A 64685-nucleotide genomic window follows, 5' to 3' on the forward strand; every position below is an offset into this window, starting at 1 on the left:
TCTTGGTGGCATTCTAATTGATCTATTTCCTACACAAGTTGGGGATGGAAGTGGAGGTGAAGGTGAATGTGAAGATGGGGTGGAAGTGGAAGTGGAAATGTAAGTGGAAGTGGAAGTGGAACCAAGAAAAAATGACCACCAGGAACAAGGGGTGAGAAAGAAATGATGAAGAAAGGAGGAGAGAATTACAAGATGATGGAGAAGTATTTGACACAAATGACAAATGCCACCACCGATAGGGTGAAGATAATGGAGCTCAGGAAGTGGAAAGAAGACAACAAAATATTAGCACAAGATACTTCTACTCTTGAGCCGGAAGTTGCCAAATACTTCAAGACGATGAAAATGGAGATAATTCGTCAAATGAGAGAGTGTGGAACATTTGGAACTCCAAGTGGTGCTTTTAGTGGTGGTGGTGGTGCTTCTACTACTTAGATTAATTTCAATGTTGTTTTAGTTCTTTCATTTCCGTTGTTGTTATTAGTTCATTTCCAATATTGTAATTTCAATTTTAATTTGAATTATCTTGAAACAACATAAAATCAAACATAGATAATACTCAAACTATAAAAAAACATAGATAATACTCAAACTACAAACATAGAAATACTAATACAACATTCCTTGATCCGCACGAAATTGCCAAAGGTGATTGATGAGGTCAACTCTTAGTTGAACATTAGTTTTTCTGCTCTGAATGTGACGAAGTGTGTTGAGTCTTCTTGCAATTTCCTCATTTCGATTCCCGACAACATGCAATGTGACTGGTGGCTCCCAATCTATGTCAATTTGACAATCTTCAATATTAATCTCTCGTTCATCCTTGACAATCATATTATATAAAATTATACGTGTCTTCATTATCCGATTAATGTCATCCCTACTCCACATTCACGCCGACCTCTTGATTATCCCCCATCTAGCTTGTAAAACACCAAATACACGCTCCAGATCTTTGTGACACGCTTCTTGCATCTTAGCAAAGAATCCCTCTATTTGAGTTGTTGGTGAGGAATTGTTTGTACAAGTGTAGCCCATTTAGGATAAATCTCATCGGCTAGATAGTAACCCATTTTATATTGGTGATCATTCATAGTGTAATTGTAACGAAGAGCATCACCACGCATAAGATTGTCAAAGAGGTGAGAACGTTGAAGCACGTTGACGTCGTTGTTTGAACCCGCCATACAAAAAAAATGTGCCAAATCCATAAGTCTTGATCGGCAACGACTTCCAAAATGATTGTAGCTGGGTTTCTTTTTATGTCCTATATGTGTACCTTGTCATGCCATAGGACACATTTCTCATTACCAATGCATACAATCCAAACTTCTAAGCATACCCAGAAAGCCATGATTTTCACCTTGTGCAAATAGACGTTGAATGTCTTCTTCGTTTGGAGCCCTCAAATATTCTTCCTCGAAGACCGCCAACACGGCATCACAAAAATGTCTTAAGCATTTGAAAATAGTGTTCTTTGCAATTTGAACGTATTCATCCCACGCATCAGCACCACAACCATATGCAAGCAAACGAATGCAAGCAACCACCTTTTGCATACCCGTCAAACATGGTTTTCTAATGCCATCAACCTTGTATGTAAAGTACTTGTCATGGTTGGAGACGGATTTCAAGATTCAAAGGAAGAGATGGCGTTGCATCCTAAACCTCCTACGGAAGATATCAAGGGGATACTTCGGGTTTTGCACGAAGTAATCCCTCATAATCCTATTGTGAGCGTCGATTTGATCACGATAAATGTACTTTCTAACGAGGACCGAGTCTCGATGATCACGAGTAGCTTTGTGCATCTCTTACAATAACGAGAAAATAGGTACGAACATGTTCTCATCGTCATTCATCATGTTCTCATCTTTGGATGAGGAACTTAATTTAACATAGCGAGAAGAATAAGCCATTTTGAATGTGAGAAGAAAGGTTGCAAAGTTGAGAATACTAATTCAAAAAGTGTGAGTGAAGGCAAAGTTGAGAAATTTGTAGTCTATAAAGTTGACACAAGAAATGAGGTTGGTGGTTGAGGAGTTGATGGTTGAGGAGTTGAAGGTTAAGACTTTGATGACAAGTAAATGCATGTGAGTGAAAAATTGGTTGAATTTGACTAAGTCAAAATCGTGTCGAGTGTTTGGAAAGTACTGACGACACAGTGTCTATCATCTGTCCATTTAATTAAAATGGAAGACAGATGGCATAAAACGCCGTCTGTACATAAATAACCAACAGACGACAGAACTATACCGTTCGTATCCCAGAACTTATTATGGCAGCTGCTAACGAAGGTCTTAACTTTGGCTAGTTTATGACTCCTTCCAAATTTAAGACCCTTTTAGCAGCCCCATTGGAATTACATTTTTGTGGTTGGGGTGCTATATTTGTCTTTTGCACTCATATAACACCCCATTGGACTTGCTCTAACTAATGTAAAATGAATTATTAAGTTATGTCATTTTAAAATATATATACATTTAGAGGGTTAAGGTAGATCCACACCGGTTAGACGGTTACATTAAAAAACCCTAGCCTGAAGGCTTACATTGTCCGAAAGCTCATCAACCCCGAAGTAACCTAGCCCAAAAGCTCACAGTCAAACTTACTTACGCCCTTCTATTAAGATATTTACTATGTTCAATCGAAGTATAATTTTGTTAAAAATAATACTTTAAACTGGATATATACTTTTAAAGTACGCTGATGATTTTGTATGGTTTAGTACTATATTAATTTTAAGTTTCAACTATGATGATGGATTCTGAGCCAAATTTTGAAATGCCGAATGCGCCTGTGTCAACAGATTTGACTCTATTAGGGTACTGCCGACTAAATTGCCTTGCTGCTGACCATTTATCAATTTGATTTCTGCGATCTCCATAAGTCATGCGCTGTGACTTAGGAAGGATTGAACCACGATAGTGTAGTATTCTTCCAAATTTGACTTCGAAAATTTGGACTATGATCAGAGCTTTGGTTGGGCTTGTGCCGAGGCAATGGTAAAATTAAATTAGGATGACTCAACACATCTGTTACCGTCTTGCATCAAAAGTCAGCAAAAATGTTTGTTTCCCATCATAACATGACACTCCGCGTTATAATTTTTGTTAAGGGTCCTTGTTTTGTTTGGGTATGATACAGCGACGAATGATTAGGATATTCTGTGGTTGACACTGTTTTTCTTGTATGGTTGACATTGTTGTTCATGGGGTATGGTTGACATTAAACAGTTACCTTATATCGCCCCCACCAAAAGTCCAGAATGATAATTTTAATAGCTTAATATGAACATGATATGCAGCCAACAAAAAATGTGTGGTTTGAAGAAGAAAAAAAGTAGTTGTTAGAGTAGCTTCTGTAGTCTCTGTGCATCCAATCTCAGGGGTCGTGTTTGAACAAAGCTACCAGGTGTACAGTGTTCTCGAGGGTGGACTTTGGTTCTGTTCCAATTTGGACCTTAAACTAGAACTCCTACGAAAGAAACAACAGAGAACGGGCAATATCATAATGGCGTTCTTTCGTTTGGGTATCTAGCATGAAGTCCGTGATTTTTCAACCTAAACCACGCTTTCTTCTATATATACGCTATACTTTATAGTGAGATCAGGCTTCAGGGACACTTTTGGAGTGGTACTCCCACTGTCCAAGGTTCCAAGCTATACTAAGGGCCATTTGTTTTTGCCTTTTATAAGACCTTAAGGTCTTATAATCTCTTATAAGATGTGGCCCAGTGATTTTGGACATTTTTTTGGTTTGTTTTTCATTTTATAAATGATTCTACTGAAATGTCTTATAAGAGCTCCCATTCTATAAGTCATCAAAATTAGATCTACTTCAATTCTATAAGTCTTATAACTCAAAAATAACTCAAACACCCCCGCCTATATACCCCTAGCCTCGTTTCTTTCTCTTCTTTCTTTTCATTATCTTATTTTCCAAATAACTCTATTATTACCCCACCACCACCACCGCCACTACCACCACCACCACCACCACCACACCGCCACTACCACCACCACCACCACTACCACCATCATCACCACCACCATCATTACCTCCATCACCACTACCATCGCATCTTATTAAGACTATCACCACCACCACCGTGATATTAAAATCACCACCACCACCACTACCACCGTCTTATTAAGACCCGATATCATCACTTCTACTACTACCACCACCGTCTTATTAAGACTATCACCACCACTACCACACCGTCTTTATTAAGACATCCACCACTTTTACTACCACCACCATCACCGCGTGATATTAAAACCAATATCATCACCACTTCTACCACCACCACCGTCTTTATTAAGACTACTACCACTACCACCACCAATTAAGGTAGTTTCTTAAAATCGATATTCTAATTATCAAAATTGATTTGAAACCTAAAATCAAACTATAATTTATTTCAAATTAATATATTCAAGTTAAATGTGATGTAAAGTAGGGTTATATTTGTCAAATAATCATCTATAAGATGTCATGTATTTGTTTTTTTTATTTTTAAAAGTGCTTATAAGAGGAACTTAAAATTAAAAACAAACCACTTTATAAGACCCTCTTATAACACATGGTCTTATAAGACCCTCTTATAGCTTAACCCAAAAAAACAAATAGTCCCTAAGTGTAGTTTGAAGTGGAAGTCTATCCATTTTTAGCCTCTCACCCACTCTTGACAAGGTTAAATTTTTCTGAAACAAGCTGATCTTTTCATAGTGATATAGTGAAATACTCCAACTCTCAAATTTAATTCCGAGATTTTAAAAAAATTAAAAAAAAAAATACAGGGTTCGTTTTAACAAACTCGTGAACATAATATACATACTTGCCACAATAATGACACTTGAAGCAAAACATATGCCCCGATCTCTCTTAATTTTCTCTGCCCCCAGTGAAAAAGAAACCCAACAAAAGTAAACTGATATGGGTGGCATCGAAATCACCCTCGCGAAAAATCACCAAGCTAATTTATTTCCATTTGCTGGATATAAGCCTCTGTTGTCCAACAGAATTAAACAATTCAGTATTCCCATACATTTTGTAGGTTGCTTTCAAAAACTTTGCTTTATAATTTATGGAATTGATATTTGATACTTCCAAATTCCAATTGGCACATTTTCATGATTTCAGTAGATGGTGTTTGTCTTTTGCTAACGAAGATACATAACTGATTAGGCTTAATGACTTAGAGCATCTTTAGGAGAGCAACCAAAAAAACACCAAAATTTTGAACCAAAAAAAACACTAACTATCTTTAGAAACAATATCAAATTTTCGACATCAAATGACGATGTTTTAGATAAACCGCGCCATATAGCTCACGCGGTTTTCCCAAAACCGCACCACTAAAGCCCATCTGACATGCCCAAGCCTACGGGGTTTTTCAGAAACCGCGCGGTTTTCCAAAAATTGCGTGCTATAACCATTTAAGCATTTTGATCCTGTGAGGTTCTCTTCATTTTTCATGTTCCCTCTAATCTAAACTCATCTCCTTGAGCAAAAAAAAAAAAAAAAAAAAACCAAAACTCTTGACGATTTTTTAATGGATCATTCATCTTCTTCTGATTCTTCATCGAGCTCGAGCTCTTCAAATGATAACACTGCAATTAAAACTCGTAAATTAGTGGTTATTGCTCTACCTTTGGTTCGACATCGTCTGAGTTTATTGCATCAGCAAGAAGCGGAGTCTTCTTATAGACCACATAGTGGTTCGAAGAAAGGAAGAAAATACAAAAATCGTCAGTACGAGGCAACACTGGTTCGTGTAAATGCTAACTACTTTGGCGTAAATCCTATATTTTGTGACCACGACTTTCGACACCGATTTCGTATGGGTCAGTCATTATTTACTCATATGACCACATAGTGGTTCGAAGAAAGGAAGAAAATACAAAAATCGTCAGTACGAGGCAACACTGGTTCGTGTAAATGCTAACTACTTTGGCGTAAATCCTATATTTTGTGACCACGACTTTAGACACCGATTTCGTATGGGTCAGTCATTATTTACTCATATTTTCAATCATCTTAATCATAACGTACCATATTTTCAACAAAAAATTAATAATGCAGGTAAGTTTGGGATTAACCCAAAAATAAAAGTAATTGCTGCTATACGAATGATTGCTTATGGGACTGCAGCTGATCTAGTAGATGACATGTTACATGTTGCTGAGTCAACTGTTCATGAATGCATGCGCTATTTCTGTGATGGAATTATTAGAATTTTTGGAGGTGAATACTTGCGCAAACCAAATGCTGCAGATATTCAACGTTTGCTTGAAGAGTCTGAGGAACGCGGATGGCCTAAAATGCTAGGAATCATTGATTGCATGCACTGGCAATGGAAGAATTGCCCATCCGTATGGCAAGGGTCTCACATTGGCCATGTGCATAAACCAACAGTGATTTTGAAGGCAGTTGCTTCTCGTGACGCGTGGATTTGACATGTTTTTTTTGGAATAACGGATTTTCACAATTATCTTAATGTGCTTGACCGCTCACTAATATTTGATGATATTGTCAATGATGAAGCTATTCCTTGTAACTACACTGTGAATGTCCATCATTATGATATGGGCTATTACTTGGCTGGCGGTATTTATCCTAATTATGTCACCTTGACTCAAACGATTACTAAACCAACTATTGCACAAGACAAACATTTTGCAAAGAAGCAAGAAGCTGCTAGAAAAGACATAGAGCGGGCGTTTGGTATATTACAGTCGCGTTGGGCTATTTTAGCGAATCCGTGCAGGTTATGGTATTTGGAGAACATGGCTACTATTATGAGGGCTTGCATCATTTTACACAATATGATTGTGGAAGATGAACGCAAAACGGATATCCCGCAGTATATTCCTGATTTGGAAATACCAAGTAGAGAAGGTGCATCTGAAGATCAACGCCACTTTGTTCTATCTCGTTGGGCATCTGGCGTCGAGAGGGTTCGTTCAAAAGTTGTTCATGATAGATTGAAGAATGACTTGGTCGAGCATTTGTGGAGTAGGCGTGGGCGGCGTGGTTAGACTTGATTTCTATTTCTATTTGCACTTCATTTGGACTTTGTATTTATTTATGGTTTCAATTTCTATGTATGTGTTCCAAGTTTATTTCTATGTATTTGTGGTTTTATGAAAGGATTTGTGTATATGAGAATTTTGAAAATACAAAGTAGACTCTGCCGAATTTTTTTAGAATGATAAAAAATATCAATTTTAAATTAAGGTAACTTAACTCAAATTAAGAGAAAATATTCAATTAAATACATTCTAATTAAAATCAAAATACAAACTCAAATTAAAGTACATTATTAATTAAAAGACATAAATTAAAAGACAAATTAAAATACTCAAATTAAAAGACATACAAACTCAAATTTATACTATACACTACGTTGACTACTACCAGTGATATTGCCAAGTCGATTCTTCATTTTTTGTAAAATTTCTGCCCTTTTGAGTTACCAAATTTCGCGCTCGTTTTCGGGTAATCCTTCTAATTTCATTCCTAGTATTTTCGCATCATTTTCATCTTCTCGAACTCGGAGTGCATCTTTTTTCAATTGAAGTTTTTCTTTTTGGATTTGGAACTTCCAATCCATCGAACTTTTCTTCAATTGAAGTTTTTCGAATTCCATCTCATTTTTCTTTAATTGTCTTTGAGCTTCCAATTCATAGCCTTCTTTGGTGGTTTTAGAAAGTTCCACCAGAAAGTCATCAAGTTTCTTAGCGGATTCCTCCACTTTAGAATCACCTTCTTCTTTCTCTTCTTACATTATTCTCTTGTATTCTTTCTTTCCAAGAGGCCTATCCTCAAGCCCATGAACTTGGTGTGGATCATAATCCATTGGTTGAGTTGTCGCAGTTGATATTGAAACTGATGAACCTCCTTCCCCACTGTTTGACTTCGACTTTTTGGTGGGATACAAATCATTTCTCAACTGTAGCCTCTTCCATTTGGGTGAGCCTTTCACCATATTATAGCATTACATCCACTTCCAAACCCTATTATGTATCACATATGCACTTATTGTTTCCTCAACCTACCAATTAAGCAAAAACTAAATTAGAATTAAAAAATGTATTTGTGAATCAAAATAACAAATAAAAAGTAAATATTTAAAATCATATTGTCATTATAGCCACTTGGAGGAGATATGATGCTTGAATCTTATAAAGAATAACATGAAACTTGTTGATATTAGCTTGAATGAGAGTCCAACGGTGTTTCATGCCCGTCAAGTTGCGTTCGGTCATTCTTCCTAGATTTGCATGAAATGCATTTAGAATTCTAGCCCAAAAATCGTTCGACTTTTGCTCATTTCCTACTACACTATCTTGACTAACTTGTAACCAACTATTGGTGAGAGCAACATCTTCTTCTTGTATCCATAAAGCCTCTCTAGATTTTGCTTTTGGTTCTTGACTAGCTATTGTTGTTTTAAGAGTAAAGAGTAAATAGTAAATAGTAGAGAGTAGAGAAAAGAAGTGAGTGTAAAACTATGGTGTGAGTGTTTCAATTATGGGGTTAGAAATATATAGCCGTTTTTTGCCCATTGTTGTCATTGAGAGCACGCGGTTTTGCCAAAATCGCGCTATAGAAGCCCATTTAGCAGTCCAAGCCCACGCGGTGTTGGCAAAACCGGCAATTTTTCTAAAACCGTACGAGTGATTTGATACAGCACCAAAACTAAAACCAAATATTGGCCGATTTAGTGTTTGGTTTGGTATATTTTGGTGTTTTCATCAACATGTGACTCTCCTGAAATTGAAAAAACACCAAATTATTGGAAATTTAGTGTTTGATGCTAAGTTGATATCACTCCTAAAGATACTCTTATAGGCTATCGCCATTTAAACAACCTGTTATAGCCTTCACCTGGGCATTGTGGATTTTTCCACTTAGAGGACCCCTTCGATATCTCATTAAAATTTTGGTTCAAATTTTAAATTTTGCTCGAAACTTCAATTCGTTTGTATTTTGAAGTTCTTCTCTTAGTCTCAGTTTCAATTTGTGTGTAATTAGCTGAGTGGTTTATTGCATCCTCGAGTTGTGCGAGTTGTGCCTACAGCTCTAGACACGTAACACACGTAATCCGAACGCTCTGCACACGTAACACGTTGCAACAGAAATATTGGCCGGAATCACAAACGCTCTACACACGGAACAGATTGCAACAGAAAAAGCTCACTTGGCCTTACCTGCAAAAGGGAAAAATTGTAAAATAAACTTAGCCAGGAGCCCAGGAATGTAACTGACCACAAAAAAAGAAAATAAGGTTTCGTGGTCATGTATGCTTGTGAACCACTGAACCAGAACAAAACAGAAAATTGCAAGGACAATTATGCGACCACGGACCATCACGTTTTACAGAAGGGTCGGTCTATTATTGTATTGTATATATGTTTGTATCTGCCACTTTTCTAGATGAAATTTGTATATGTTAATTAATTTATGGATGTACGTAAGTCTCAACTTGGTGGTCTTTCGTGGTTTCCCTCTCCCTATCAAGAATCTGTGAACACGATATTACATGTGACAGCAACTCTATGATTGGTGGTGTTTACTTTTGTAGGTTTTCAGTTCCACAGGAGGCGGAGAAAATTAAGAGAGATCAAGCAGGCATATGTATGTTTTTTTTTTCGATGCAATCAGGCATATGTATGTGCTAACAAATTCCAGTGTCGTTCATTTGTGGCAAGTATGTATATTATATTATTATTACGTTCACGAGTTTGTTATCCCATAATAAATTAACCTTCTAAAGTTTTTGTTAATAATTGATAATTCCGCGCAATTCAATATGCAAGTTGGAGCTTGAATATGCCACAAATTCCAACAAAAAATGTATCAATTCAGAGTTTAAATTGGGAAATTAATAGAAGCATACAGCTGGACTTCTGAGCCAGAATCAAAATCGTACATATTTTGAGTTTGATGGCCATGAAATGATGCTACAATTTTGTGGGATTACCACGTGATCTCTTGATTGCATGATTATGGCTAGTGTTACGTCTGGGGGTAAATAATGGCGGGAACACTGATCGTAGGGAAGTTAAATCCAGGAAGTAGTATTGGTGTACTCATGAGGATGCCACTCTCCATTTATGCATTAGTAGTTTAACTAAAAAAATGTCCAAATTTTAATGATTCGTCACACAGATTTTTTTACAAAAATTCTACTACCACACCTAGGGACGGAGCCAGTACACTATCCTAAAAAAGGCTAAGCTTTTTAGCTCTAGGGATTTTTGTACTTGGTTTTGCCAAATGTTTGGGGGAAGAAATCCCCCCCCCCCCGAGTACTAGGTAACAACTAATCTGTAGGAATTCCGTTTGTATTGCAGTCTCTAGCAAGGGATGGCTGCCAAGTGCCAAGTATCTACCTTAAGACTATGTTTGACAGAAGTTGTGGCAAATGCAAATTTTGTCAGACAAATTTGTTATGTGATAATTGTAAATAACTTGTCGCAAATTTAATTTGCCACTGTTTGATGATACTGTGGTAAATATCATTTGCCCTTGTTTGCAACAATTTGCTGCTGTTTAATTGTCCAAATTTGCCGCAGCAAATATTTCATTTTTTCATTTTTTGTGCTTTTAAAATATTTAAGATTTAAAAATTATAACTACTCTTATTTGTAAATTTATTTTATTTGTATATGGTTTCACCTATATCACACTAAAAAAAAAAGTATAAAGACTTGCCACAAAAACATAAAATGTACCAAAATCTCAATTTGGTTGAAGCCTACATTTGATGATTCGGTCCCTCCAGTATATGTGTCTTGTGTGGCATGTTCAAGTCACAAATCTGGTTATGCATGTTGGAAGGCATATAGCTAAAACACTTGAGCGTAACTATCAATAAATATATTGGGTGTTGGCATTGCATTTGTTCGCCCATTAGGCTGTGTTTGTTTACTTTTTGGATTTTTTTTTTTTTTTTTTTTTTTTTTTTTTTTTTTTTTTTTTTTTGGGGGTTTTCAAACTCAATGAAGTATATAAAAAGAAAAAATAAAGTACAAAATACAAAATAAAGATAATTAAAGATAATACAACTCAATTTTAATAATACCCATAATATGTCTTCTCAAACAACCATAAAAAAATGTGAAAGTGCAATGGACCGTACAACCATTGTTATCCAAACACATATAAAATGTCATTGTGCCTTGGATAGATTCAATTTCTGTAGTTTCCCATACTCAAATCTTGTGTTATTGCTTGATCCTAAATCTCATTGCTAGCTATGATCTTTTGTTCTTCATAACTCCATTCAAACCCATGTGTAGAAGTTATTCTATCAATATCGCGTGCTATCCATCGTAAGGTGATCTTCATTTGCATAGTTACATGACCAATAATAGTCAAGTCGATACCAAATGTGTTATGGAGTGTTTCCCTTGCACGCTCTTTTGATATTTGAAGAAATCCATTCTCATTCTTATGATCTAGAAGTAGCTCGCTATGAAATGTATCGATAAGAACACTCTCCATCTCATTTGTCCAACGCATTGCCATATCTAATTATGCATACAAATCAAGTTAATATACTTAAAATAGCAATAACAAATTATGAAAGTGCTTTAATAATACGAACTTGGTCGAAATGTCATTACAGCTACATAAATATAAATTTAGAAGACTCCACAAACATATTAGACTAGTACAACTACAAGACGAATAGTAAAAAATAAGAAACTACTTCGCAAGATCGATGATTCCATTTATTAATAAAAAAGAACTACAACTTCACCAGCCAACAAGAAGAAGTAGCATGAATATGTTAACAAATCTAACCACACTCAAGTCAAAACCACTTTAGTAATGTAACTCAAAAACACAATATAGTTCCTTTGTTTTTTTCAAAACACTGTACTAGTACCACTCACTCACTATCTGCAAGACCTATCACCACCCACTAGCACCTGCAACATCGTAGCACCACTCACCAGGCCAGAAAGAACTTAACACGCAGCGGCGGCAATAGCGGCAAAGATTTTGCCATCCAAAGCAGCTAATGCGGCAAAGAACACAATTAAAGCCGGCGAAAGACTTGACATCTAGCGGCAGAAGAACACAACAAAGACTTGCCATCCAAAGCGGCAAAGAAAGATTTGCCATCCAGGAACAGCACTTCCCATCCAACAGCAGCAACAACACTTGCCATCCAGCAGCAGTAGCAACATCACCCATACCACTGCACCACTCGCACAACTCACACCACACCACTGCAACACCCACCCACATCACACAATTCACACACTCACCACACAACACACTCACACTCTCACGATTATAGATTGATTTGAACACTCAAAATTAGAGAGGGTGGACTGATTGATGCCAAAATAACTCAACGACCTAGTGATGTTCTAGGACTTGTTGAGGATCACACCCTCATATTTCACTTGGAACCACTTCATCGCATCGTCCTTTGTCACCCTATGCTGAATTCCAATGTGAGACTTGCACCTGCGACGACGATCGACATGGTATCCAGGGAGTTCAAGAACAACATAGAAATCCATACCATAGATACCTGTTGAGGGATCGTACTTAATTCCAAGATCAATATGCTCCTAAATACGAAACCCAAAGCAACCAATCTTAGGAAAGTTCCTCCTCAAAAGCTCATACTCCTTAACCTTCAACCCACTTTCCAATAACTGCATAGCCTTATCACCTCTAACAGTAACATAGCAAGCAATCTTCTCATTCCTCCTAATACCAAAAGATCGAACAGTATACCTATCTTTTGAAAAAACTGGTTGTTCTAGAAGTTATTTGGCAGAGGCTTGCGCTTAGTATCTTCCATGTCATAATCAGGATCTGATCTCTCATTTGCATCTTCTTCATCTTAATAAGGACCATAGAAGAGATTTCTTTAGCAGCAAAAGTCTTCTCTTCACCCTTGTAATTTGTCTATCATGATCCCTGCAAATCACAGCTAATAACGCATACAAACCAACATGAGTGTTAAGTAGACATTCTGGAGTTATGGTCCCTCGAAATGGTGAAGAAAATAGAACACCATAACTAAGGACTGATCATTAGGGAACTAGTGCTATTAGACATTTATAACAAAAGCAAAATATACAATTTATACAGGCATGCCAGACTATTATAAATCAACCGTAAGTACAAGAACTGGTGTTTAACAAAAAAAAAAATCAAAAGAAATGCTTTAAACTAGTTCTGAGAGCATTCAACAAGCAACAAGTAGCCCTTTCCTGAGTATATTTTGTTTCAGAGTGTTTAGTAGTTCACAGTAACATTGTACCATACAAAATTTTAATCCAATATATTTTACGATCTATTTTTCATTTCTTTTTCGGAATAAATAAAAACATAGCAAAATTTAATACTCAACAATCTTGCACTGAATTAACAATCTAAATAAACAAAAAATAAAATTGAAATCATTGTATATACTTGAACCCTAACCCTAACATAAAAGAATGAGATGATGAAAATTAACATACACACACATGAGCAGTGGTGGAGCCAGGAATTTACCTCACCTGGGGCACTCATTGACTCATATGCTAATAATTTTATAATTTTAAGCAAGTACTAGTGTACACATCAACACACAATTTTATTTCGCAAAAAGACTACCATTGTAGTATACAAAAAAAAAAGCTAAAGTTGTCAAAATACATTTTGCTCTTTTGAACTCTAACAATTCTAAAAATGAAAGTTATAAATTCCCTTTACGATCCGCATCCTGGAAACGCTTCAAGATTGCCTCATTGCTGATATTATCAAAAATATTTTTTTTCTATGTATGTCACTAGACAATCATTCAACCACTCGTCTGCCATTTGATTCCTTAGACGATTTTTCACTATGCCCATAACTGAAAATGATCTCTCAACTGTAGCAGTAGAAATCGGTAGTATCAGTGAGAGCTTTATAAGCCTATAAACCAAGTTATAAATAATATTTTTTCCCAACTCAACCATTTTTCTAGCCAAACTACTAATTCCTTTAAGTGTTCTAAAGGCATCATTGGATTTCATATCAATCTCATAAATCTCTAGTTGATTTTGAAGAACTATACGCTTTTGCTCAGAGAAATCATCAGGATAAAATTCAGCAAGACGAATCAACTTGTTAGTATCAAACGTACCAAACAAATCATTGGGGTTTAAGCAAGCCATACAAAGAAGCAACTCCGTATTCACCTTATCAAAATGGTTATCAAGCTCAACACGTTGCTTATCGATACAACCATAAAAGAATCCAACTTGATAATAATGTAAATTAGTTGCCTCTTCTGCTTTTCTTCGGGATCTTCCTCAATGAACAAACTTAGCATCCATTTGAAGCATGTCTATACCATGTTTTGTACAAAATGCATAAACCTCGCCTAGTAGTGAATCCCAACCACATTCCCTCATTTTCTGCAAACGCTCCTTGCGTACTTTTACTAAAGCTAAAGCATTCACTATATTTGATCTTTTCATTGCAATGCTTTTGAAAGATCATTAGTGATTCCCAATAGATTCTTCATCAAATGCAAGATGAAAATGAACTCAAACGAGTGCATCAAATCTAATAAAATGTGTGCTTCTCCTTTCTGATCTGAACTTGAGCTCTCTTCCATCACCTTATCAAGAACTTCAACCACGGAGGGAAATATAACAATGAAATTAACTAACGTACCATAATATGGGCCCCCAACGTGTGTTGCTAGGTCTTTTAACACCAAGCTCTTGATTTAGTCTTTTACTGCTTGATAGTTCACCATTTCTAAGTTGCTCAAACACTCTAGCAGCTTCTTTCTTTCGAAGGTTGTCCATACGCTTGCAAGAGACCCCAACAGCATTCACCACATTGCTAATAGAGGTGAAAAATGAAGCAATCTCTTTGATATCTTTTGCGACATGGACAAGCGCCAACTGAAGTTGATGTGTAAAACAATGTACATAGATTGCAGACTTGTTCTCATTCAAAATGAGCGCTTTTAGCCCATTGAACTGCCCTTGCATATTACTAGCCCCATTATACCCTTGACCACGCAGTCTCAAGAAACTCAATCCATGTATGCCGAAGAATTTTTCAAGTGATGTCTTGAGTGAAGCTGATATAGTATCAGGGACATGCATCATGCCTACAAACCGCTCTATCACACAACCTTTCTTGTCAACATATCGCAAACAAATAGCCATTTGCTCTTTAATCGACATATCACGAGCTTCGTCAATCAAAATGGCAAATAATTCTTCTCCAAGGTCTTTCATAATAGCATTAACAGTTTCAACAACAACTGCATTTACTAAAGCCTTCTGAATATCAGGTGATCTCAATTTGAGATTTTTCGAAGCATTGTTAAAAGCGACACTGTCAACAACTTTATTGTGAAAAGCTAAGAATATTAAAAGCTCAAGGAAGTTTCCCTTGTTTTTAGAGTTTTCAGATTTATCGTGACCACGAAAAGCTAATCCTTGGCGCAAAAGAAATCGGATAACATCAAGAGAAGCAGTTAAACGAAGTCGATAGTTAATCCGTTCTTGGTCCAAATGCTTGACAATTAAGTTCTTGATGTGTTAGTCTTGCTTCATTAGATGCTCACTCTTCATACACGCTTCGTTATGAGCACTATTATGGTTCCTAACATGATCTTCAATCCTTCTGCAATTTTTCCAACTCCTAAACCCACCATTGATGAAAGCATCCCTATTATCTCCAGACTCTCGCCTCCACAAGTAACAGTGTAAGCAAAAATAGCATCTATGTGAATGTTATACTCCAACCAATTTCCATACACAGTGAAAAAGTCTTTCTTAAAACGCCGAACCTTATTTCCATCTTGTGTTGGTGGATAGTGAGCTAGAAATGGTTGACTAGGCCCTCTTAGCAAATATGCCCTTCTAACAGCTTCTTGATCCTTTGGATGATAATCAGAAACTTTAGGTCGTAAACTAGGATCGGATTCAAGATTCGACACATCAACCTCAATACAAGTTAGACTTATCTTTTTCAATCTAGACTCCATCTCCACTTCCTCATTGTTATGAATATTTTGAATAGGAGCCACCGGATTAGACACATCTTCACGATTTCTTTTTTGAAACAAACTATCGATTCTCTGATTTTTCATTATTGAAATTTAAAAAAAAAACAAACGAGAGAGAGAGAGAGAGAGAGAGAGAGAGATAAACCACTGTAGAAAATCAATAATGAAGAATGAAAGTTGAAGAGAATAAACTTTGAATAAGTGTAGTAGTAGCAGGCTAGCAACACCTGGTTTGAATCAAAATATTGAAAAGTAAAAACCCCATTTTTTTTATCTGTACGAGGAGGCGAGAAAGTGGTATGTTCGGTTCAATCGGTTGGGCTTGGGCCTTGGGTGTTTTGTTCTCGCGATACATAATTTTTTTTTTTTTTTTTTACAATTTCACCTGGGGCACGTGCCCCATGTCACTACAACGTGGCTCCGCCACTGCACATGAGAGAGAGAGAGAGAGAGAGAGAGAGATGAACAAACCTCCTCTGATCAGTCGAGTTGTGTAAGTCGATGATTATGTTGCTTGTCTCTGAATCGATACACAACTGTGCAAGGAGAGAAATTAATGAGAGTATGAGAGAAGAAGAGGTTAATGGCAAATAAGAGAGAAACTAATGAGAGTAGAAGGAGGGAATGAGAGAAAATGGGAAAAAGACCAACCTGGTTGAGCGCTCCAGTGAATGAGAGTGGTTTTTCATTTTTTTTGTTTCGGGTTCTTTTTTTTGTGGGGGAAAATCCACTTATTTTGGTGGCAAATTTGTGCACAAATTTGTTGCACAAATTTGTTATGGCAAAATTTACCGGAGTAAATTTTGACACCAAAATCATGGCAAATGATAACTTGTGGCAAATCCAAAAAAAATTTGTCGAGTGTCAAAAAACACATCAAACACTGGCAAACAAATGAATAGTGCAATTTATTTGCATTTGTCATGGCAAATGGGGCTATCAAACACAGCCTAAGTGTTATTACTAGCCTAGATGCTGAATCACTTATTACTCTAAACGCTCAAATTTTGTGGAGAAAGCTAACATATATCTATCTATATCAATAGGTGGATCAGAGATAGAATATAGGTGTGCCACAGCCCACACCGTTAGAATTTTGAGTAGATTCATTATGTGAATGAAAACTCACTTGATTTCCATGGTTACACCATTTGGCGCCCATTTGTCTTTTGGTGGTTAGACTCAAAAAATGTGTAGTTTTTTGGGTTGTACCTTTTGGAAGAAACCTCTTTGAAAAAGTTGTAAAGACACCTTTGAAATAATGTGGACCTTCTAAAGAGACGTCCTTCTTCTTATAAATACACACATGTTTTGTGTACATTTAAGGAAGAAAAGTAAGCAAATTAGAGAGCATTCACCACACGCAACATAGTCTTTCTTGTGTCAATTTCATAAGATTTATGTAAGTTTTTGTAGAGAAAAATGAATTTTTTTTTTTTTCTTTTTTGGTGTGAAGAAGCGACCAGCCCCTTTATCTGGGGCAAGGCGACCCACCCGATTTTGCCCGGTCGAGGGCCGCGACCCGTGCTCCATGATATTTCAAAGACCGAATTTGCCCTTTTTCGAAAGTTTTCTGAAATAGTATAAATATAGTTTTTTCTATAGAAACCTAACTTTTCCAAAACCAAGAAAGAGAGAGATTATAATAGAGCAATTCTTTGTGAGTTGAGTGTTCATTCTTTGTGAGTGGATTGAGAGACTTGTAATCTATTACTCCTGACATCTAGTAAAGCTAAACCCTAAACCCTAAGCTTGGAAATTGATGAACCACGATATATCTCGTCTTGTGGTTTGTTCTTCTTTTACATTAATTGTTTTACTTTATATGTTTGTTATTTGATATTGAAAAGTGTTGGGATATTGTTTGGAGGGTGTTGAAGTCTTGTCTAGTAAGAAGGATTGATCCTTGAGTAGGATTGATCTATTGTAGTGGGTAACGTTGTTTCCGCAGTATTATATTCACAACAATTAGTATCGGAGCATAGGTATATGACCTAGGATTTTGAGTTTAGTGCTCGAAATTTGTGTAGACAAGGTGTTCGATTAAATTCCGAAGTGAATTATTTTTTTTTTTGGGTTATTGTGTGTAACTTGAAAGATGGCTCCTAAGATGTCAAACGCAAGGTTTGAAGTAGAGAAGTTTAATGGGAAGAATAACTTTGAAATTTGGCAAGTCCAAGTAAAGGACATCCTCATCCAACAAGGTTTGCACAAGGCTTTAAAGGGGATTAAATCTAAGGCGGCGAATATGAGTAATGATGATTGGGAAAAGTTCGATCTTCAGGCTTGTTCATCAATCTGGTTATGTCTTGCTAATGAGGTCATGTATAGTGTGATGGGAGAAAATATCGCTGCCGGTATTTGACTCAAACTAGAGTCTATGTATATGACCAAGAGCATGACGAACAAGATGTACCTTAAGAAGCATCTTTATCGGTACATGATGGTCGATGGTTCAATGATGCAAGAGCACGTTAGTGAGTTTCGTCGACGTCTAGCGGATTATTTGAATGTTGGTATGAAGATGGATGATGAGGATCAAGCTGCATGTTTAATATTCTCCTTGCCAGAAAGCTATAAGCATCTAATGACTATATTTATGAACAGAGAAGTCGTCGATCTTGGCGAAGTTCAAAGTGCACTTCTTTCTTATGAGTTGATGAAGAAGACACGTGTAGAGAATAGCATTGATGCAGGACAGGGGCTAGTGGCAAGAGGAAATTCGTATGAACAGAATTCTACAAGCAATGAGAATTCTAGGTCCAAGTCAAAGAAGCCTTTAAAACATGTACAGTACTACAATTGCAATGAAAAAGGACATTATGCAAGTAATTGTCCTCACCCAAAAAAAGAAAACAAGAGAGATGGTCAGAAGAAAGGTAAGGCAAAAATTGAGGCAAGTTATGATTCAGGCTCTGAAAAGGATGAGTTCAGTCTCTGTGTGTCCACACAAGACTATATGACCGAAAGGTGGATTCTTGATTCTGGATGTTCCTATCATATGTGCCCGAATAGAAAGTGGTTTACTTCTTATGAGAACATTGATGGTGGTTCCGTTTTGATGGGTAATGACGTTGCTTGTAAGACGGTAGGAATTGGAACTATACGGGTCAAGATGTATGATGGTGTAGTGAGGACTTTAACTGATGTGAGACATGTTCCTGAGCTAAAGAAAAGTCTTATTTCTCTTGGTACCTTGGATTTCAAAGGCCACAAGTTTGTGGGCGAAGGTGGAGTCCTAAATATTGTTAATGGCTCTTTAGTTGTTATGAAGGGTCAAAAACATGGAACCTTATATACTGTGATAGGTAGTACGGTGATAGGCGATATAGCAGTGGGTGCATATAGTAATGATTCTGAGTGTACTAAGATATGGCATATGCATTTAGGGCATATGAGTGAAAAGAGTTTGTCTGAGTTGTGCAAGCGAGGGCTCTTGAAGAATTTAAAGAAGCCAAGTATGGGGTTCTGTGAGCATTGCGTCTATGGGAAGCTGTCACACCCCGAATTTTGACAAAATTCGAAAAAACAATATTTGTTCCCGACTCTTCGATTTTTGAGGTGTGATGCACTCTCAATTTCCAAAAACCCATAAACAGTTTAAATATGCGGATAATTAAAAACCAATAAAAATTTTAACTTAAACAAAAGTTCTCTTCATTACAAAAATTCACAAATAAGATTAGGTTACAAATCTCTTTTCAATAACTCTTTATTTAAAATTACAAATGAAAATACAAATAACATTGTCTCAACTGAAAATCTATTTCACTTCAAGGGAAAACAAAATCTATCTTGAAATGCGACACTAACGCAAACCACAAGCAGCAACCAACCTTCTTCAACACTAAACCTATCAAGACTTATCAACTATGTTCATTTAATGAACATACCCGATAAGCAAACATGCAAATCGGGTCATCATTATAAACAATGCTGGTGTGAGTAGCCCTAAAATACAACATATACTTATACATATATATACACACTAAATAAGGCAGTTAGTTCCTCCACCGAGGCGCCTTAACATCCAACGAATAATACAATATCCTTAAGTACAATAATTAAGGCAGGTAGTTCCTCCACTGAGGCGCCTTAGCTTCCCAACAATAATATAAAAGCATTTAGTTCCTCCACCGAGGCGCCTTAGATTCTAACTAAACTAATAACTAGTCAAGCATATTCTATACTTACCGCATTTCATGCTTAATTACAGAGTGGGTCGTCTCTGCACAAGTAATTAGTTTGACCCACCCTTATGCAATACTATATATAATCATAACTTTAAAGATATATCATTAACCAACACATTACCATAATTATATTGTTTAAGGCTTTCTTTGCGTGTCCCTAAAATCACGTCGTATCTATGTCTTACCTAGTTTCCCTGGCTACCACAATCGCTACCCAACGCCGAACATGTACATCCACATGCCTCCCCTCACATAATGAACCACTCCGTGCGTAGCTACTCTAAGCGGGATGCCGCACACTAGGTAACCCTCACACGAAAGCCATTATGTAAGTACTGCCACTATTCGGCATAAAAATATCACGCGTCTCGTTCTAGTTTTGCGAACGAAATAATTAAGCCACTATTCGGCTACGCCAGAAGGGTCATTCAGATTCACTGAAACACCAGAAGGGCCAATCATATCATATACGCTCATCATAAGGGCCAAATCACATGAGTTGTGGTAGCTAGGTTCTAGGATTTTCGTTACGTAATTTATTCAAGTGTCATATATTTATATCTCAGAATAATTTTTATTCTATCTCATGTCAGTATACTTAATTGTACTGAAGCTCAACATTTCTCGTTATAATACAATCCACATTATCACGTGCCAATACTATTCATTGCACGATATCCAAATATCTCTATATCAAATCTCGAAACTTATTATTTCATGTGTCAATCATATATTGTACTACACCATATGGAATATCTCAAGCCTTCATAAATACTATGATTCATTTAAGTAGCAACTCATAATAGTAATCAATCATGTAACGTATTCGCTCAATATATTTATGTGAACTCAAGTCACCATCAAAGGCACGCATTATTTCCATTTGTGCACAATATAAATAGTATAAAAAAATAATCAAAATATAAGTCCATTCCACCAAATATCAAAATGAAACGACTTTAAAAAGAAATAACAACTCAAGTCCAATTATCACGCATAATTATTTGAGTCCAAATCACAAATCAGGTCAAACTAATCAACCATAAAAAAGCCCAATACTAACGTCCATGAATCTAAGTCTATGTGTAGTTTAATTCTCATAAAAACGTATATATCTAAGACTTATAAGAATTCCCCTCTTGTTACAAGCCAATATTTATATGTTTTACACACTACTCACGTCAATCTTAATTAGATAATGACAAACAAGGTTATATAAATTTTCGACAATATTTTATTACTACATTTGTCCATATTCTTAAATATGTGAAAATCTGGAAAAGTCAACATTCCACAGTCAACGGTCAATGGTCAATGTCAAAGTCAACCTATCATTGTCAAAGTCAAACTGTCGTTTCCATGTTCAACAGGTTCAGGGTCATAGCCATGGTTCATGGCTAAGGGCAAAGGTGCATGGCTCATGGGCTCATGACTAAGGTCATAGTTCGGACCTAACCAGCTAAGCCCATGACTTAACCAAATATTCAAATAATGTTAGTCGGATCCACATAACAATAATGAACCAGCCCACCAAAAAAAAATAAAAGAAAACCGGCCCATGTAAACAAAATTAGAACAAGCCCCAACCAAAAATAGAACCGGCCCAACTCAAGAGATTAATATCGACCCATCACTAACAAAATAGAACCGGCCCAAAGGAAAACCAACAAAGCCCGAGCCCAAGAGAAACCAACAGGTCGTCTTTTTCAGCTAGTAACCAGCTCTCCTCTACCGCCAATAGCTCAAGTATGGCCACCACTTCTCCCTTCCCCATCATATCGGTTTTGATCCTTGACAAAAACCCAATAACTTTAACAAAAGCAAAAACCACCAATCATTCAATATATATTCTTTCTCAAAACTAGATCTCGAATTCGCGCCGCCATTAAAGCTTCTTCAAGCTTCAATCTTACCCCTTTCCAGCACCCATTCGATAGCCCTCATTCCAACATCAATAACCAAACTCAAATCAACAAAGTAAAAATCATAAAGACAAGGGTTCAAATCAAAAAGGTCCGGACAGGCGACGCCATTAATGCCCCTTCAAAGCTTGAACAGCTCCCTAACAATGTACCACCACAACCCAACAAGATAAAATTTCAAAACCACAAACAAAAAGAGTTTAAAGGAAACACAGGCCGAAATCTTGTTGTGGGGCTTGGGCCGCCATTAACAGCTTCTCGAAGCTTCGACAGTTTAATAATTAAGCAAACACTATACTAACATTTAACCCGTTTAACACTTTGACATTATAGCATGATAACTACAAAAAAATGAAGGGAAACCTTAGATAGTAAAATTTTGTCTATATACCCGTAAAACTCTGGATTCCGTGAAAAAGAAAAACTATTCACCTGTATTAAAAGCTCCACGGATCCCTCCTAGTCCGAATCGTCGCGCTCCAATACTCTAGCAATCAAGCTTTTATCTCCGCCTCCATTTTTATTTTATTTTTATCTCAAAACCCTATTCTCTAGAAAAATATGTATATATACCTGGGTTTGAAACCTAAGCCCAACACAGACTCGAGCCCAGAAATCAGGCCCACATATCCCAAATCCAATCCAGCGAATTTTAAATAAATAAATTAATTAATTAATTAATTAATAAATATGTATTTTAAATACGGGCGTTACAGAAGCACTGCAGAGTCAAGTTCAAGTCAAATAAGCACACGACAATAGGCATCCTTGACTATGTGCATACAGATGTTTGGGGACCCTCCAGGGTGGCTTCAAAGGGAGGTAACCGCTATTATGTCTCATTCATTGATGATCATACTCGCTATGTGTGGGTGTATTTGATGAAATCGAAAGATGAAGTGTTTGAGACATTTAAGAAGTGGAAGGCAAGGGTTAAGAATCGCACAGATAGGAAATTAAAAACATTACGGTCTGACAATGGTACTGAGTATACCTATGGACCTTTTCAAGAGTTTTGTGCGAAACAGGAAATTGCCAGACACTAGACAGTCAGGGGCACGCCACAGCAGAATGGAATGGCAGAGAGGATGAATAGAACCTTGCTTGAAAAAGCGAGATGTTTGTTGTCTAATGCCAGTCTAGGCAAAGAGTATTGGGCAGATGTAGTGTCCATGGTGTGTTACCTGTACAATAGGTCACCAATACCAACTATAAATTGCATGACACCTTATGAGGTGTGGTCAGGTAATCCAGCTGATTATAGTATTTTGCGAGTGTTTGGATCGACAGCTTATTACCATGTGAGGGAAAGTAAGCTAGATCCTATAGCTAAGAAGGCCATATTCTTAGGCTTCGCAAATGGGGTAAAGGGATACAGATTGTGGTGTCTAGAAGACTACAAGTTCCTGGTCAGCAGAAATGTTACCTTTGATGAGACTTCCGTGTTATCTTTCAGTAAGCCAGAAGTAGCTGGGCAGACTGGTGAGTCATTAGAAGTTTAAGCTACTGAGCTTGAGTTGTCTGATGCAGCAGATGACTAGTTAGATCATGATGAGGTACCAAATCATGGAACCACACAGCAGCAGGAAGAAGAGCAAGAGCATCCACAACTTGTAGTGGCTGACCCTAGGCCAAAGAGACAAGTTAAAGAAGTGCACAAGTATGGGCACGAGAAGCCGGTGAAACACTATGGTCAGGTGGATTTAGTGGCATATGTACTGAATATCGAAGATGATGAACCAGATAACTTCAAGGAAGCTGTTAGAGATACTCATTACAGAGATTAGTTGGTATGCAAGCAGAAATAGAATCTCTTGATAAAAATCACACATGAGACCTAGTTTTATTGCCAAAGGGCAAAAGGACTATCGGATAAATGGGTGTTCAGAAAGAAAGAGGTTCTTCCTGAGTCCGACAGTACTGGGTACAAGGCAAGAGTGGTAGCAAAGGATTTTTCACAGAAGGAAGGAGTCGACTACAATGAGGTATTTTCCCCGGTGGTCAAACATACGTTCATTCGTGTGTTATTGAGTTTAGTTGCTCACTTCGACTTGGAGTTAGAGCAACTTGATGTGAAAACTGCTTTCTTGCATGGGGACTTGGAGGAAGAGATCTATATGAGACAACCTGAAGGGTTTGTCATTGCTGAGAAAGAAGATCATGTATGCAAATTGAATCGGTCACTGTACAGGTTAAAGCAATCGCTCAGGCAATGGTACAAGCACTTTGACACGTTCATGATGCAACATGAGTACACCCGAAGTAAGTATGATTATTGTGTTTACTTTCGTAGGCTTCATGGTAATGACTTCATCTATTTCCTGCTTTATGTGGATGACATGCTTATTGATTCCAAAAGCATGGTGGAGATAGACAAGTTGAAATCTCAACTTAGCTCTGAGTTTGAGATGAAAGACTTAGGTGGAGCCAAGAAGATACTAGGCATGGAGATTGACAGAGATAGGCAGAATCGACAGATAGTTGTATCTCAGAAGAAATACCTTCAGAAAGTACTTTCGCGTTTTGGTATGGAGAATGGAAAGTCGGTTTCTACGCCTTTGGCTGGGCATTTTAGGCTTTCAGCTAAGTTCTCTCCTAGTTCGGTGGAAGAACAAAAGTATATGGCACATGTTCCTTATGCTAATGCAGTGGGCAGTTTGATGTATGCTATGGTGTGCACACACCCAGACAATTCACAGGCAGTTAGTGTTGTAAGCAGGTATATGGCTAATCCTAGGAAGCAGCATTGGGAGGCAGTGAAATGGATATTAAGGTACTTGAAGGGTACCTTGGATGTGGGATTAATTTATGGTGGAGGCACTTGTTATGTCAGTGGATATGTGGATTCAGATTATGCAGGTGATCTAGATAGACGGCGATCGACTACTGGTTATGTGTTTATGATGCATGGTGCACTGGTTAGTTGGAGGTCGGTGCTACATGCTACAGTTGCTCTATCTACCATAGCTAGTAATTCGCCGAATTATTCACGAATTATTCGCGAATTATAAGGTTTGGCGAATAAAATGAATAATTCGGCGAATTTTTGAATGATACGGTTTAATTCGCGAATTGGTTGGGTCGAGCTTATAATTGCCGAATTATTCGCGAATTATTCACGAATTATAAGGTTTGGCGAATAAAATGACATTTGTATTATTTTTTCATGAATAAAATTGTAAAAATAAAAATAAAAACGTTATATACTTATATATCAAAATTTTAAATGTAAAATATATAGCCAAATTTTAAAGAAATATATTCGTATTATACCCGTTTAAAACACGTATATCGTATTTTTACCGTTAAGCGTTTTATTGGACCGAATATTTAAAAGTATTATTGTTGAAAATTTCGAATCTTAGGCGAATAATTGACGTATCGAACTTTTGCCGTCCACGAATTTACTAGCTATGCTATCTACTACTGAGGCAGAGTATATGGCAGTAGCAGAGGCAGTGAAAGAGGCATTATGGCTTCGAGGTCTTCTTGATGATATGGATATTGAGCAGAACAGTGTTGCTTTGCATTGTGATAGTCAGAGTGTTATTCATTTGGCGAAAACCAGTTTCATCATGCTCGGACCAAGCATATTGATGTTCGTTATCACTTTATACGGGATGTCTTTGAGGATGGTGATGTAGCACTTGAGAAAGTGGACACCCATGACAATCTTGCTGATATGCTAACTAAGGTTGTCACCAGAGTTAAGTTCCAACACTGTTTGGACTTGCTCCAAATCCTACATGCTTGATAGAGCCCTTTGTGGGTATGGCCCTTAGGGACGGTCGACTGCAAGTTTCTGGATGGATGTGTTCCTGCTGGATGTGTTCGGCTCGGTTTTATATGTTAAAACCTTACCGAGGTGGAGAATTGTAGAGAAAAATGACGTTTTTTTCTTTTTGGTGTGAAGGGCGCGACCCGCGCTCCCTTTATCCCTAGGCAAGGCGCGACCCGCACTCATGCTTTGGCTACCTCCAGTGATTTAAGCGCGACGTGCGCTCGACTTTGCCTGGTCAAGGGCGCAACCCGTGCTCCGCAGTATTTCAGCACGAATTTTCCCTTTCTCGAAAGTTTTCTTAATAGTATAAATATAGGTTTTTTCTGTAGAAACCTAACTTTTCCAAAACCAAGAAAGAGAGAGATTATAAAAGAGCAATTCTTTGTGAGTTGAGTGTTCATTCTTTGTGAGTGGATTGAGAGACTTGTAATCTGTTATTCCGGACATCTAGTAAAACTTGGAACTCGCAGTATGGAAGTAGGCAAATTGCCGAACAACGATATATCTCGTCTTGTGGTTTGTTCTTCTTTTACATTAATTGTTTTACTTTATATGTTTGTTATTTAATATTGAGAAGTGTTGGGATATTGTTTGGAGGGTGTTGAAGTATTGTCTAGTAAGGCTGAGTCCAATGGCTCCCTATCCCTTTAAAAGTAGAGCTAAAATAAACACATTTTACTCTCTATCATTAATTTTCTCTTTATATATACAAAGGATTCTACTCTCTATCTCTATTTTACTCTCTATTTACTCTCTATATATAGAGAGTAAAATAGAGATAGAGAGTGAATCTTTATTGACTTTAGCACTACTTTGCACTACTTTATTGACTTTAGCTCTATTTTGTTGACTTTAGCTCTACTTTATTGACTTTAGTACTACTTTAGCACTATTTTGCACTACTTTTAAAGGGATAGGGAGCCATTGGACTCAGCCTAAGAAGGATTGATCCTTGAGTAGGATTGATCTATTGTAGTGGGTAACGTTGTTTCCGCAATATTATATTCACAACAGTTTTAATTTCTGAAGCGTGTGAGAGCACAATATTGGAGAATTCGCCGAGACATGTCAAATTGGAGTACCTGTTTAACTGTGAGATTGTTTTATCTTGAGAGGTGATCGCCTGACGAATCTGTGGTACCGTAGCAGGGGTGAAATTCACTTTAAGGAGAGCGTGTCGAACACGGGACTCAATCTATTTTCTCAAACTTTTTTTCTACATTCTCTTTTGAGAATATTGTTATTTGTGAATTCTCATCTTCAATGAAACCGATCCCCTTAATTTTATCTAGCAGTGATTTCGATCAACAGAAATCAAACAACATGACCTTGAAAACTAGCTTTGTGAGCTAACAACGAGCGTCTCTTGCTAGGAGGGCTAGATGAACAAGTACCTGGGGCAGGGGAATTGGCCATGCCATGTCAAATTGAAGGTCTTCCTTTGTTCAGTCAAAGGTCCGGGAGTCCAGGCCCAGATACTAAGACTCTGAATGTTCCGAGACTTTGTAAACAGAGCCAGTTAGGTGTTTCGGCCTTCTGGGTAATTACTCCGGAGATATAGCCTTTTACCTAGATGCTAGCAGGTTCAGATGAACTTGATTGTAGGAGACAAAGCAAACGGAATTCTCTTACTTTCATACCATACTCATTGTTTGTATTTTATAGGCCCAAGTTTGTATAGCCTGCACAACCAACTCCTGGATAGGAAATGAACAAAGAAATATGGCACATTTGTAAAATTGTTAAAGATAAAAGTGTCTAATGTATGTAATCTAACTCGCAACCCGAAGCAAGCAGCTAGCACCTTGGTTATAACTATATTTTTGTTGAGAATTAGGACTTTTGAAAAGATAGAAATATCTTAACCGGACGGTTGCTATGTTTATGTTCAGTTTTATGGGTGAAAATGAAAAAGAATGGGGGAATGTCGTAGCTGAAAATATAATTGGAATGATCATAGCTCGCATTATAACTGTAAGGCAACAGAATGGTCATTCATGCTCTACAAGACAATAATATGCGTAAGTTCGTACATTTTTTTTAAAAGAGAAAAATTTAGAAGAAACAGTAGACAGTTTGTTTTCAAGCGAGCCCCATTTATCGCCTGTCCCGATTTGTGAATAGGGAAGCGTTTCACTGTGTGATTTATATCGTTTTTTGCACTTGACAAATAAACCGAATTCTTCGTTTTAAATTTTCCAACACAACATGGAGAAAAGAACAAACAAGAATGATTGGAAGTCATTTGGAACTTTACAGAGAAACTAGTGTTTTATTCTCTACCTCTCAAAACCATCTTACTTTTCCTCTTTTGTTCTTTGAATATTCCACATTATAGAGCAACCCATGAAGAAATTGCAACCATGACAATAGTAGCACACATGCCAAGGGTAACACGTGCGCCGGAAGACTTTTTCGCTGAAGGTGCTGGTGCATCATCTGCAACTGGTTCATCAGCAACAGGTGAAGGAGGGGAGGCCAGTGGAGTATCACTAATTGGGGCATCTGTTGGAGAATCAGCTGTTGGTTCATCAGCAGTTGGTGCTTCCGATGAGGGTGGAGAAGCATTTGGGCTCACTGAAGGAACCACTGTTGGTGCTTTCCTTGGTGCTGGAGTAGGACTCACGTTTACGGTCCCAATGCCACTAGGAATTATAGGACTGCTAATTTCAATTACTGAGATATTGAAAGGTTGGGCAGCTACTTTCTTAACAAATTTCGAATCAAGGCGTGAGCCTTTGGCTGCAGGCCCGAAAACAACTTCACCAGTGCTCAAGTCTGTAACGTTCACGAAGCCTTGTTGACTCAGAGCTTCACCAGAGGACTGAAACAATGTGGTGAGGATAGCAGTCTTCTTTGAAAGCTTCGTCAACTTGGCCTCATCAAAGTAGTCAAGGACCACATGCAAACTCATAATCTTTTTAATGACATCATTTGAACCTGATATGCGTCCCATTTGGTCGTTAGCAACTGCAAGGACGGTGATAGTTCGTCTCCGGTTGATTTCTACGTTGAGTTTGGTTTGAGTTAGGTAGTCGTTGAATGTACTGTAATCAGGATATGTACCAAGAAGTCTGGTGATATTAAAACAGGATGCGGAAGAGACAAGGAGGAAAAAAGCCAGGCAAATGAGAGAAGAGGTAGCCATTTCTACCCAATTATTGGGAATCACTTCACCTACGAAAATGAGTCAATGAGGGAGAGATGTTAAGGGGGGTGATATAGAGATGCAACTGTATCTAAATTTGGCTTTTCAAGGTATAAGAAAACTGATTACCAAAATTAACGTGGGACATTGTTACAGCTAAATTTAACAGATCCTTTCTTCGGTTAGAACTAAGAATAGAAGAAGAGACAATGGTCATCCACTAAATTCGCATTACATCGGTAATATGACTATGATTAGACATTTACAGCCTTGTAGGAAAGCCTACCATTGACCGAGTAGCGTGACATTACCAGAGACTAATTAAAGGTAATGAAATGAAAATGTTTATAGCCAGGATGATTATTATTGTGTGTGATTAACTCATGGGCACTGGAGTATACAACACTTTCTGTACAACAATTTATACAATACTTGTTCATAAGTTGAACTAATGGTTGATCATTTGTGTATATGATCTTACCACCACAGTACAAAATATTGCGACAAATATTGAGATTTCAACAAAAAATATGTAAATATCGTGATATGCTTAGAGATATATACAATTGTAAATATCGACGATATTTACAATATTATCAATATTTTAGGATATATTGTGATATTTGGCAATATTTTGTATAGATAACAATTTTACTTAATATTTATCATTATATTTTAAATAAATATAAATTATATATCATGATATATCAAGAAATATCTACAATATCTATGATATTTATCAATATTTTGGATATATCTACGATATTTACATATGAAATAATGTCAAATATCCCCAAAGAGGGATATATATCCACAATACATATCTGTAAATCAGAAATCGATATTTTGTCATATCCTGATATTTTGTACTATGCTTACCACTATATAGATTATATCCACAAAACTTTAGATCATTTCGAAATGTCTACCTCTTTCAAAATTTGATTTGAAAATAGAGTTTATTTTGACAGCCGGGATTTAAAATTTTGAAACCCTCTTTTGGCATCTTTAGAAATTTTCAAATGAAACCGATTTTTTGTAGGAATGTCATCCATAATAGAAAAATGACATCCACAAAAAATCAAGTCGTAAGTAAATTTGTAGAGTGAGATAGAAACCATTGTATAATCTGATGTATAAAAGTGTTGTATATAGATCTCTCCCCTTAAGTCATTATCCAAACCAAATGTCATTTTTTAGATACTTAGAGCATCACCAACACGCCGCTATTTTCGATTGCCAATGTGAAAGGTAACAATTTTTCTAGTAATTTCGTTCACCAACACGCTATCAAACACTTGTTTCTATCTCAGTAATTGTTAAATTCTAGACCAAAATACTTATAAATTTAACAGTCACTCGCACGGGTCAATTTTAGCCGTCCAAATGGTGGACATGTCAAGTTTTGTCGTCCAGAAGTTTAGGTATTTTTTTTTAGTAAAAAATAAAAATGGCTGTAATAAAAAAATTCATCATCATTTTTTGAATTTTTTGAATGGGTCAAGTTTTGTCGTTTTGATTTTTTCTTAGTAAAAAAATTAGAAACAGACAGGACAACCATTCCCATTTGAATATATATATATATAATAAAAAAAATTGAAATGCATAGAACAAATTCTGCCGTCCGAAATAGAAACCAAAAATATCGAAAAAATGCATTAGAGCATCATCAACGCATTGTTATAATCCATTTCCAATGTGACAGTTGACAATTTATTTGGCAATTTCCGTCACCAACGCATTGTCAAAACATTATTTTCATTTTAACAATTGTCAAATCTGAAACCAAATTCGTTAAGAATATAAAAATGACTTGCACGAGACAAAGTTTGCCGTCCAACATTTTTTCTCTTTTTTTTTCGTCCAACATTTTTTTCCCTTTTTTTTTAATAAAAAATTAAAAACTCTCGATTTTGCATGTGGGGCCCAAGATGTTGAACGGGACAAGTTTTGCCATCCATTACTTTTACAATTTTTTTTAATAAAAAATTAAAATTAACAAATTAAAATGGATTATATTTTTTTGGGCCCAAGATGTTGGACGAAGCAACTATTCCCGTCCGAAATAAAAACCCCAAATTCGTCAAAAATGCGTTGATACTTAACAAGAAAATAGCAATTTTGATCGACGAAAAAAATTGATTAACACAATTTTTTTTAACAACTCGTTGATAATGCTCTTAGTATATAAACTAGTTTTAACAATTTTGACTGAACTAAAATACTAATGTGTCACAATTTTTTTTAGCATCACATTGACGATACTCTTATAAGATAATTGTTTACAAAAAATCTATTTAGACTCCCTTAATAACTCCCTATTGACTCCATATCTCACGTGGCATCTAAATTATATTTCTCTTTTCAAAAATAAAAAAATAGAAATAGAAACAAATAAACAACTAATAACTTACCTAATTAAATAACTAAAAAGCCCAAAAAAAGTTGGGTGCCCCAAAAAATTCACCTTCCACCTTCCACCTTCCACCTTCCACATTCTCAATTCTCTATATTTTTTTCTTTTCACAAAATTTCATTTTTTATTATTTTACTTTAGTTTATATTAATTTAGAATAGCTTTCTATTTATCGACTCAAACAAATAGTTCACATGTATAATATATATAAATATCAAAAAATATAATGATTTGTTTCACACTTGGACACCTAATTCAATTTTTTTTGGGATGTTAAAGTTTACTCTTTTTATTTGTTTGTAGAAATATAAATGAGTTATTCTTTATTTCTTTATGTAGTACTATTTTTTGTATTAACTATATAATTAGATAAATTATTTATAATTAATTTGTTTCTATATTTATATTTTGAATTTTGAAAAGAGAATATGAATTGATACCACTTAAAAAAGAGTCCAAAAAAAGTTATAGAGGGAGTATGAGTAGAACTACTCAACTGTTTATAACAAATTTACAATGTTTGCTTATCAGTGGGCTTGATTCTAGCATCCCCAATCTAATCAGTCAAAGAAACCTACCAGGCTATTAGTACCAAAGTTTTCCCAGGACAGGTCCAACCAGGTTGGATTATATTGTCACATGCCAGAGACTGTATGCCATTTAGCCGCATAGCACTGAATGGCATTGCCACTTTCACCCATGTAAAAAGAAATAATCAAAAATCAAAAATAAATAGCTGTTTTAGAATATGCCTACTGCACCGGTACACATGAATCTGGACATTTGCACAGTACTTCGTGATGAAATACACACCTTTTGGTGTGATGAGTGGTCTTGATTGACTACACTCTCTCCTAGGCACACTAGATTTTCTCAAAAATAAATAGCAAACGTTATTTGTACCAAAATTATACCAGAAAACCAGACCACGTAAGATCTACAGTATAACAATTTCTTTCAGCTTTATCCCTTTCCCAGATTTTCTTCTTTTTTTGACTAGTACACTTAATTGAGATTTGAGGGAGAAATGCAAAGCACAAAAGACTCTTTCCCATGTGGACTCAAACTGAAAAAAACGTTATCGATAAATAAAGAATTAAAGACAACAGCAACCAAATCCTTCTCTGCTTGAATCAGTGTCATCCCACTTATTCCCACCCCTAATTTTCAAGTTACACCATCCGGACTCCTTTGCAGTGAGCAACTAATGTACAACAGGTTAAGAATCTCCATTTGCCTACAGAGTCTGGCAAAGCTAATTTGGCCCAGCAGTGAGTTGGGGTCTGAGTCAGACATCAACGAAGTAACCAATAAAGCAATTACACACATGGAAGACAAAAAGGAAAGAAAGAAAAAGGGTACAAATTGAGTTGACATGACCAATATTTTCAATGTATCAGGATATTTTCTGCTGGGATTACAAGTTAAAAACCTAATTTAGAGCACCATCAGACTTCCAAAGATTGCCATATAACCAAGTATGCACATAAAAAAAGTTCCACAAAAATTTCAATATTCTGTTTATCACACAATATTCAAACTAAGCACCACACTATCAGTAAAGCCTACAGTAGACTAAAGAACTTACTAGCTGGCTAAAGATAACACCACACTATCAGTAAAGCCTACAATAGACTAAAGACCTTACTCAACCACAGGCTGAAGATAACAATTACTTTCAAAAATGTAAATAAATCCAAAACCTTTAGATAAATGAGTTTTTATTTAGTTTTCAACAACTCAGCTTAGGTTCATTTTCATACTAGTAATCAAATTATCTAATTGCATTTGTTCCAATCAAGAGCTTTTACAAATGCGCTCAGGATTCTTAATTGAAATAGGTTCAGACAGAGAAACATACTCAGTATCTTGCTGTACAAGGAACTGATACAGCATACAAGCTTTAATCAACAAACCTTACAGGGTTTGTATTTCGCAATCAGTATTCATTTGCAGTACAAGTTATCAGTAGATATAGTGGACATAATTAAAAATTACGTAATAAAACAATGGAGAACATCATCAACAAAAATAAACCCCCTTAGCTGATATCATTGTCAATGGTATCAAAGATGTAAAAGCTAACTGCTAGTGAAACTAAAATATTTGAGTTTGATCATAAGCTTGAAACAACTCCAGCCGCAAAAAGTAAAATGAGAAGCCACTAAAGACAAAAGGTGGCACGTATAACCAGTTCTATTCTCAAGACAGATGATTCTTTAGAGACAAAAAAGAGGATATTGTCAAGTATGAACCTGTAACCAATTCCACTGGTGCTATACGCCTATACCTCATTTAGCTTCTTTACAATGTTTGAGATAACCTCCTCCATGTCAAGGTCCTTCATTGGAGTGAATGGGCGTTTCAGATCCTGCAAATGAGCATGAAACGTATTAATGTATAGAGTAGTAGGAGCATGGAATCATATAGGCAGTGTAAGGGAAATTCAGGATCCATTAATCAAGTGCCTATCTAATAAATACTGCAGCAAACATTATTAGTACTAGGTGTATAGTGCTATAGAAAGAAAATAACAGAAATGGAAAAATATAAGGCTCACCAGCAGACTAAAGAGAGGTTCTGCACCTTCTTCTCGCACCTCAAAGCATCCTCTTCTTGGCTGGAAGAAAATGCAACTGTCAATTTTTCATTGAGAAACATACAGCATATACAATGGAACTAAGAATTCAGCATTTGAACCTTACTGTGCTAAAGATCAAGCATACACGGTTCAAGCCAGAGATAACATATGAATAATTGAATATATCAATGGCTCTAATAAAATACCAGTGGAGAACAAAGATTACGCAACCAATAAGATTTCTATACAAAATACAAACATGTAGGATGTTCAAGAGAATTAGCATTAGTGTGATCTCCACAACCTCCAAAAACAAACAACCTTCATAAAATCACACTCATTCATTATTTGCACTGTAGCAACCACAGATCAATCACTAATTTGTAGTTTGACATTCTAAAATTTTCAAGTATAAAAAGTTGAATTAATCACCAACAAGTTGAATGTCTCTGACATAACAAGAAAACACAAAGGCCTCAGATGCGTTGGAAGTTACTAATGTTTCTCTTTGTAAAAGCCCAATTTCCTCCTCTTCCCTTAACTTCTTAGTGGAACCATATCAGAATTCCCTTTCACAAGAACTCAAAAGACAATGAAATGAAATTTAATTTCTTCAACAGATAGGATGGCCAGACTATCTCTTTTTGGTGGTTTGAATCATAAACACGCTACGTTCCCAAACGCATTATAGAATAATTAGAAATCAACATGTCAATATGTCATGTGGTGACCTATACTTATTGTCAAAATTGAGCTTGATCTGATCTGTTAAAATAGAAATTAATGTCACAAACATATAGGAACCTGCATCTAAATGAGACAGAATGAGCAACTACCTGACACCTACTGCTATAATGACCATTTAGGAGGTAATCATTTTTTTGTACCAGTTCTCCCGATTCCCTTAATGTCAAATTGTCACTGACAAAATGAAAAGTTGGTTTTCAATGCATCACAAGAACAACTCTGCAATCATTTAGGCAGAGTACTATGTTTTCCATACTGAATGCAAAAATATAAAGCACCCAACATAGATGAAGGTGTGGAAATATATATTGTCAACCTTGGACCAGTAATTAAGAACATAGTACACTTGGAATTGGATTTGTACTAGCTCGGTGCATATGATAAACTGCACAAGTAATTTGATGTTCATCCTAAAATTTCTGTAGTCTAGAACCGATTGCTCTAGACAAACCCTGTCAACAACATGGGATGCAAATAAGCCACTTAGGATGGAAATTCGTTACTTTTGATTGTCACATTTATCACTATTGAGTTCAAGACCACGCCTCCAAAATCTAAGAGGTTTAGTGTAGATAATTTGTTAACACGAGAGTGGAAAGTTGTTAGTGTTTTAAGTCGGCATGATCTGACATAATAGAAGCTGTGAAAAAACTTTACATACAGAGTAACTCTCTAACTACGTAAACATAAGAAGACAAGGAAGAAATGTGCCTTCCATATTTCAACACAAGTATGATATGCAAGCATGCACAGAAGTGAGAAGGATAAGGACCTTGCAGCCAAAATCCTAAAATGAAAAATCTTAAAAACGAAATGACAGAATATGCCAAGATGCAAATGCCATGATGGGTAAGTCGTAGATATTACAAAGTCAGTATATATGCCCAAATGACTTATACATTCACTAAAACTCCAGGCTAGTATGAATTTAAAAGCTTTAAAGAATTTTATCATCACCAAGTCGCTAGACCACAATAATCAATCATGGAGTTCTAATAAAGTTGGGACATATCTCACTGAAAAAATAAGAAATTCCCATATTACTGTTGTCATTAAAAAGAAAAGGGCAACTTCCTTGTTTGCACAAACACCCAATCTGCCAAAACAAACAAAAACCAAGCAAAACAAACAATGACAAAAAAAAAATACAATCATTCATTGGTTCAGGCAATCACAAACTCCAAATTTAAGCATTCACAAAATATACCCAAAAACAGAAAACCTCACGAAGAGTTAATCTTATTGTGTGGCTTTATAGACATTAACAGCCTCCTCTTTACCAGACCCTCAAAATTTCAAAGAGCATCGAGAACATTTTGAACCCTATTTGTACAAATCAGTGGCAAATTGTTTAAATTTACACAAAGGTGTCGGTTCATGTCATTTTCATGTGTATCTACAGAAATTGAGAATGATTGATAGCCATAGTTAGAACTGAGACGCATGTTATTGGGTTGAAGCATTCCTTTTTCATTTGTCGCAGACCAGTTGATAAACATTATTGTGTATTTGTGACTAACAGTCTTATATTCATATATACTGTTTTTCCTTTCTGTATTCTTTCTTTTCTGCTGACAAACTCAAGAATTACAGCACAATGATCAACTAAAGCCTACGTTCACGCACCAAGAACAAGAACACAGCCAAGTATTGTAACTCATCATGGTAGTAGCAAAACATTCTTCTCGTATATCAGAAAATCCACTGGAAAAAAATATATCCAGTAAAATGCAGTGAAATATCACTAACAAATACCAGGATACAAAAAGAAAGCCACATCAGTTATGTCAAGAACACTATCTACAGTCATGTATCCAAACACACCTTTTCTGGGTTGAGTAGCACTTTGATACCAGGGAAAGTGTTCTCCAAGCCATCTTTCACCCTTGTAGCCCTTACCTTGAATGACTGGCACGATTTGCTGCAAACCACATGGCATATTCCAAATATAAGTAACTGATAGAAAACATATTTGAGGAAATATTTTTGCAAAGTCAATAAGTGGGTAAGAAACTTAGAGGTCACAACTTAATGTGCACGCCAAAAATTACCACCAGTTGTTGAAGAAAGATCAAACCCAATGAGTGTAAAATACCAAAGTCAAACAACAGAATTCAATCTTGACTGACCATCATGAATCACATTGAGTGACATATAACAAAACTAGGATACTCTAAAACTACGGTCACATAGAAAAAGGATATAAAACTAAAAGAAAAAAATTTATCAGTATGTGTGTAGCCAGAGGGGACATCCGCAGAATCACTGGATATTTCTAAATTGCCTTATTAACTATATTCATACATTCTGTGCAACAACCTATTAGTTTTTTTTTTTTTTTAAACATCTATAGGGCCATAACCATAATACAATCTAGTGAAACTAGCATTACTTGGAGCTCTACAATGCGAAGAAACTTAAATTCCATGCTATAATTCACATATCTGAGAAACATGAATGAAGTGCAATACCAATTAAGAGGGGAATGACTTCCAAAGTCATTTAAAAATATTGTGGGTCAACATTGCAACAGTACAGTATCAGCCGCAGCTCTTGGTGTACCAAACACATAAGGATCCAAAAAACATATATGATTTAAAAAGTAACAAGTAAAACACACAAGAGGCAGAACTTTACATGGAAGCATCTACTGAACAAGAGAAAAATCCAATAACAGAAACAATAAATATATTTTATAAGCAGAATGAGTTATTACAACTTGAGAACCGGCAACCAAGTTCTATAAACAGATCACGCAATCTAACAAAGCTTCTTGAAACCAAGAAATCACTAAAAGAGCTAATACACAGATTCATCTCAATCTCTAGGTTCATAAACAATATATTAGGTCAAGATACTTCCATACATAAAAACAAATGAAACATAAATGCAATGCATACAATGACCACTGGGATTGCTTTTTACAAATTGTATTACTTAAATAGCTTCAAACTCTTCAAATAGATGTCGGACGACTATGTAACTACAACCTCAAAAGACATCATTGCCCCTAAGAATCACATCATGCCAGATATAGCAGTTTGCAGTATTGATAGCAATCAACACATTTAATGTTTCTGGAAGTAAGAAGACAGAACAGAATACATAATTAAGTAGAAGTGTATGCTACTTATGTTAAAAAGTAAAAACGTGATTATTAACATTATCAGTTTTGAACCTAAAACGCTGCAGCCCTATGAAAGTCATGTAACAAACCACATGACATCTATATTTAACCTATTTAAGAAAAACCAACAGCCTTCTCCGTAACTGTTAACCTAATGCTGCAAACTTAACTCTTCCAAAAATACAATAATTCAACAAAAGCACTTTTGCTTTTTCTAATCGAGTGGTTAAGGATATGTTTCATTCATTTGCACATAGTAACAAAAGCACATAATAGATACCTAAACTTACAACGCAGCTCAACTCTTTCAAAGCCACCAACCCATAGAGCCATTCACTTTCAAAATTGTCCATTGCAAGACCTATCTCATAAATTCCCAAATTCTATTACTAGCAACTAATGAGGTGACACTAATAATCAACAAAATCCAAACAAAAAATTGCATCTAAACAACCAGATTGATACTAGGGCAAAAAAAATAATATCATTTCAACATATAAACCCTAAAATGCATTTTTAAATGTCATAAAAACATCTCTTAAAACATTGATGTGCCTCTTTTGCTAACAATTAACAGATTCATCTCTTAAGACAAAATAAAACGATAGATTCTTCACTGATTTGTAAATAACCCAAAACAATTCATGTCAAAAATACCATAATAACAACATTCCACCACTCAAAACCCTAAAACATAACAAATATAAACAGTTATGTTTATTATTACCAGTGCTCAATGATGATTTTCTTTGCATCAGCAGAAGCAAACTCAGCAGAACTAGCAATTGTACAAGTGTTATCATCACCGGACTCACCATCTTCATCATCATCCATGACATCAGCACCTTCCGGTACATCTTCTTTCTTCTCCTCATCATCCTTAACATCATCAACGTCTTTCGCTTCCCCCTCTTTCTCAGCCTCAGCCTCTTCATCATTCTCATCACCTTCCTTCCCTTCATCTTCCTCACCTTCTTTCTCTTTCTCATCCTCTTCATCTTCCTTCTTCTTACCTTTCTTCTTCCCTTCCTTCTTCTTCTTCCTCCCAGCTTTCTTCACCTCCTTAACCTCATCTTCTTCCTCATCTTCCTCAGACTCTTCTTTGACCTCCTTCTTTCTCCCAGCTTTCTTAACTTCCTCAGATTTACCATCACCTATCTTCTTCTCAGCTTTCTTCTTCTCTCTAACTTCTTTCACAGCTTCTAATCTCGCATTCGTTGCAGCAACAGCGTTTTTCGTAGCAGTTCTTGGTGAGCTTCTTCTATTACTCTCAGTAGTCATTTTCTTCGCTTCTGGTTCTTCTTGTTGTGATGTTCTTGTTTTTGGTGATTTTCTCTTCGGCGCCATTGTTGCTGCACTTGACCTTTTTTTTTTTTCTCTCTCCTCTTTTTTGTTTTCACTCTTTCTGTGTGTGTCTGCTCTTATAGCAAGTGAGTGGATCAGTAGTATGGGTAATTTCGTCCTTTCAGGGTAATGTCGTCTTTTTAGTCAAAATAGTACATGTGTGAGGGTGAATTTGGTATTTTACTAGAAAATGACAAACTGGTAAGAACAGCTGTCGTGTTGTACTAAAAAGACAAAAAGCAGTTCAATTTTTTTTCCCGCGCTTTTCGTCCGCCAAAAAACAGTTAAATTTTTCAGGAGTGAATGTTTGTCCACTATTGGACGCCACGTGTCAGATTTCTCACCATTAATTTGGATAATGTACGGTTGGTCAAACTGCAGAGATATTGCGACCAGTGAACTTCTCTATGGTCTGGTCCCTTGGAAATTCACATCAGTTTTTTTGAAGATGAGGGGATCTGGTTCTAGAAGATTCTTACCTATTCAATCGGCCTTAATATGCATCCGATGCCAGACGGCCCGACCTAGTACCCTACATGGATGTTTTGGTTCCTACACTGCTCCCACTATACAACTGAGTACTCTACACAATTTCGATTCAATTGCACACAAAAATTTTATTGATTGTGTTCACAGATTAATTACTAACCATTTGATTGGTAAACCATTGCACAATGGTCCTGAAAAAAAAAAATGGGGGAAGCTGTTGGGGGCCTCATAATTGTAGAGCCCAATTCTTATTTAGGTACTTTACTTGGTTTTCTAGTCCTCGTAAGCCCACTTGGGCATTATTTTCTCGAGGCCCAGTCTTATTTTTCCTTCAATATTAATTGGCTATTTAATGCACCGTTAATACTTAATACTACACCTTCAAATTTCAACTAGCTTTTGAACCCGTCATACGAACAGGTGCCATTATAAAAGTATTAGCAACTATGCATAATTATGAGATATGAATATTATATTGATCATTCATCCAAGTTTCTTGCAATGTGAAAATACCACTTTCAATAAAAAGAAATAACCCACTCTTGATAAAACTCTTCGACTTTTTTGTTGTTGTTTAATTATTAATAGAAGTTTGATTGAAGTTTTGGAAGAATGTCTAAGGAGGCGAAGATCACATTGACACTAATTGAATAGCAAAACATTACGATAAACACCATTTTAAATACAAAACTATACTTGTCAAGACATTCATATTATATATTGATACAATTATGTTTTGAGGCTAGTTCGATGCATTTGCATCCAGTTTTCGAATTCTCGTTAATTATTTCTTGAGATAAGTTCGATGCATTTATATCCTGTTGCCAATTTCCGGTTAATTATTCTTTAGGGATAGGTCGATCAATTTGCATTTAGTTTATGATTTTCCGCTAAATATTTTTTAAGGTTAGTTCGTTGCATTTGCATCAAGTTTCCGAGTCCCCGCTAATTATATTCTTTGAGGTTAGAATAAACCTTCAATCACGAAGAACAATTTCTTTAGAATGAATATCTAATAACAATCATCTAACGATGAAGGCCTAGCTGCCTTTATATAATAACCAATGTTTCTAATTCTATTTAGAAACCAAAATAGAAACCTTACTAATTAACCTAGATCTAGAACAAATAAGAAACTATACTAATTCAATATATAAGACTACTAATAATATAATTAGAAGTTTCTATGCTCATGCATCATACTCCCCGGCTTGAAAGAAACTCGTCCTCGAGTTTGGTTGCATGTAGACTTACGAATATTCTGCAAAACTCTTGTACTTTATCATCATAGTTTCATACAATTGCGTTTAGTTTCTAATTTCCCATTAATTATGCTTTGAGGTTAGTTCGATGCACTTGCATCAAGTTTCCGATTTCATGTTAATTATTCTTTGAGGTTAGTCTGATGCATTTGCACCCAGTTTCAGATTTCATGTTAATTATTCTTTGAGGTTAGTCTGATGCATTTGCACCCAGTTTCCGATTTCTTAATCGTTAATTATTTTTTGAGGTTAATACGGCGTATTTACACCCAGTTTATGATTTTCCGTTAATTATTCCTTGAGGTTAGTTCCATGCAATTGCGTCCAATTTTCGATTTCTCGTTAATTATGCTTTGAGGTTAGTTTGATGCATTTGCTATCAGTTTCTAATTTTTCGTTAATCTTTTTTTGAGGTTAGATCGATGCATTCACATCCAGTTTCCGATTTTCAATTAGTTTTTTTTAATGCATTTGCATCAAATTTTCTGATTTCCCGCTAATTATCTTTTGAAGTTAGTTAAATGCAATTACAATCAGTTTTCAATTTATCGTTAATCATTCTTTTAGGTTATTTTCATGCATTTGCATTCAGTTTATGATTTCCAGTTAATTATTTTTAACTTTGAGGTTAGATTGATGCATTCACATCATGTTTACGATTTCTCGTTAGTTATTATTTGATCAGATGTTAGTTCAATGCATTTGCATCCAATTTCTGATTTCTCGTTAATTATCTTTTAAAGTTAGATAATGCAATTTCATCTAGTTTTTAATTTTTCGTTAATCATATTTTTAGGTTAACTCTATGCATTTGCATTCAGTTTTTGATTTTTCGTTAATTATTATTTGAGGTTAGTTCAATGCAGTTGCATCTATTTTCTGATTCCTTGTTAATTACTTTTAGAGGTTAGTTGGATGCATTAGCAAGATAGTGAAACTGGGATGGAAGTATATATGGGTGGAGTCGGATTCCACTGCTGCAATGAAGTCATTTAATAACAACCAAATGCATTAGTGAGTGCGAGTGGCATGAAAAAAATTCAAGCATCTAGCCAATTGGATTCTAATCATCACCACAGTACATGTCGAGAGATAAACTTTGGAGCAAACATTTGCTCTAAAATTGTTGTCACCTTGGCAAAGGGAGAAACAAATGGTGGGTCGGTACTCCTAATTTTCTATATAGGATAGAAGACAGTAATATGACCTACATACTATAAATTTGTAAATTAGCTATCTGTCGAAATGAAGACATGGTATCTATATTAACTTTAACTCTTTTTTGAAACTTGTAACATTTTCTTAATCAATACAATTATCTTTAGCAAAAAAAAAATTGTTAATTATTCTTTGAGGTTTGTTAAATCCATTTGCATCTAGTTGCCGATTTTATGTTAATTATTTTTAGAGGTTAGTTGGATGCAATTGCATCCAGTTTTCAATTTTCCAATTAGTAATTCCATTAGTAATCCATTAGTTTTCAATTTTCCATTAGTAATACCAAATTCTATTAATCATTCTGTTGTTTCCTTGCAATATCATATAAGTACATGATTTACAATGTTGGATCATAAAAAAAAATCCAGTTAATTATTCTTTGAGGTTAATTAATTATATTTCCATCATGTTTTAGATTTTACGTTAATTAATATTTGAGGTTAGTTCAATACATTTGCATCATGTTGCCAATTCCCCGTTAGTTATTCTTTAGGATAATTCGATTAATTTGTGTCTAGTTTCTAATTCTCCGTTAAATATTATTTGAGGTTAGTTTGATGTATCTAGCTTCCGATTTCTTATTAATTATTAATTAAGGTTAGTTCCATGCAATTGTGTATAGTTTGTAATTTTCCTTTAATTATACTTTGAAGTTAGTTTGATGCATTTGCATACATTTTTTTATTTTTATTTAATTATTCTTTGAGGTTAAATTGATACATTCACATCAAGTTTTTAATTTCCTGTTAATTATTCTTTGAAGTTAGTTTAATGTAGTTACACCTAGTTTTTGTATTTCTCGATCATTAATCATTCATTTAGATTTGTTTAATGCAGTTGCATCTATTTAATTTTTTGATTTTCCGTTAATTATTTTTTGAGGTTAGTTAGATGTATTTGCATACAATTTGTGATTTTCCATTAGTTATTCAAGATTTCAAGGTAGTGTGTAATACCAACTTCTATTGATTCTTCTGTAGTTTCTTTACAAACCTGACATAAAAAAAAATATTATACATGATTCACTAAGTATGGTCATCAAAGAATATATAATTTTTTATTTTTCATTAATTATTCTTTTAGGTTAGTACAATGTATTTGCATCCAGTTTTCGATCTCTCGTTAATTATTCATTGTGTTAGTTCAATACAATTGCGTCCAGTTTTCAATATCTAATTAATTATTTTTTGAGGTTAGTTCGATGCAACTACATCAAGTTTTTGATTTTATGTTAATTATTCTTTAAGGTTAGTTCAATGCGGTTGTATCCAGTTTCCAATTGCACGTTAATTATCCTTTGATATTAGTTCAATGCATTTGCATTTTATTGCCGATTTTTCGTTAACTATTATTTGAGGTTAGTTCGATTCATTTGCATCTAGTTTTCAATTTTACGTAAATTATTTTTTTAGGTTAGTTCGATGCAGTTCCAACCACTTTATGATTTTCCGTTAATTATTCTTCGAGGTTAGTTCAATGCATTTCTATCAAATTTTTTATTTACCGTTAATTATTCTATAAGGATATTTCAATGCAGTTGCATCCAGTTTCTGATTTATCGTTAATTATTTTGCGAGGTTAGTTCAATACATTTGCATCCAGTTTCTGATTTCCCATTAATTATTTTTTGAGGTTAATTCCAAACAGTTGGGTCCAGTTTCTGATTTGGCGTTAATTATGCTTTTAGTTTAGTTCGATGCGTTTGCTTTTAGTTTTCGATTTCCTTTTAATTATTCTTAGAGACTAGATCAATGCATTCACATCCAATTTTTGATTTCTCATTAATTATTCTTCGAAGTTAATTCAATACAGTTGCATTACCTACTTAGTTTGCTCATGTCACTGATAGAGTGATCTTCCAAGAAACCATTCCCTTTCTCACTGATCCAAAATAAAACCCCACCTTATACACAAATCTAAACATTCTTGGAGCATTATGTGAATGTTCTCTTTTTGGTTTAATATTTTAATAGGTTATGGACTATCACTACATAGTAACATATGATTAGTATCGATAGTCTATACAGTACAAAGAGATTTAGGCCTTCTATAGATTTGAGAATAATGATGTTTCGTATTTTACCTAATATATGTTTTGCAAGGTCTACATGTATTAGAAGTTATTATTTTCTCAAAACAATCATTAGTTAGTTTCATTATTATCGTGTCTAGTTGTCATCATATAAAAATACGTGATTGACATTTTCCCTTGACATTGAGGATATAAAACATGATATTGTTGCTGAAAATATAAGTATCAGGACAGTGAAACCACCATGCCACAAACATGATTATCTATCTTATTGAACTCGGCCTTAATATTTAAATAGTGAATACTGCCTGGGTTGAATGTCTCTCCATCATACTGCTTGACTTCTGTAACTGTATTACCTATTACCATTACAACTTAAAAATTGGGTACTTGAAACTCATTTATAATTAATCCAACTTTGTTAACAACAATTTTTAGTGCAAAAAAAAAAAAAAAAAAATTGTAACTCTCTGATATGGGGGTTTTGTTTCTTTGGGGTTATTTTCTAAGTTGGTTTTCTAGGGTTTATCCAGCTAAATTTTATAATTTAAAAGACAAATTGAGAAAGAGTGTTTTTGTGGGACTCCTTATTGAAACCTCATTACATGAATAATGGAAACTCCTAATTTGGATTTTTTTTTTCATAATTAGTATTAGAGTTTACAAAAAATTAGAGAATCTGTGAAGCCTTGAAAAATAGAGCCAATAAGGTATAGTTATAATATATATCTAAGGATCTCCACACTTCCTTATTTCGGAAATAGCTCTACATTCCTTTGCTTCTCAAAAAAACAATCAAAAACTTAAATCACTTGTTCCTTTTGTTCTCTCTTGATTTTTTTTTAAACAAAAAAACCAAAAATCAAATCAAATCAAATCAATCGTTATATTTATTATCTCTCTTAGTGAGAAATTACTGTGAATCTTCAAAAGTGAATATTTTTACTAAATTTGTCAATTCATGATTTTTTTTTGTAGATCCATTAGAAGTATTTTCTTTCGACTCTTTCTTAGGTATTACATTGCAAACTTGTGTATCACGTATCAAGGGATGTTTTTGTTGGTGTTTATTTCAATAGTTAAGCAAGTAGTAAATAATAAGTAATTATCGCAATACAAAATAGTCGCGTCAAATAAAATAATATAATAGGTAGTCCGTATTAACCCCTCCTAATAGGCCTTGGGAACTTGTGACCTAGTGAGAGTCTGTTGGTCGTGAAGCAGTTTTCGCATACACCACATGCAAACTTCTCCTTATGGGGCATTGTAATGTTGTGAGCTCGCTCTTAATTTTTCCACTTTGTTAAATGCCTTGTTGTGTTGAATGCATATATACTATTATCATTGTAACACCCACATTCTTATGAGATTGTTTTAAATGACCATCTAACACTTTTATTTAAGTGTTGTGTTTAACAATATGTCAGATTCAAATTCAGGTGATCATTTATTATCTTGATTTATTGAATGCATCTTCAAGTGAGTTGCAATGAATGCACATCACTTGATTAATTGATTGAATTTACAAGAGAGCGTACATTATAATGAATGCACAACACGTGACAATTCAAATAAATTAATACATGCACAAAATTATATTGAATACAATAAGACAATAATGAATGAGTAATTAAATAGATAAGTGAATTCACCGCAAAATTAAAAATAATGAATAAACAGACCACTAAATATTGTATAAAACCGAATAAATGCACTAAAAAAATCTATAATCAATTTACGATACCACAATATGGGTTTGGGTTTGACAATTCTGATTTGCCCTAATCATGGATCTTCTACTAGTTGGGCTTGGTCAAATGTTAGGGAGATATGTATGTAGTAGCCATATTCATAGATGGGTATGTATTGGACCAAGAGATAGGCCCAAGACCATTTGATATAAGTGGGTAGTAAACCTAGATAGAAAGGGGGAGGAAAAGAGAAAAGAGAAGGAGAGAGAAAAGGTGATAATGGAAGCACAAAAAAGGAGAGAAAAAAAGAGGTCTACGGGAGGAGTGAGGAGATAACCATAGTAGGAGAGAGGAGACGTCGTACAATGGAGACGATGGCCAGAGAAGACGACGTTCAGAGAGGAGGAGGAGAGATCTAGAGAAGGGAGACAACGTCCAGAGAGGAGGAGGAAGGGGAAGAGAGATATAGAGAAGAGGAATAGGGAGATGACGTCCATAGAGGAGGAGAAAGAGGAGGAGAGATCTAGGAAAAGGAAGGAGGAGACGACGGCCAGAGAGAAGGAGGAATAGAATGATAGATCTATAGAAGAGGAGTAGGGAGATGATGTCCAGAGAGGAGGAGATATCTAGAGAAGAGAATGGAGGAGACGACAGCCAGAGGAGACGACGGCCAGAGAGGAAGAGGAATAAGAGGAGAGATATAGAGAAGAGGAGTAGGGAGACGATGTCTATATATGAAGAGGAAGAGGAGGAGATATCTAGAGAAGAGAATGGATGAGACGATGGCCAAAGGAAACGACATCCAGAGAGGAAGAGGAAAAGGAAGAGAGATATAGAGAATAGGATAAAGGAGACGATGACCAGAGAGGATGAGGAATAGGAGGAGAGATCTAGAGAAGAAAAGTAGAGAGACGGTGTCCAGAGAAGAGGAGAAAAAGGAGGAGATATCTAGAGAATATGAGGGAGGAGACGACTTATAGTGGAGACGACGGTCAGAAAGGAGAAGGAATAGGAGGAGAGATCTAGAGAAGATGAGTAGGGAGACGATATCTAGAGAGGATGAGATATCTAGAGAAGAGGAGGGAAAAAACGACAGCCATAAAAGACGACGTATAGTGGAGACGATGGCCAGAGAGGAGGAGGAATAAGAGGAGAGATCTAGAGAAGGAGTAGAGAGACGATGTTCAGAAATGAGGAGGAGAGATCTAGAGAATATGAGAGAGGAGAAGACGTACAATGGAGACGATGGCCAGAGAAGAGGAGGAATAGGATGAGAGATCTAGAGAAGATGAGTAAGGAGACGACATCTAGAGAGGAGGAGAGACCTAGAGAAGAGGAGCTGGAATAAGGAGACAACCAGAGGAGAGTGAGGAGACGACGTCTAGAGAGGAGAGAGAGAGAGGAGGCGAATTCAAGAGTGAGACAGAAGAGAGAAGAGAGGGGAGAACTACGGCGCACCTTGATCCCCCGATAAGGGGGTACGTAGGCAACCCAATTGGGTTCAGCTGATGGATTCAAATCATGAGTATTTATCGTCTTCCATATCAAACCGAGGAGTCGAGACTTATAAGAACAAAAAGTATAAAATGGGTTCTACACACGGTGCCGTCTGTGGGAACAAGACGAGCTGTCCCTGAATATGCCTCGCGATATCCGAATGAGTGCGAAGGGGAAGTGCCCTCCGCGGACCCTCGTGCCCGAATATAATTTTGGGGCAGGCTGAGCTGTCCCTGGATATGCTTCACACTAGTTGAATGAGTGCGGGGGGATGAGCCCTCTGTGGACTCTCGTGTCCGAATCAAACTTGGGGGCAGGTTGAGCTGTCCCTGGATATGCTTTGCACTATCCGAATGAGTGCGGGGGGATGAGACCTCTGTGGACCCTCGTGTCCGAATCAAACTTGGGGGCAGGCTGAGCTGTCCCTAGATATACTTCGCGCTATCCAAATGAGTGCGGGGGATGAGATTCTTCGCGGATACAATGTTGAGTTTTACGAAAGAGAAACGAAGGGGTGAGACCCTCTGCGGATATGGTAGTGAGTTATATGAATAAGAGATGGTGGATGGGGTGAGACACTCCGCAGACATGGTAGCGAGGTCTATAAAATAGAGATGGTGGCTGAGGTGAGACACTCCGCAGGCATAGAAGTGAGTTATAGGAAAGAGAGATAGTGGCTGGGGTGAGACACTCCACGAACATGGTAATGAGTTATAATAAAATGATATGGTGGCGGAAGTGAGACACTCCACGGACATGGAAGAGAGATATTGGCGGTGGTGAGACACTCCGCGGATATGGTAGCGAGTTCTATGAAAGAGAGATGGTAGAGGAGGTGAGACACTCTGCAAACATGGTAGCGAGTTCTATGAAAGAGAGATGGTGGCGGAGGTGAGACACTCCACAGACATGGTAGTGAGTTCTATAAAGGAGAGAGGGTGGCTGGGGTGAGACACTCTGCGAATATGGTAGCGATGTCTATGAAAGAGAGATGGTGGCTAAGGTGAGACACTCCACGAAGATGGTAGTGAGTACTATGAAAGATAGATGGTGGCTAGGGTGAGACACTCCGCGGATATGGAATTGAGCTTTATGAAAGAGAGAGGGTGGCGGGGGTGAGACACTCCACGGACATGGCAGTGAGTTATGTGAGGGAGAGTTGCCAACTGGGTGGAGACACTCCGCGGACATAGTAGTGAGTTATATGAAAGAGAGATGGGGGTGAAGGTGAGACACTCCGCGGACATGGAAGTGAGTTCTATGAAAGAGAGATAGTGGCTGGGGTGAGACATTCCGCGGACATGGTAGTGAGTACTATGAAAATATGGTGGCAAATTAACTATGTATAAGAGCAGAGGTCATGGAATTCGACTAATAGACATTTGATAGACTGATAATTTGGCAGATAAAGAAGGTCGAGGACTTCTCGGCTCTGTAGATTTATAGAAATCCGCACACCCAAGAGGGGGCATTTGTAGTAGTCATATTCATATATGGATATGTATTGGGCCAAGAGATAGGCTCAAGACCATTTGATATAAGTGGGCACAAAAGAGGAGAAAAAAGATAGGTCTATGGGAGGAGTGAGGAGACAACTAGAGTAGGAGGGAGGAAATGACGTACAATGGAGACGACGGCCAGAGAGGAGGAGGAAGATGAAGAGAGATCTAAAGAAGAGAAGTAGGGAGATGATATCCAGAGAGGAGGAGATATCTAGAGAAGAGGAGGGAGGATACGACAACCAGAGGAGACGACGGCCAAAGAGGATAAGGAATAAGAGGATAGCTTTAGAGAATAGGGGTAGGAAGATGATGTCCATAGAGGAGGAGAAAGATGAGGAGATATCTAGAGAAGAGGGGGGAGGAGACGACGGCCAGTGGAAACGACAGCCAGAGAGGAAGAGGAATAAGAGGAGAGATCTAGAGAAGAGGAGTAGGGTGACGATGTCTAGAGAGGAGGAGGAGAGATCTAGAGAAAAGGAGGAGGAGATAACGGCTAGAGGAGACGACGTACAGTGGAGACGACGACTATAGAAGAAAAGGAATGTGAGGAGAGATCTATAGAAGAGGAGTAGGGAGATGACATCTAGAGAGGAGGAGAGACCTAAAGAAGAGCAGCTGGAATGAGGAGACAACCAGAGGAGAGTGAGGAGATGACGTTCAGAGAGGAGATAGAGAGGAGGCGAATCCAATAGTGAGATAGAAGAGAGAGGAAAGGGGATGTAACACCCGGCTATTTATATTTATTATTTTTATAATATATGATTAATATTAATAATAATAATAGATAAAACAAAAAAAATATGATAAGTATTAGTTAAGGATAGGAAACCCCGTAGGTAAAGAGATAAACCTTCATTCCTATTTTTCGGGGGGAGGGGTTTGAAACAAAAAGGAGTTCACACGTAGAGTTTAATTTACACACATAAAAGAAAATAAAAATGGAGTTTTTCACATAAAGGAGAAGGAATGATTCTTGCTGGAAATCTACTGATAGATAGCTGCCGGAGCGTATCACAAGTGAGTAGTCTAAACCTTATTTTTATATAATTGATTTATTACTGGGGTTTAGATTAGTTGTGTATTTAATTCTTTATTAGTAGAACTTTGAGATTAAACAAAAAAATATTAATTTGATCGACATAGATGGCACTATGTTATTGGGTTGCTGGCGCCACAGTTTAATTTTGATATATATATGTTTTGAGGACTATGGTCGTTGGTAAACATACACGTACAAAGATTTATACATTAAAGTTTTAACTAACAGTAGTAGCTTTAAGGGCTAATGCTTGATTGCTTTGCATGCGATTTTTTCTCTCTGTTCCATGAATCTATTAAATGTTATCTTAAATTTGACTTGACCTAGCTACCAGATGGTAGTATGGCACTAGTGAAGTTATAATACTGTGTTGGCACCTAAGAGTTTATTCTTGTGAAAATCATTGTCATGTGAGGTTAGAATAGATGTTATGGGTATTGTTTGGTATGGTCTCATGGGTAGCAACTAGTATGGATATATCGACATTAGCTTCATATTGTTTAAATTCACGTGTGTTAATATATTAGATTGATGGTGGATTCTCTTTATATAGATCAAACCTACAGATTATGTCATACTAGTTATTTATTTCCTTTTGTCTAAGGTTTGGTCCCTTAATTTAAGGATGTAGGAACCTGTGGTCACAAATATTTTCTAAGATAAGAAGACATGAATCTATGGTTTTTGAGTACACAATAGGTATTCACATCCTTGAATTTTTGCTCACTTAATAATTATATAAGGTTAAGGCTAAGGCAAAGTCAGACTTTAATGGGCATGCGCCTCACTTGTATATTAGTTTATAACTTATCTATTAATTTTTGTATACTGATCCTACTTGAGCAAGAACCCTTCCTTCTATTAATCATATTTATAAGTACTGACATGGGCATACACTTTGTTCCAATATTGGTGTTGTTTTGTTCATGTTCAAGTTAGAAATTTTGTCTGATTTGGAGATGAATTTCAGTGTGTTTAGAAATTGATTTTGGTTTTCTTTAAAGCACGTTAAGTAAGTGTTATCCGCCCTCTTTCAAACTCAAAAAGTCTCATAGCATTTCGGTTTATGTGGAAGGAGTTACACCCTTCGGAAGTTGGCACGTCATAATTTTCTAACTACAGAAATCTGGTCTGTGAAACTCTCGCCAAAACATGAAAAAGTGAGTTTTCTAAATCTTATTTACAACCCAATTGGCCTCGTTGCATTCTGAGGTCTGTAAAGATAGATATAATGTATGGAAGTTTGGTTGACATAAAGTAGCGTGTTAGAAATCAGTTTCTGCGCACTGTGTTTAAGTCCAATTTTAAAATAGTTAAGGCGAGAGTTAGAATTCTTATAAAACATAAAAGAGTAAGATTTGGAAGTCTTATTTCTATTCCAATTGGCCTCATCTCATTCGAAGGCCCGTTGAATTAATTATGACGTCTAGAAGTTTGATTGGCAGAAAATAGTGCGTCAGAAATCAGTTTCTGTGCACTGTGTTCGAGCCTAATTTTGGCACATTTAGAATGAGATTGAGTATTTTTGTAAAACATAATAAAGTAATTTTTGTGTGTTAGCTTTTCAACGCAAAAAGCCTCGATGCATTTGGACACCTGTGGAAAGCATTGTGTCATTCAGAAGATAGTCCATTAGAAATCTAGTTTTCTAAAAATTAGGATTTTTATCAAGTTTGAACTATTTTTACTCTGAGATAGAATGACATTGGGACTTTGAGTTCTACATGAAAAAGTAAGTATACCTATCCTAGTTTTCAAATAATCAATTGGGGTATCATTTGGATGGCTATAGGAAACATTATTGTTTTGGCAAGTTACCTAGATAACCTACCATGTTTTCTTTTTAGGGGAGCTCTAGTTAATTTTTTTTTTTATTGTAATGAGATAAATGATTTTACTTAGACATACGAGTGTCTTGAATCTTGATTGCTTAATTTCACATTTGTGTTATATTCAAAGTACAATTGTTGCATATACACTAAATATTAGTATAAATTTATGTTGTATCACTGCATATGACATGTTACATTAAAGTTTGTGTTTAATATCTCAATTAGTAGAGTACATCATAATTAACATGGACATTTAAATTGGACCAGCCTTTTTTCTACCATTAAATACCCTTGATAAAATATTCAAACAAATTATTCAATGCCTTTAAGAAGGACTACTTCATCATTTCAAAATTTACTACCATTTATACCCTTAAAATGATATAGTACCCTTAAGGACGTATGTGTAAATTCAAGACGGAAATCAACTACACGCTACTATTCAATTGTTCGCAACTGAAGCTTTCACATTAATGGCTGAATTTATTACCATTTATACAAAATTTAAATACCAGGAAACCAGACGTCTTTCTCTTCTTCATATGCGCCTATTTCTCTCTATCAAATCTCCCTTCATTCAGTCTCTCTTAAAAGCTAGGGTTCAGAGATGTGTATATGCATCTCCAATGCTACTCTTTAATGGTTGTTCATGAAATAATTTTCGGCAGCGGCGAACACCAATCGGAAGCAATTTAATATACATACCAGTTTTTTTTTTTCAAAACCCCTTCATCCTCAAAGAAAAACTTTTTGTCTCTTTCTGAAAAAACCTTTCGGTCGGCTATTCTTGCAAATCAAACGTTTTCCCCTTCTAATCAGATATCGGTACTCCTATTTAGTTCTTTTGCATTTCACAGAGTTGACAATTGCTTTGGATGCGGTTTGAAGTGTGTTTTCTCGAGAAAGTCATGGCAACAACATCTTCTTCTTCACAATCACAAGAGGACTTGGGTTTATATTACTTATAATTTTTAAATGAAGTAATTGTTAGTTTGACCTTTTTGGTTTTCACGTTCTTTTTCATCCCTTCATATATTTCTTTCCAATATAATATTTATGTTATTAATTTTGTTTTTTTTTTCCATATTGAATTGGACTAGAGAGAAAATCAAAACCGACTTCAACATTAGGTACTTTTACTCTCGATTTGTGTTTTTAGTGCTATCAATGAGATCATTGGTCGATTTTAGTTGGGTAAGTGTGAAAATTATTTTCTTGGTGTTCATTTTTTGCATTTCAATAGTTGTTGTTGCATTTGTATGGGATACAAAGAGCTTCAAAATGTTAAGTCCGCCTACATTATGGTATGTCTGCCTACATTTTGGTATCCTCTCTTCTTATATCCCTAGTTGCAATAGAGTTACTACGCCATTCTAAATAGAATTCAAATTTAAGTCTTTAAATTACTAGCATTCCAGACAAAAAAATTCTCATTAACTCGGTAGTACATCGTTTGATGCAATAACTGATAATCGTGTCTATGATATGATTTTTTTTGTTTCATTTTTTTTTTTTTTTTTTTTTTTGATAACTACAAACAAGCTAGGAGCAGGTTCTATTTAGTAAGTACTCAAGAGTCAAATTGCATTTTATTTTTGACTTTTTGCCTTACGCTAAACGCTTAAATTAAAAGAACCCAAGGTACTTTGGATTGTAGGCGGGGTTTTTGGTTGTTATGACTTATGAGCAATAAACCTAAGATATATTTGTATATGAATCTTATTCTTCAGCGAAGTATGGTTCCTAACAGATCAAACGCTATATTTATATTGGTTAATAATTTAGTTCTATGAATCTAGGTTGTTTGGTATTCTAATTGTACATGTTCGGTTCAGTTCCACAATATAATGACTTTGATAGGGTGATAAGATGTATAATGCATTGTTTAATCACAATAATAATGATATAATCTTGATTTGTAATAAGTAAGCGGTTTTGATAATTTGCTTGTGAATTTGAGCATCGTGATTGTGTGTTGATTGCAATGGTGCTTGTGTGATACTTGCTCAGGACATTTGATTAACTGGAAACCATTTATCAGCAGGTGTGCTTGACAAAGGACCTCAAGATTGACACTTTTAAAGAGGTGATTGTTAAGTCGTGACTCCCAGCAATAGTTAAGCACAAAGAAATTGGTACTTCCATATGACGAGTCATACTTTCTTAAGCAGCAGAATTCTTGGTGGTGATCATAGATTCTGTGTAAGGCTCTTTTTCTCATTGAATGTTCTTTCAGTTTTGTAATGAAGTTGGTTGACATTTGATTAACTGGAAAACATTTATCAGCAGGTGTGTTTGACAAAGGACCTCAAGATTGGCACTTCTAAAGAGTTGATTGTTAAGTCGTGACTCCCAACAATAGTTAAACACAAAGAAATTGGTGCTTCCATATGACGAGGCATACTTTCTTAAGCAGCAGAATTCTTGGTGGTGATCATAGACTCTGTGTAAGGCTCTTTTTCCCATTGAATGTTCTTTCAGTTTTGTAATGAAGTTGGTTGCAGTCAGGAGAATTTTTCAGTGACCCAAAAAGTTTATCTCAGATTAGTCATCCTTCATATTTTATATTTTATATATTGATAAACTTGGGACTTATTAAGATGTTAGAGCATTGTTGCACGCTTATACAATTGATGTTGTTTCGAAGAACTTAAAGCTTAAGTATCAATAGTGATCGCTTTCCAATATACTACCAAAAAAAAAACCTAATGAGAATCAACCCTTTTTAGAATTACTTTTATATAGAAGGAACTGATTCACCATGCAAAGGAATTCCCTACATATAATTCCTAAACACATGTGTTAAATTGATATTAAATGGAACATTTTGTTGTATTGTTTTTCCATACTTCTTTTCAATATGAAGTCTGCAACTTTGTTCCTGTCGTTTGACAAGGTATTTTGCTTGCGACACATGAAATTTTATTAGCTGGTGCTTATTTGAATTTATCTATTAAGCATACCTTTATCATCATTTTTCATATAATGACAGTGATACCTTATTTCACATCACTAACGATAAACAGTTATTGAATCTAGCTAACAAAATTAATACATGATAATTTTCTAAGTAGTTACGAATGGTGATGGTTCAAGAAGAAGGCAAGATAAAGCTAGCAAAGGTGACTCGACTTCACCAGAAATAGATTAACAATAGAACTCCAATGGATGACCAAGTATGCTATTGTTTTCTAGGTTATCTGTACCTTTACCAGTTAGATCTTTAAATTTGTCTTATTTGTGGGCCTTTACTTCCCATGTTTTCCATTATGTTGTGATTTCCCCTCTCAGTAACGTTTTAAACGGGTTTGTTTCCTTTCAGTAGTGTTCTTGACATTTGTTTTAGAGCATTATGATATAGATATGGATATGGGTATGGGTATGGATATTTATTTGTTACATGTTGTGTGCCTTCTCTTAGTGTTGTAGAAGTCTTGCCTTATCCTAAGATTTATTTATTTTCTAAAAACAATAAAATTATTTGCATATCCATACCATACCACCGCTAACGACACAACCCACTTGCTGATTTTAATGGTTCCAACCATTTTAACAAGCTAATCGGTCATACTATATATATTCATGGTTTGAATGAAAACAACGGTTCTTCGGTGTGCTTCTCTGTGCACAACCCACTTGAGTAGGTGAACAGTACTTTTGAAGTTGCCTATAGCATTACCAATTAAATATTTATTTGTGGGCCTTTACTGTATGAAGGTGTTCTTCGTTTATTTGTGACTTATCCTCGAATGTAGACTTTTGTACTTTTTAATTCGTGTTGGTCTGGTAGTTGCATAAAACTGGGTTCAGGTTTTCTCACGATCTATTTGTTCTGATTGTGATTTATTTAAATTTTCGGTTGATTCTTGCCAGATTTCTATATCTTTCTAGTCCTCACAAAGTTTTTATACAGTCACAAGATGTGTCGTCTTCAACGCCAATTTAGTTATTCCCTCTGTTTGGCTACAAATTCTTCCCCAAATAAAAAAGTAGTAGATGATTCTAGATTATTAAATGTAGGGTATTTTATAGGGGCTGATCTATCCAGCAAAAAAGACTGCTCAAAAGCGTGTTTTTAGGAGAAATAACTATTCCATTACTAAATGTCATGATTGTAGAAGCAGTTGCAATAGGGCCAACTAAGTCGCAATTAGTCACTTTCCTTCCACGAATGTGAACCAATTCAAGAGCCGCTTCCATACCACACCATGTGGCCATTATGCCAGCACAACGAGGAGCATTCTTAAGCACAGAGTGAACACCCCCAGTAATGTTTTTACTCCGGATGCTTCCTTTGATAAGGTTGCAGGTGGTACCCTATGCCACGCCACAGCTAAACCCACCACGGTAAAAATGTTTCCTTACGATATTTAGATTCTATATTTCATTTTTTATTCTTTCGGTATCATTTCATTATTTCAATATGTTTTTTATCATTCCTTGCGATCTAGAAGTTGAGCTGGTTCGCAAACCAATTTTTTTTTCCGTTGAATTGCCAATGGTTTTCTTATTACTCCATGGAGTACTTAACATTGAAAATAGGTATACTATGTCTTATTGAGTTGGTTATTTGATAGAATATGTTGTTTCTAATTGATTACTGTACCGCTTTACTGGTTTGCTATAATGATACTAGACCAACCATCTAGCATTATAGACCCCTTCTTGGTAAAACGAATCCATTGTTCTTGGAGACTATACTTTAAGCACTTGAATGGAAGAACTTAATGATATGGTTTTGCAGTTTCACTGCTCATGAAAAACATTATGAAACGACATTGTAGTATATTGGTATTAAATGTTTCAATGACAACAATGAATTATAATTATGTATGGATTACAGTTATGGAAACAGTGAAAATTTCTTTCTAGGAAAAAATTGTCTATTATATGTCTAAATATTTCCTGCACCAAGTTTCTTCTATTAATTTCTTTTTCATGGGATAACATATAATTTACTTTTTCAATTATTAGTTGTTAATCCTTCTCGATCAATGCATTGACTATGACTATGGTAGTGTTTATTTTCTTTGGTTATGAGCACACAAAATAATGAATCAAGTCCCTTGGAGTCGTTGTTTTGGACATTCTTGTGATACCAACACTTTATAATAGTATAAAAGAGCTTATTGCTCATTGTGCATTGTTGAAATTATTGATAGGCTTCCTTAGGTAACTTATACACATTGCCCATATCCTTTTTTGTTTTTGCCAACATGGATTTGATTGCCAATGGCCAAGAAAATGAGGTAGCTGCTATTGACATTGGTTGTGGAAAGATTTACCTATCTCTTAACCGCTTTGATGAAGCTGACTTCTCCTACTAGAAGGTCCTGACCGTTTGTGATCCACCAAGGGAGATAACCAACCTTCAGTTGCATCAGTCTTTACCCTCCTGCCTGATCTCTATTATCAGAAAGACAGGCTCCGCGAGTCTGACTCTTACTGTGAGAACGCCTTAAGAATATATACAGAGCCTATGCCAGGGACCACAGTAGAGGAAAGTGCCAGTGGGATGATGGATATATCTGCCATATATGAAGATGTGGATGAGCCTGAGTAAGCATTAAAACTTCTTCAGAGGGCAATGAAATTGTTGGAAGACATGCCTGGTCAGCAAAATACGATTGCAGGAATAGAAGCACAAAGATGGGTGTGATGCTTTACATGGTCGCCATGTTGGAAGACATGGGAAGGTTTGCAGAGCTCTTTTGAGAGTGTTGTAGCAAAATTTAGAGCCAGTGGAGATAGAAAATCAACCTTCTTTGGTGATGTATTGGTCCCAAATGGCTTGGGTACAGTTGTACAAGGTTGATGAGGCTGCTAAATCGTTAGAAGAAGCAAGAAGGATACTCAAATAGTAGTGTGGCCCATGTCATCCAGATACAATTGAAGTCTATAGCAATCTTGCGGCAACTTATGATGTCGTGGGCAGGTGAGCTTTTCTTCACCTATAGCTCTTATGCACCTAGGTAACTTATTGATAGGCTTTCTTAAGTCACTCCAAACATATCTTACTATTTCTGTCATGTAAAATGTCATGAAATCTTTAGAATTGACTAATACAAATGACACGAACCAGATGACTAGAAGTGTCATTTAGTAAAATGGTTCACCATCCATTGCTCAAAGTTTAGTGTTGTTTTGCTCATCCAGTATCAAATTTCTTTTAGGGATCCCTTTCTTTTATACCCATTTCATGAAATTGTTTTTTAATTGGCTTATAGTTTGAACAGAGGACATTACATGTAAGCCTTAAGGTAGATGCAATTGGAAGTTGTAGTGTCAACTGTAGCAGTTTCAACTAGCTTAAACAATGAGTACTAGGAAGGACATTACATTTATTAATTATTGTTACTATTACCTTTTTATTTATTTTTTATTTTCTTTTTCTTAATGGAAAGAAAATGACAAAACTAATTTGAATTGGATACCATTTTCTTTTGGCACCATGAGTAGCAAAATATAATCAACGTCATGACACGTACACCATGGGTAAGTAGCTTCGGATGGGCGATGATGGTTTCCAACTGTTTGGCAAGCATACCCCATGTGATTACCATTTACTTTGATGTATTATGAGGCATGATAATATATAGTTTGACATGTGCAGTCCAAACTATATAGTTTGAATGATATGGGTTACTTTTGGAACGTAGTACTGTTTATGTATTCACAACTGAACCAAGAAGGTGTTCCTGTTAAGTTATACCTAGTGCAACATCTATGTTTGTTTCATTTTCGTTGGACTTAGCAATTTGCCCATTTGATGATATGCATGTTCGATGAATTTCCAAATCTCAAGTGTTCGATCACTTCTTACCCAATCTTTATGTGTATTGCAGACTTGTAGGACATGTAGAGTTGTGCAGCTGCGGTTAGTAAACTCAAATTCATTCTTCTACTTGCTTTATGTATAAAAAATTGGGATTTTTTAACCTCATGTTTATGCACTCAGTAACTAATGTATCTTTCTTAATGATATCTACTAATTGGAATTGCTATTCACATTTACGTTTGGCACACCAAAAAATACGTAGAGGGCTTGAACCAATTTTTTTAAGCTTTGATACGAGACTGATCTAAACTGTGTTATGCTTTTCTTAATATCATTCAGTAACTAAGAATTGATACCTTCTTCATTCTTTATAGTTTTGTTATTCCCGATTTTGAATTTTGTATGTATCTATCTGAATTTTCTAAGTGCAAACTACAAAGTAATCATCCCTGGATTAGTGATACTTACATTGAATTGTTTGGTTTCTTCAATATCAACATTACAGATTTCACATTGTAAAATTTCACTTTGGAGTTTGATCTTCAATTAAACTAATTTGCTATGATGTCATCTAAAGGAGCTGCTCTGATGTCATTTAAACAAGCTCACAAAGAGGTGTTTGCTGGAGTAAGGTGACATTGTTCAAAGGTATTTTTGTTATTTAAGGTCATAGATTATTCACTCACTCATATAATACAAAAGTTCGAATTATATTTGGACTTCTGTTACTCAATCTGCTTAAATAGTTTAGAGGATACTAAGGGGTCCTTCACTCATATCATTGTAATATGTTTGAGTTTAAAGGATTATTAAGGAATCTTTCATAGCATTGTAATGCTTATTTTGTTAAGACTTGAAGGCTATATCATGCATGTGCCCCCCTCCCCTGCGGTAAATATTCCAAAAATGATTATCTGAAGGCTAGCTATCATAAGCTTATTGTTATAGTTGTGTGTAATTTATATATGTTATATGTATTATGTTTTGAATGGTATTAGGCTTTGATATGATTCCAATTCACAAATAAGTCTGTTTTGACTCTTGAAAGAGTATTATGTTGCTTTTAGCTTAGTCTGTATATATACTTCTGAAGTTGGAATGATGTTGATTTTAGAATGTTGATAAAATGATATGGCCATGACACCTAACGAGCTTACTTTTCATATTTAAGGGGAAAAAAATAGTTAGTTAAATGTGTGTTAGTCATGGTGCGCGAGGAATGGACATCCAAAGTATTCGAGCTTGAACTAACTACTATGAGATTTGGTTTTCAAGACCGAACCCATCTCTGATCTTATATTGTTTTAGTAAAGCATGATATAGAAAGAGCTTATTATGGCTGATAATATGGATTAAAGGACTTAATAGATGGTATAATTGTTTTTTGAGAAGATACCTCAATAGAAGTATCAAGGTGTCTTATTGGAAGGTTGCAAACTCAATTTCCTTGGTAAGAGTTCAGGGCCGAGTTTGATCTCTTTTTGCATGCAAGCATATAAAATTATAAACATGTTAACGAATGCTGCATGTGCTTATAAGTGTTAGAAATACAAATACATTTTGGTTCTAATTGTTGAATAACTTTTGTTTTGTTTTTTTTTTTTTTTTTTTGTTTTGTTTTTTTTTTTGTTTTGTTTTTGTGTGTGTGTGTGTGTGTGTGTTTTTGTTTAGCTAAGAAATGGATTCCACGAGCAGGCTGACAAAATTATAAGAACGGATCACAAATAAGAACCCATTGTTTGGAAACTCGGGTGTTAGAACCATCATTAAAGAGGTTGATCGTTATATTTCATAGCCAATGCCAAGCACTCATGTCAATGATGGATAAATATCATACTTCGCCTGTAAGATCTCAACCAGTTTGTTACAACTTTTAGCGTTAGTCGATTACCTCAAAGGTAATTGGAATAAAACTTGCCAAAATCTATCAGTTAGCGTAATTGTAATTATTCTTCTTTTGATACATTGCAATGCTTTCTCTTTCAATATTACATTGTAATTATTATTCTTTTAGTACTCATGGTTTGGGGTCATGCATGAATCTTGGGTTTTGATGCGTTAATCTTCTGTTAGCTTATTCTCATTTTGCCTGGGTTGCTACGTCCAAAGGACGTGCCTTTTGCTAGTATATATAAGTGAGGAATGAAAGGGAAACGAAGTGTGCAACCTTAAAACATGAATTCTTATTGTTCTTTGACTTTGACTATGTGACTGATAAGAACTACGAATGATTGATTCCAATCTTAAAAGATTTGGATACATAAGCAGCTTTGAGCAAAAGTGCAACCACTACACTACTCTATATTATATATTATATATTAGTTATTAGTTATTGTGATAACTATATGTGAATAATGTTAGTAATTAATTGTGTACATGATTGTGGTTGTTTAAAATGTATTCACGAGACATTTAACTAATGCGTTATTCCTGATTGAACCTTTTGATATCTATAATTTATATAATTGATAATGAGGTAAGTTGATTAGTTATTGTGCTTGGAATATTTAGTAATGAATTATTGTTTGAGATGATGTCTGTTTTGTATGGAAAATATTATAATAAATGAGAACTCTTGAGCGTTAAAATCCGGTGTAAAAGTGTTTGGTGAAAATTTAATATGTCGCCCATATCTTTAGATCTTTCCACGCCTATTTGATGAAAAGAAATGTTTATGACTAATGATGTAATGTGAAAAACCACCTTAAATAGGAACTAAGACAGTTGCCTTGCGGATAGGCTGTATTCCTTGAGTATACGGGAATGTAGGTATGGGTATTCCTTGAATGTGGCGGGAATGACCCAAGGTATTTATTGAATGTGCCATGAATGACCTGATATTTTGTTATGCCCAAAAGAGGCTTTGTGTATGTGTATGGAAAGTCCAGAGATGGTTGTGACTCACAAATTACGAGTTTACAAGATGAAAATATGTTTCCTGGAGACGATATCCCCGCTTGGGACATATGTCTTGTAGTGGTACTCGATGTGAGTGAGGCACACATATATGTGTGATTTGGCAAATGTGTGTAGTGCAAATCGTGGAGTAGGAACTAAATGTTGGGCTGTGTCTTTTAATAAATGAGTCAACGAGATAATTAATAAGTAAAGTAAAATATTGATTTTATGTGTGATGGAGCTATTGCATATGATGTTTATGATTTCTTATGAGAAATGTTTATGTGGTTTGTGTGAGTTGACACTCACGAGGGATGAATCTACTCCCTGGTTGTGACTTTTTCCTCGTTCTCATAAGTAGACGAGTGATATTAAAATAAAACATTTATTTTACATGTGACTGAGTTATTGAATATGAATATTTATATATTATGATGTACATGATTTATTACAAGAAAATGTATATGTGGTTTGTGTGAGTTAATACTCACGAGGGATGAATGTACTCCATAGTTGTGATATAGTTTCTCGTTCTCATCATTTTGGCTTTAAGTATGAGCGAGTTGTTGGATATGATTGGTGATATATTATGATATGATGCATATAATTTGTTACGAAATAATGTGAATATGGTTAGTGTGATATGATGGATATGGTGGTGTGATATGAATGTTAATTAATATTGATAATATATTATGTCATATTATATATACCCATGATGGTTGCAGTGAGAGTGAAATAGATGTATACTATAAATGATTACATTTGGGAAATCTAACTTTGTTTTGCAAGAGGGTAGGACTTATTAACTTTTTATGTAGATATGTTGTCCTACCCTAAGACGACGTGCTGACTTAAATGTAAAGTATATCAAACTCATATTTAAATAAGTTATCATATGTGTATGTAATAAGTTAAATGTAAGTGAAAATTATATTGTGAGTTATTTTGGAAAGTGAGCATGATGAATATTGTTATCTGAGATTTATTGGAAATGTATATTGGGGGTTGAAATTTTACTTGGAAAGAAACTGCATGCCGTTTTGAGAATACGGATTTAACTTGTCTTCCAAGTTGAAATGATTGAATATTATATTTCTTTATTCAAAAGATATTAACGTATTGCTATTTTATATCTAGTCTTACTCATACCAGCAAATTCAATTTGCTGACCCATGTTTGCTTTGTTTTGCAACGTGGGTGTGTTATTGGAAACATAGATGGTGGAGTGCATTGGATGAGGACACGTGATTTGGAGTTGCTCTTGAAGTCTTCTGGTTTAAATTTTTATGAAGTGTACGGTTTTGTTTTGAGACAGATGTAATAGAGTTAGTTAGTTTCTTTATAGTTTAATAATGTGACGAAGAGTTGTTCATTTTAGTTTTATTTTGATTTTAGTTTTTTTTTATCGTGTTTGATAACAGGGTATTGGGTTTTGTTTCATCCCGGGTTTCCAGATAATTAAATATCATTGTTTTAAATATTGTCTAGAAATTTAGGGTGTGACAGGAGAGAACTACGACGCACCTTGATCCCCCGATAAGGAGATATGTAGGCAATCCAATTGGGTTCAGCTGATGGATTCAAATCATGAGTATTTCTCGTCTTCTGCATCAAACCGAATATTCAAGACTTGTAAGAACAAAAAGTATGAAATGGGTTCTACAATGTATATATTAATAATTGTTGAGGTCAGTCGTTATTTGAGGGTGGGATCACAATGTGATGGGTCTATAGAAAAGGTATTAGTGAAAGAGGCCAGATTTTCTCCACCCGGGTGGAAAAGGTTGACTTTTACACCTTACAAAATAATTTGGACATGTGTCCATTTATATAACACCAGAATAAATGAAACTAACAGAGTGAGATAAAACAAAAAAAGAAATCATTACAAATTAGGAAAGATTCTCTACGTGTTTATCTCCACAATCGCAGTGCCTAATTGTTAAATAACAATAAGTTTTATGAAATTTGCTCAAGTAACCTTTTGATTTCTGATGAGATCGTTTCTTTTTCAATATCAATTGATCCAGTTTGCCATTTTTGTCTTAGATTCATTTTTAAGCACTATAATGTAAGTGGCAAGTCATATTTATCCAAAATACCATCGAAAATTCATGAACATAAGTTACATCAGAACAATATAGCTACTTAATAATTCAAGAGCACAAGAACTAAGTGAAAACACTATATATGTTTACAAGTTCACTGAATTTAAGTAAGTACGTATAGGTTTTATCATTTAAATGCAAATCAAGTCTTTCTACTTAAATGAAAGATAAAGCAAACACCAAGTTACTTATATTTTAGAGTAATAATAAAATGGTTTTTTTTCGTTGAAATATATGAGAATAGGACTGTAGGAGAAGAGGACAAGATTGTGGACATTTTGTTTTCCAGATTTCATGCATAGAATATTTCCTATTTTTTGCGATTTGTTTTGATTTTATTTTTTGAGCAATAGTTAACACTGTAAGTTGGGGGTTACATATGTGGACACATGTCCAAATTATTTTGTAAGGTGTAAAAGTCAGTCTTTTCTACCCGGGTGGAGAAGATTCGGTCTTTTAGTGAAATAATTAAGGGTCCTATTATTGCGGACCGCAATTTGTGTTGGGAAGACTCCCAAAAATAAACAATTATTACAAGTGTGCCAATGGTCTAAAAAAATCTAAAAAAAAAAACAATTATTACAAATATGCCATTGGTCCCAAAAAAATTGAATTCAAAACCCCAAACTTAAACGATCCGGCTAGGTCATTTGGACTAAGTCCCAAACGACTTGGCCACACCGTTTGGGATTTAGTCCAAACGACCCGGCCACACTGGTCAAGAGCCCAAAAAACATAACTTTATATTTTTTTCAAAGCTTCAAATTTAATCCCGAACGACGCACCGTCGATGATGAGTCCAAAACAACATGCCATGTCGTTTTGGACTCAGTCCAGACGGTGTGGCCATATTGTTGGAGACTTCGTTCAAACGGTGTGGCTATATCGTTGGGGATTTTTCTAAGTCCAAACGGTGTGACTATTTTTTTTTAAGTCCAAATCCCAAACGACATGGCCACATCGTTTTGGACTCAGTCCAGACGGTGTGGCCGGGTCGTTTGGATTAAGTCCCAAACGGTGTGGCCAAGT

General features: G+C 35.6%; 2 protein-coding genes across 2 annotated transcripts; both read right to left on the minus strand.

The window, feature by feature from the left end:
* Window positions 1-28115: 28115 nt before the first annotated feature.
* Window positions 28116-29217, minus strand: LOC147508811 (fasciclin-like arabinogalactan protein 14). Its single transcript, XM_086601174.1, has one exon. It carries the CDS (start codon window positions 29090-29092, stop codon window positions 28277-28279), a length of 816 nt encoding a protein of 271 aa, XP_086457300.1. The 5' UTR covers window positions 29093-29217; the 3' UTR covers window positions 28116-28276.
* Window positions 29218-33530: 4313 nt separating this feature from the next.
* Window positions 33531-39362, minus strand: LOC147508812 (uncharacterized). The gene is made up of 4 exons (XM_086601175.1): window positions 38691-39362; window positions 36661-36757; window positions 34069-34128; window positions 33531-33879 (listed from the first exon to the last, which is right to left on the minus strand). Exons 1-4 carry the CDS (start codon window positions 39308-39310, stop codon window positions 33793-33795), a joined length of 864 nt encoding a protein of 287 aa, XP_086457301.1. The 5' UTR covers window positions 39311-39362; the 3' UTR covers window positions 33531-33792.
* Between the last annotated feature and the right edge of the window lie 25323 nt (window positions 39363-64685).

The sequence above is a fragment of the Coptis chinensis genome, chromosome 3 (assembly GCF_015680905.1).
Source record: "Coptis chinensis isolate HL-2020 chromosome 3, ASM1568090v1, whole genome shotgun sequence".
Lineage (NCBI taxonomy): Eukaryota > Viridiplantae > Streptophyta > Magnoliopsida > Ranunculales > Ranunculaceae > Coptis > Coptis chinensis.

Bases quoted from the DNA above. Each gene is read 5' to 3' on its own strand.
- LOC147508812 (XM_086601175.1), bottom strand. From the start codon at position 39,310: ATGGCGCCGAAGAGAAAATCACCAAAAACAAGAACATCACAACAAGAA. The intron at 34,129-36,660 runs GTGTGTTTGGAT...ATTTTCTTCCAG, and splicing joins TGCTACTCAACCCAGAAAAG to CCAAGAAGAGGATGCTTTGA. The intron at 33,880-34,068 runs GTGAGCCTTATA...GCTCATTTGCAG, and splicing joins AACCTCTCTTTAGTCTGCTG to GATCTGAAACGCCCATTCAC.
- LOC147508811 (XM_086601174.1), bottom strand. From the start codon at position 29,092: ATGGCTACCTCTTCTCTCATTTGCCTGGCTTTTTTCCTCCTTGTCTCT.